This window comes from Phragmites australis, chromosome 10, assembly GCF_958298935.1.
Source record: "Phragmites australis chromosome 10, lpPhrAust1.1, whole genome shotgun sequence".
In the NCBI taxonomy this organism is placed as follows: domain Eukaryota; kingdom Viridiplantae; phylum Streptophyta; class Magnoliopsida; order Poales; family Poaceae; genus Phragmites; species Phragmites australis.
Window position 1 is genome coordinate 28719852 of NC_084930.1, and position 53828 is coordinate 28773679.

General features: G+C 44.4%; 4 protein-coding genes across 4 annotated transcripts; 3 read left to right on the forward strand and 1 right to left on the reverse strand.

The window, feature by feature from the left end:
- The first annotated feature begins 11074 nt into the window (after positions 1-11074).
- On the forward strand, positions 11075-13918 carry LOC133930585 (probable galacturonosyltransferase 9). The gene is made up of 2 exons (XM_062377258.1): positions 11075-12323; positions 13466-13918. Exons 1-2 carry the CDS (start codon positions 11100-11102, stop codon positions 13742-13744), a joined length of 1503 nt encoding a protein of 500 aa, XP_062233242.1. The 5' UTR covers positions 11075-11099; the 3' UTR covers positions 13745-13918.
- Positions 13919-27078: 13160 nt separating this feature from the next.
- Positions 27079-33093, forward strand: LOC133930587 (uncharacterized). Its single transcript, XM_062377259.1, has 5 exons — positions 27079-27202; positions 27579-28400; positions 31565-31681; positions 31769-32265; positions 32557-33093. The coding sequence occupies exons 2-5, from the start codon at positions 27597-27599 to the stop codon at positions 32930-32932; spliced, it is 1794 nt and encodes a 597-aa protein (XP_062233243.1). The 5' UTR covers positions 27079-27202; positions 27579-27596; the 3' UTR covers positions 32933-33093.
- Positions 33094-35666: 2573 nt separating this feature from the next.
- Positions 35667-37895, forward strand: LOC133930588 (sphinganine C4-monooxygenase 1-like). Its single transcript, XM_062377260.1, has 3 exons — positions 35667-35927; positions 36169-36463; positions 37152-37895. The coding sequence occupies exons 2-3, from the start codon at positions 36239-36241 to the stop codon at positions 37698-37700; spliced, it is 774 nt and encodes a 257-aa protein (XP_062233244.1). The 5' UTR covers positions 35667-35927; positions 36169-36238; the 3' UTR covers positions 37701-37895.
- Positions 37896-44019: 6124 nt separating this feature from the next.
- Positions 44020-45778, reverse strand: LOC133930589 (transcription factor TCP15-like). The gene is made up of 2 exons (XM_062377261.1): positions 44155-45778; positions 44020-44046 (listed from the first exon to the last, which is right to left on the reverse strand). Exon 1 carries the CDS (start codon positions 45287-45289, stop codon positions 44165-44167), a length of 1125 nt encoding a protein of 374 aa, XP_062233245.1. The 5' UTR covers positions 45290-45778; the 3' UTR covers positions 44020-44046; positions 44155-44164.
- Between the last annotated feature and the right edge of the window lie 8050 nt (positions 45779-53828).

Here is a 53828-nt window from a genome sequence, read left to right on the forward strand (position 1 = left end):
ACCTAGCTCGGGGTATCTTGATTCTAGAAGTCCTCAAGCCCTGGGTGTCTCGGTCGAGTTGACAGAATCCGGAGTGTCCGGGTGAACCCAGAGGTTCCGAGTGGCTCCTCTCGGTTACATTTTAAATCCCAACCAGGAGACTCTGGGTCCACCCGGATACTCCGGGTTATCTAGTCTTATACCCAACCCAAGGAGTTACCCCTTCATTCTATCTCTTTCACCGTGGGATTTCTAAGTTCTTCACCAAGTGAACTCATCTCTTGGTTGGATTGTCCGGCCCTCCATCTGAATCGACTCCGAGTGCTTCGCTTAATCTCAATGTAAACCTAAAAGTCGTTTCCTCCCCATCTCTCTTTGCTTATCTCTAGAGTCAATTTCCTTTGGTGAAGGTGCTCCTTTTCCTTCCTAGAATCACGTATTCCAAGGGTTTGCAAATGCATTTGTTAAATCCCTCAAACCCCAAGTTTTGCCTCGGGATCAGGCAACCCAGATACTCCGGGCTGTCCAGATCATGTTCATCTAGTTTTGTTCCTCAATTCCATTTCTTGAGCAATCAGTTTCATATCTCAAGCATGTCATCCATGTCTATCTCATCGAAATTTAAGATGGTTCATGCAAAAGATGTTGGTCAAGCTTATCAAAGGAGGACAAAGGATAAGTTTGATCCACTAGCCTAAACTAACTCTCCAGATGGATTTGTCTCCCGAGCAAAGAAGTTCGTGTCTGTGTCTCTTGACTCAGCAGCCGCGCACTTGCGAGGGCTCGGGGGCTAGACGCTCGGGTGGTCCCGCTGCTCGAACATGAGTGGCCGTGGCAACCTAACTTCTCGGGGGAAGACTGTCGGGCTCGGCCCGGCCAGTGCCTCTCGGGACATCAAGGAAAAACAAACAATATAAAGAACAAGTACAGAGCGGAGTTCGATTCCAAGAATGGCTTCTATTATATTGAGAGGAACCGTTCAGAGGGGAATCACTCCCATATTTACAACATTCAAAAAACAAAAACCCTAACTTTTTACAGGCTAAGGAGGAGGGAACGCTTCACTGCTGCTGTCGCTACTCGGGCCCGGCTCCTGTACAAAAAATTCCGCCACCTCGGTGGCGACGTTGCGGACGGCTGCCCGGGCGGTGGCTTCCTCTGCCTCAACCACACCCTGCCGAGCAGGTTCAAGCGGGAGGCGGGGTCTCGGCTGCGGTAGCAAGCAAGAACGTGTTCGGCTACTCCTTGGAACAGTGCACGTCCCTCCCGGGTCGCCAGCTCCTGGACGGCGGCAGGAAGGGCCTCGAGGCGCCGGGCGATCTCTGCGAACCCGAGGGCGATGTGGCCTATCGTCTCCGTTTCCAGCGACTGGCATCCCACAAACACACGCCCAAGACCGGCTGCCTCCACGGTGTCCCGTGCCTGCCGAAGGATGTCCCGCATCATCAGCTTCACATTCGTCCGCTCCGAGTGGACGGCGTCGAGCTCATCCTCGGCGTTCTTCAGCCGAGCCTCGAGATTGCTGCCGTCGGCGGCGCTGATAGGGATGCCTCTCATGGTCGGTACCTCCCGACGTTGGGCGGCCGCCTCGGTCCGGGATTGGTCCAGCTGCTCGGCCCGGGCCTTGATGGCTTGCCCTCGGGCGGCTAGGTCAGCCTCCTGGCAGGCGACACGCTCCTCCCGGGCGGCGAGTGCTGACAACGCCAAATCAGCGCTCGCCTCGCGCTGTGCGACCTGCTCCTCCCAGGCAGCCTGCGCTGACGACGCCAAGTTAGCATCCGTCTCACACAGGGCAACCTGCTCCTCCCGGCGGAGGACGTCGGTGCGGCCACGCTTCAGATCGTTGTTCTGGCGGCAGAGGTCCGCTTGCGCAGACCGCACGGCTTCCTCCCTCTTGCCGGTCGCCTCCTCCCGTGAAGCAACCTCCCGCTCCCGTCGGGCAAGTTGATCCTCGCGAGTGAGCAGCTCTGCGGCGCGCCTCCTCGACGCTTGGTCGCGCTGCGCGGCGACAGCCTTGTTGTGGGCCTCCTCCAGTGCCTCCCGCTCCACGGCCACCTCTCGTATGGATTTCTCATAGGCCGAGCGAGCCGAGGCCACGCGGGTCTCCAGCAGCTTTCGGACCTCATCTAGCCGGCCCCTCTCGGGCGACTAGGGCGGCATGCTCTTTTTTGAGCTCAGCCCGCTCTGCTGCAACGGCCACTTCGAGCCGCCCAATGACCTCCAGGACGCTTCCCAGCACCTCAGGGAGGGGTTCCAGGGCCTGGCCAGAAGATGGCTGGGGGCTGGGTCCCCTGTGAGCCCTCTCAGCAGAGGCGCTCGGGGACCCCGACGGCGGCAGCGCTGGCGCCAGCCTTATCACGACCACCTCCCCTGCAGCCGTTTGTTCCTTCCTCGGAGGGCTCGGGGTAGGGTCAGCCGGGGCTCTCGGCTCAGGACCAGTCGGGGCTCTTGACTCAGAGCTGGCCGGGGCCCTCAACTCGGAGCCCGCCGAGGCGCTCGGCTCAGGGACAGGGGCTGGCCTCGGCTGCTCCGGGGACTTCTGGCCTACTATAGAGTCCTTGGGCGGCCTGAAACGAAAACAGGTTAACCTCCAGCCAAAATTCGGGCAAAATGTGCCCGAGAAAGGAAAAGGGGCTTACATGGTTTTGGGCCCACGGTACCGCCATCGGGACTGCGGGATCTGGAACTCTGGGTCCTGCGGCCTGGGCTCAGGCTCGGGCTCTGGCCTCCTCCTTTTCGGGGGAGGGCTCTAGCCCTTGGGCCGCCGTGTGCCGGTCCCAGCGGCTGCCCCGGAGCCTACTCCCGAGAATTGGCCAGTCCAGCCGCCAGCCGTCGTGCTGCCGGTCGGGCTCTGGCCCTCGGGCCGTTGTGGGCTGGTCCCAGCAGCCGCCCCGGAGCCTGCCCCCGAAGGCTGGCCGGTTCGGCCGCAAGTCGTCGCGCCGCCGCTTGGGCTCTGGCCCCCGGATTGCCTTGAGCTAGACGCAGCCTCCGCCCCGGAGTCCGCTCCCAAAGACTGGCTGCCTCGGTCGCCCGCCGTCGTGCCACTTGCCGCCAGCCATCGTTGCAGGGGTGACGGCGATGAGGATGAGGATGGTTGAGGGATATACACCCGGGGACGCTTCCCCTTGTCGCCTCGGGTCGGCGGCCTGCTGTCGTCAGCGGCCTGCTGTCATCGGCGACGGCGCCCTGCCCTCCATTGTTGTCCGCCCCGGGGATGTGCAGAGTCCCGGGGTGTCAGCGCCCTGGAATAGTCAACCTGCACCTGGGCGTCGAAGGCCGCCATTGACTCCTGTAGAGCCGCCTGGCCCTGGTCTGCGCAAAGCGCCAGCTCCTCGCGTGGCAGGACCGCCCGGGCAAGGTCGTCAACACCGGTCACCACCTTCAGCAGCGTCGCCAGGGCCCCCTCGTCGAGGTCCCCCTCCTCGCCTACGCAGGTCCTCGTCAAGTCGCGAGGACCAATATACATCCAGGCGTAGCGAGCGCGTTCCCTCAGAGGGGCCAGACGGCAGTGCAGGAAATCGGCGACCATCATGAGCAAGGTAAGCCCCGCCCGGCACAGGTCTTCAATGCGGTTCAGCACCGGGCGCAGGCGAGCATCCTCCACGTGGGCCGCTTCCCAGATCGGCTTGTTGGGCTCCGCCGGCGATTGGGGCAGCGAGAGACGGTCATGGGGACTGACATCGACGTAAACCCAGTCCCAGCGCCAGTCGTCCCACTTGCCACGTAACACCTGCAGGATGTAGGCATCGCCGAGTCCCTCCCGCAGGCGGAAGTTGCAGCAGCCGACAACCTCCACCTCGTCAGACCCCTTCTTCTTCCCGGCCGCTCGAATGATAAAGAAGTGCCAGAAGAGCACGAACATCTCGCAGAAGTGGGCGAAGATCGCCAGGATGACCACTGAGTTCGGACTCAGGTGGGCCAGCTGGACGCCGAAGGTATCCAGCACTTGCAGAAGAAACGCCAAAAACGGCGGCACCAGGCCGGCGGCGACGAAGGAGACGAAGATCATGATCCACCCGGCCCTGCGCATGGAGAGCGGATAGCTAGCTGGCGTCACCACCGACGCTCCCCGCTGGCCAGCGGGGACCATCAGCTTTCGGACCATCAACTTAGACAAAAAAAACCTTGTAATACAGAGATCCAGAGAAAGGCATTCCAAGAGCATTAATAGCACATCATACACACAGGAGTAGGGTATTACGCTCCGTGTGACCCGAACCTGTCTAAAATCCCTTGAGCATTTACTCTCACTAGCCAACGATCATCCATCCCGCCTAGATCTCATATATTCGCATTAAATCCACGTACGAGGTAGATCCAGAATTAGCCCCCTGGCTGAATCTCAAAGGGGGTCCCTCAGGATCCCACTTGCGGTGTTCATCCACCAACAAGGCCGTTCTACATGTGTCTAAACTCTTTGTTCCATTTCACTTTAGCTCCAAAAAGTGGTGATTCCACTAATATTCAAGGGAACATAAGGAATTTGCTCACAAGAATCTCCAATGAGGGTGATCCTTTTAGTGTGGTGGACTTTCTTTGAGAAGAGATAACACTACATCACACACACCTAGCAGGAGTTGTGCTTATGCGCCATATATTATGTTTATGATCGAGAAGCTCATAAAGAAGATTTTCTTCAAGGAAGTGAAGCATAAGCCTTATAGGATAAGGTTGGTGGGTTCAAAATCATCTTCATCTATACCACCTTCTCCTCCAAGGTCAGCTCCTAGCGCAACACAAAGGGCAGCACCGAGGTGTGCATCTTCCTCATGTGACTCTCCATCCTTTATCAAGAGTGCCCTCAAAGATATTCAATGTTTGCACTCACAATTCCATGAAGATAAAGGAGCACAAAGACAAGATCAATTTGAGGTTGAGGAAGATTGAGGAGAAGCAAAAAGCTATTCATACACATTTGAGGATTGAACCTCCTTGCTTTCCGATTGCCTCCAAAGAAGAAGTAAGTGAGACCGAAGCTTTTGAGAATCCTTGGGCTTGGTATGATGAGGCTCAAACTGCTGCAGAGGGTGCGAAAACATCTCATGCTCAAGAGGTTGATGAGGAAGAAACTGAGGAAGAGGCTTTGAGTGGTGCCGAGGAAAGCTCCCAAGATGATGATGATGGTAGCGGCAGTGGAGATGGAAATGGAGGTGAGGACTATGAAGAGGGCAGCAACTAGATCTTAATCTTTGCTTCTCTTTCCTTTTTGGTGCTTCATGCCAAAGAGGGTGAGAATGCCTTTATCTTCCTGTTGTCTGTTCTCTGCCTGAATTCAGAGTCTCCAGGTTCACCTGAAGTATTCGGGTTCTGGGCAATATCCTGTCTCCTTTAAATATCCTGTCTCCTGGCTCCTGGCTCAAAGTACCTATTTAGACCAAAGAAGAGAGACACAAATCACCCCATAAATATCGGAAGTTTTAAGTCTTAATCTGTACGTGGAGTCTCCAGGATGACTTGGATACTCTGGATCCTGGTGTGTCAACCAGAGTCTCCGAGTCCAGCTCCGGTAGGGGGTGTTCGATTAGGGCTTTTGTGTTTTACCCAGAGTCTCTGTGTTGACCCGGATACTCTAGGATCTGTCACTCATTTGGACGCTCCAAGTTCGGTTCCGAATAGAACTCTCGGTTACGTATTAAAGTGCCAACCTGGAGTCTTTGTGTTGACCTAGATACTCCAGGTCAGTATAAAAAATATTGTAACGGCTAGTTTTTTTAGGGGACAGTATAAATACCCTTTCCCCCTCTCTATTTACGTGTTGCTGTTGCTGAACCAACTCGAGACAAACATATTCACAGCTATTCAATAGCCCTCCTAACTCCTCTAGTGCATCAAATCTTGCAAGATTTTGAGAGTTGGGTTGGGAAAGTGAGATTGAGTGCTAGTGAGCATAAATCCATCTTTTGAGTATTGAATTCGTCATTAAGCCATTGACTCGCATTCGGTACTCTTGGAGCTTGGAACTCTTAGACGATTAGGTATCACTCGGAGAGCACCTAAGCTTGTGGAGTACCTCGGGAAGTTTGTGAAGGTTATCCTCACCTCCGCAAGGGAAGAGAAAGCTTTGAGTAAGTTCAAGCTCAATCTTTATGGTCGCTTGGTGAGGATAAGGGTTAAAAGAGATCTGGCTCTTTGTGAGCACCTCAATGGAGACATAGGATCGTTTGATCCAAACTTCAGGAAACAATTTTTTGTCTCCTTTACCTTCTTGTATACTTTCTTGCTCTAGTTGATCTTTGGGGTAAGTTGTCCGATCTATATGTTTATGAGTTTGTAGCTGCAGGTGGTTAGTGAAAATATCCTTAAGATTCCTTTGAAATCTGTGGTAATCCTTAGATTCAACTAGACTTGTTTATGTATTTTTAGTTTTCGATTTCATGTTCCATCCGGACTATCCGGGTTAAGCTCGGAACCTCCGAACCTTGGAGTCTCCGGATTAACCCGAGTATCCAAAATCTGTAATCCGCTGTGAAGTTTAAATTTCCAGGAAACACCTATTCACCCCCCCTCTAGGCGATATCACGTACATTCACATAATCCCAAAAATCTTTACCTTAAAATAGTGCATAATCATACTTCGCAACATTTGAATAAATGCATAAAAGAAGTAATAGGTCGGAAGGTAATAAATAGAAATTATATTCTTAAATGAAAACGGAGCCAGAAACACAGTGCGGCCCAACATCATGGGCACAGCCCAGCGATGGCTTAGCGGCTCAAAACAACCCAGCCCGTGGCCGCCTGAACGACACTCCTCATCCGTCGATCCTAATCGAATGGTTCATGGTGATCGCGCCCAGAATAAAAGGGTGAAAACCCTGAAACTATCATTCATTTCATTTCCCTGCTCCGATTTCTCCAGAAACCCTAGCTACCCCCTGATCGAGCAAAAAATGGTGATGGTGACATGTGCAGCGGTGGAGCAGCACGAGAATGTGAATCACAAGGGAGAGGCATGGCGGTGATGGTGGCACACATAGCATGCAACTCGGGGTGGTGCCCTGCAAGCGGCTGAGGTGCGTGCATGACGACGATGCGCACGGCGCAAGCACCGAGATGCTGATTCAAAGAGGTGGCGACACGCACAGGCGAGCAAAGAGCTGATTCAAAGAGGTGGCGACACGTGCACCGAGATCACCGTGAATAGGTTTGAAGATCCCAATGTCCATTCTAGGGTTGTTTGGTTTTTTGGGAAAAACATTTTGGGATGGACTAATTGATGGTTTTCTCTCCAATTTGGGCTCAAACTGATCTTTGGATTCAATTCCCCTCCTCCTTATTTCTTTGACCATTAAAAAAATGCAACACCAAAAGGTTTATAGTTCTGACATTAGCTAGAACACAAGAACCAAACACATCCAACTCAAAACATTAAATAAAACATAAGCATGCTTCATAACCGATGTGTCTAAACCAAACCAACTAAATTTAGAGCTGATAGGTTCAAACCAAGACACAATTAGGGGCTAAACTTGATTAATTAGGATGAACAAATTGTAATTCGGGCTAGAGTATGACTATCCGATGATAACTAAGGGTAAAACACAATTACCAAGATCAATTAGACATAAAACATGAACACCCACCATTAAAATGAAAATTAGATGTAAGCAGAGTCATGAATTTGGCTTAATCCACACATTATGGAACTTGAATTGCTAATGGCTTCTAATCCGAAACAATTAGACATAAAATAGGCTTAAGATTAGATTAAATAGGCTCTGATGCCAGTGTTAATCCTTTATAGCCTAATTACTCAAAGATCTAGATAACCTAAATATTAAGCACCATAATTTGATCAAGCAGCGGAATTAGAACCTGAATTAGGAGGAGAAACCATTAGTACCTTGATGTGTTGATGAAGAGCTGCAAAGTGATCGGTTTGGTCAATGCAGCCACGATCCAATTTTGTTGGTCTCGATAGTGTTGATCACCGGAGTCATGGTAGATGATCAGCGGGAACACCGGTGAGCTGAGAAGGTCCCTAACATGTGTAGATGTAAGTCGGTGAAGCACGGTAGCAAGCTAGGGATAATTCGACGGCGGATTATTCGAGCCACTCCTCACGCTCCCCTTTGATCGAATCAGGGTGTTGGGCAACTCAACACGACGTGAGTCAATCATCTCCTTATTGTCGTTTGCTCATTTTCCCTTTTATAGTGTGGGTGTAGATGGGGACTGAGCCATTGATTTGATTGGCCCACCGATCACAGGCACACATGATCAACTAACTAACCCCTAATCTCACAGGAATAGGTTAGCTGAGAGCACATAATCCAACAACGCACTCAGCCATTTTGTGTGGCAATTAGGCAAATAAGACTCTCAAAAAGTAGCGGGCCAATTGGGCATTCATTGGTGCACAAGTTTTGGACCTAATCACTGCATCATCATGCTAAGGTAGGGCCTTGGTAAGAAATTCATGCAATGCTGCCAAACTGTTGACGGTTGTGCTTAGTCCTCAATTTTTGACTTCCAAAACAAGCCATAAGTACCCAATTTTCATACTTCGCAGCCAATGGAAGCCCCTTGAGCCCCTCTTCCAACATTTTTTTGTCATGGTTCAGAGGAAAAAGAAAAGAGAGAGAAAAGAAGAGTAAGTGGAAAAGGTGGGAGTGGGAGGTAGATGAGCCTTTGCCCTGATTTGTGCTCCAAATTCTGATTCGTTTCAAGAGACCGGCTTAGGCAAATCCGTGAGCTTGTGTTTTGGGTTCATTTATATCTCGTTTGGTATAGCTTTAGATCTAATATTCCTATTAGATTTAAAATTTATATAACAAAATAAAATGATTTAAATATTTATTTTTTATTTAAAATAAAAATCCAATATCTCAACTAAATACCGTCAATCCTTCTACAGTTTAGATCTAAATTTCTTAAAATTAAGTATGACCGGCTCAAAAATATTCAGCATCTAAATCCCTGTCACACAGTGCCGGATCTTCTCCATGTGGTGGCTCCGGTGGCTGCCCCAGTTCCCCAGCGGTGATGGCACAAGGCAACGATAACAATTGACCACTGCAGCATCACGGGACGGTGGACTCTTGTCTGCTCAAGCAGAATCTTTTAAACATGTCTAGTGGGCATTGAGAAATTATTCTAAAATTGAGATGAGATTGTCCCCTCACGAGTCTCTAATATATACTTCTACCACTAATTTCTACTACAATATATTTATAAAATATAATAAATTAGTAACGTGATCTACGTTAATAGCATGACTAGTATCGTTGTAATATTTTATTATGATAAACTTTGATTCAAAATTAGTCTCTTTAATTTTTTATCAGTTTAGTGCGTTTAGTTACAAAAGACATAAAATTAGAAGAATAGATAAAAATTATGTTAGTGGAAGAGAAAATTATTTATGCTCTAAATTTATACTCAATCGTATACATATATTGATTTGATTCATATACGTTTTGATTCATTGCCAATATAATATGTCAATTATAGACAGCCTAACCTACCTTGCCTGCGTGTTGGGTCTTGCCTGCTGCCTGCTTGATACGATGATATTGAGCTACACGATGATTCTTAACTATTATCTTAGTAAGAATTTTGAAACTTTTCAATATTTTTTTATTATGACTTTTAGCTATTGATTAATTGTATTTTACATAGATTCTTTATTTAAGTATTTGATTTTTGTAATTTTTTTTTCTAAGACTATATTTGATATGAATCCTTCTTTTTTCTATTCTAACCCAAATTTTAATTATTATTTATTTTATTTTATTTGGACTCTTATTAAGATATTTTGCTTTCCAAATAGTATGGAAATCAAACTGGTAATTTTGCATAATTTTTAATTCTGAATTTAGCTATTTATTAATTATATTTGATATAGACACTTTGGTGTAATTTAGACCATGAGATGTTCATAGAAATGAGGGGTTTACATCTTTTTATTTTTTTATTAACATGGTGATTTTATAGCCTTAAAAGCGAACATGGAGACTTATTTTTCCCTCAAATATTAAGGTAATAGATTTATGAGATTTGTTGAAGTATTTTAAAAACAAATCTATAAGTATGTTTTCATGTTTCCAAAGTATATATTTTAAAAATAATTAATAGATAAGTTTCACCAGTTTAATCAGATTTTTGTTCAAAACAAATACTTGATGGGAGGAAGGAGAAACCTCACTAACAGGCAGGACCGAGTTCAATCAATCCCACGTGTCAGCGTCACAATTAGTCGGGTCTCAATGCCCAAGAGTGGCCAGGCAAACCAAAACTTGATGCAAATACATCTAAAAAAAAGGTTGATGCCAATAAACAAGAACCAATACTCCAAGCAAAATCCACACTCAAGTGACTTGTCACTTGTTGGACACGTTACAACCAGTCTCACTGACATTGGGCCCAGGACATGTCACCAAGTCACTAATCATTTGAACAATCGGCGCCACTTTATTAAGAACCCAACCACTTCATCCTCGAGCGCAAACCCACAACTAAACAAACACGTTAATCCACGGCCAAATCTAACCTGGGAAAATGTCCAGTGCAAACTATAATATATATTATAAATGTAGGTCATTTTAGTCTTCTTAACTATTCTTTAAATATAAATCATTCGTGAACTTCTATGTATTTTTTTCTCTTTTATTCTTTTCTTACCTTTATTCAACGAATACTATTATTTTCATAAATGAATGAGTTGTCTTTTCCAATACAGAATAAATAAAAGGTAATAAAGTCATTTAATCTATTTTCTTAATATCTATATATAAATCTAAAATGACCTACATTTACAATCGGAGGGAATAGTTAATATCATATATCCGATTCGTATTTAAAAGTTAAGGTTAATCCTAATACACTATTAGAGAATAGATTATTTTATAATATTTAATAGCCGTATGAGATTTTTAAATCAGTCTAACTAATAAAATAGTGATATCAACCGTAACCTAGATAGATAGAACGACCGATTGTTTGTTTGCAACAGATATCCGTACCCACAGTTAAACCCCGAAAGCCGAACCAACACGGAATCAATCACCGACAGTGTGGGCCCACTGGATTCACGGGCCCCACCGGTCTCCTTCCGCCTCGCTGTCAGCTTAGATCCGCGACGCGCTTCGCCCACTCCACTCCCCACCCCACTCCACTCGATGGCCGGCGGCCGCGCGTTCCGGCCATCCGCGCCTCGCCGCGCGGCATTCGCAGCGCTACTCACGCTGCTCCTCCTCGCCTCCCTCTCCTTCCTCCTCTCCTCCGCGCCCGCATCCCCGATGCCCCGCTCCTCCTCCCCGACCTCCCGCCTCGCCGCTGTCCGCCGCCACGCGGCCGACCACGCGGCCGTCCTCGCCGCGTACGCCGCGCACGCGCGGAAGCTCAAGGAGGCATCCGCAGCGCAGTCGCTCTCGTTCTCTTCCCTCTCCTCCGACCTCTCCGCGCTCTCCTCCCGCCTCGCCTCCCACCTCTCCTCCCTCCCCGAGGACGCTCTCAAGCCCCTGGAGAAGGAGGCCCGCGAGCGCATCAAGCTCGCCCGCGCCTTCGCCGCCGATGCCAAGGAGGGCTTCGACACGCAGTCCAAGATCCAGAAGCTCTCCGACACCGTCTTCGCCGTCGGCGAGCAGCTCGCGCGCGCGCGCCGCGCGGGGCGCATGTCCTCCCGCATCGCTGCGGGCTCCACGCCCAAGTCCCTCCACTGTCTCGCCATGCGACTCCTCGAGGCCCGCCTCGCCAACCCTTCCGCCTTCGCCGACGACGCCGACCCGTCCCCCGAGTTCGACGACCCCTCGATGTACCACTATGCCGTCTTCTCCGACAATGTGCTCGCCGTCTCCGTCGTGGTGGCCTCGGCCGCGCGCGCCGCGGCCGACCCCTCGCGCCACGTCTTCCACGTGGTCACCGCGCCCATGTACCTGCCTGCCTTCCGAGTCTGGTTCGCGCGCCGCCCGCCGCCGCTCGGCGTGCACGTCCAACTCCTTGCCTACTCCGACTTCCCATTCCTCAACGCCACCAACTCGCCGGTGATCCGGCAGATCGAGGCCGGCAAGAGGGACGTCGAGCTGCTCGATTACCTGAGGTTCTACCTCCCGGATATGTTCCCGGTGCTGCGGAGGGTCGTGCTTTTGGAGGACGATGTGGTGGTACAGAAGGATTTGGCGGCGCTGTGGCAGGTCGACTTGGACGGGAAAGTTAATGGCGCTGTGGAGATGTGCTTCGGGGGATTCCGGAGGTATAGGAAGTATCTCAACTTCACGCAGGCCATAGTGCGGGATCGGTTTAACCCCGGTGCCTGTGCATGGGCATACGGGGTAAATGTGTTTGATCTAGAGGCATGGCGGCGGGATGGCTGCACCGAGCTGTTCCATCAGTACATGGAAATGGTAAGTTGCGCTGATCTTTACAAGTTGTATTGTGGTACATTGGGAATGGTATGTGGCTGCGTATGTTAATTTTATGCTTGGCGTCCAATGTCCTTGTACCTTGTGGAGGTTGTGCGTTCGTGCTATAACTCTACTGTTTCATTAGCTTGATGCAAACTCTGCTTAAATTTCTTTGTCGTTGTCAATGATCATGCCATTTAGGCACCTGAACTTTACCATCAGTTTGTAAATTGCTTGTGTCGGCTTTAAGTATAGGAGATTTTAGCCCAGAACATTCGGTATCTTTGATATTTATCAACTATATGGATTGGCCAAAACAATTGCGTTGTGTGGTCTTATGTACGCAACTACTCAGCTCCTATTCTCTAATGTTTCGCAACTTAAAATTGGCTCAAATTATGTCTTATCGAGGGTTGCTTTAATGATTATAACGTTTTCTCCTCTTTTAAATTTGAATAGGTTTCAGGTAACATCCAATAGTTTTGGTCAGTTTTATTTCAAATCATATGTTATTGAGGGCTGTTTTTGTAGTGATGCTTTAGTGTCCTCTTAGTTCAATTAGGTTACAGATGTCATTTAATTGGTGCGGTTCCAATGCAATTGAGCTCCGGCAAAATGGCAAATTAAGGGCCGGATGTTTTCCTTTTTTGCAAGAATTCTATGTACCCTTTCTCTGTTTCCGAGAACATGTAACCCATGCATCATCAGTTTTTCTAGGCATTTCGTTTCTGAGTTCAGCTAAATCATGGTTTATCAGTTTTCATGGTTTTCTCCCTTCTTTTCAGAACATTAAAGGCCTACTTTGCCTCATCAGTTTTTAGTACACATGAAACATTAGATGACAACATTTCCTGGAAAAGTTCCTAACTGGGTTCATGCATTCTAATGATGATTTTTTTCTGAACCCTGACCTTTGTACCAGTTATTTACTCTGCAGTAGTCAGATAATGAAATTCCTCGTGTACTATATATGTCGACATGATATTCAAAGTTCTCTAACTAACAATATGTTCTACATTTTCCTCTGATGTGTGATATTTGTGGCCTGTTACGCAAATCATGCTCATAGTTGCCCATTCTTTATCATAATAGAATGCATCTGTTGTTCACCAAGTGACTGATATTTTATATTCTCATGACAGAATGAGGATGGTGAATTGTGGGATCCAGCATCTGTTCTAACAGCTGGACTGATGGCATTCTACGGCAATAACAAGCCACTGGACAAATCATGGCATGTAATGGGCCTTGGCTATAATCCAAGCATCAGCCCTGAGTCAATCCGTGGTGCTGCAGTGATACACTTTGATGGGAACATGAAACCATGGCTTGATGTCGCTTTAAACCAATACAAGGCTCTGTGGACCAAGTATGTGGACACTGAAATGGAATTCCTAACACTATGCAACTTTGGTCTTTGAAGGAATTCAAGAGGTTCTCCAAGAATAAGGAAGCCACTGACACACTGTTATTTTTTCGGGGCAAAAGAGCCTAGACCACTACATGAGTCGTATATATGTTATCTGTAGCTGAGAAACCAAGTTAAAATATATCTTGGTTTATATGGGATGAATCATTGATAATGTTGGATTTGAGATGATTTTAGTTGTCATGATCATATTTGTGTGTGATCTTGTTTATGGCAAACCAAAGTTTAATTGGAGCAGACTGTTTCAAAGTGCAGAAAATTATATCTCATCGGAACATCCGGTGTGTAGGTTTTCGACCATACCGAATAGTCTGGTGTTTCGGTGAAGTAAGCACCAAAACATTTTTAGTGCTGAAGCAGAAATGGCAGTAACCACCGGATAGTTCGACGATGGACTTAGAGAGCGCCGAAGTATTTTCTGCAGAGATAAGATTTTTGGCGCCAAGTTTGAATATGAATGCCGGATGCTCTGGTGCTGAGTTTGTGAATACCAGATAATGCGTTTGACCTTTTGTTACAGAGAGGTTGCAAAAGATTAGTTTGGTGGATTGGAACATGCCGGATTATCCGATGATGGAGATGAGATCACTGGAAGCTTTCACTGGATCTTTTCTTGCAGAGAGCAAAATTTTCTTGGAACATATAGTGCTACACTCACCGGATGGTCCGATGTTCAGGAGCATAATACACTAGAACATCCGGTGTTCACGTTTTCTGCAGGATGTACTCTGAGATAAAGTTTTTGATTTTGTGCTAACCTGGAGATGTTTTGGAATGTGAAGAAATGTGTTTGCTTGTTTCATGGTGTGCAGGTGACGGATGCAACTTGGCGGTTAATGGCGGGTGATCGGAGCTAAGCGGGTGCTTGGTGCCGAATGAGTAAGAAGGGTCTGATGAAGTCAAGGGTGATCCTAGCTGTACACATGGAGGTCAAGCAAAGCATGAAATGGATGATAAAGATAGCGTGTTGATAAAGTTAAACGTAGAGAATGCCGGTGCAAGTGACAAGGCGATCCGAGGGATCGAGAGTGGGAAAGACCTACCGACGGTCAAGATCGTAAGACGGAGGACACGTCATCATCGGAGTGCTTGTTTTATATAGAAGCAAGTGCCAGCTAGTCATGCTTTCAGAAACATGCTAGGGTTTCACGGTTTGGTCTTAAAACCATAGGAGGACTGGAGGAGTATGTGGCACCATCGTAAAGCTTACGTCGAGGCGAAGCTATGTCGTGAAGGCGTCGATGCTGTCTGATGAATGAAAAAGAAAATAGACCAAAATACACTCAGTGTTATATATGAGTGTACTACAAGAGATAGGCATTTTGTAAAAAAACTAGGAAACTTAGTAGTTAGATTTCTCAGGCCTATAAATAGAGAGGTAATGCTATAGAAGAGGATGAATCAGTTATGTTGAGCCACTTATGTTATTTATATGAGACCCTTGTGCTAGGATTTTAGAGAAGAAGAAGATTAGTGCTTAACTTATATATTAGATGAGAGTTTTGTGAGGAAAACACTTTATAATATGTCTAAAATAGGGCTGACTTTTGCTGTACTGAAGTTTATTTTTCTTCTTGTTATTGTGTTTACCTTTTTCTAGTTTTGCTTTATTGGTTTCCTTACAAGTTTGCAAGTTTTTTCGGTTTTCGGATTTGATTTTTATTTTAGTTTTTGGACTAAAATTTCAGCACCTTACGAGGTCATTCTTCTTATTGCTAGATGTATAAAATTCATATACACGTGTTTATGTAATGGGGTCTTGAATTTCATTGCCTCTAGACAATCAACTTTAAGAGTTTCGTTGCTCGATGTTATCTTTTCTTGTTTCTTTGTAAGTTATGATCTTTCGAGTGCTAAGACACATAGATTGATCTTAAATAGAACTTATGATTCATATACCATTTGTGGAGTCGTGTTGCCTCGATTTTTTTTGCTAAATCTTTTCTCTATTTTTGCTTTCGCTTGAGTTTTAAGTTGCGTTGGGTGATCCAAATAAGAGAATGCCATCAATTTCGTAAGAAATTTGTTGAGTGTCTATTCACCCCTCTCTAGTCGTCAGTCTCGTTCCTACAATTGGTATCAAGGCCGGTTTAATCACTTGCTGGCTTTAACCGGCTTTGTGATCTGTAGGCGACATAGGGAGAAGTGGTAAGATTTCGTTGTTTGATGGACGTGATTTTTTCAACTACGAAATTCCTGTTGCTCATACGACTCATATTTAAATCGAACAGTATGAGGCTAACAACAAAGCCAAAAATATTTTGTTCATAAGTCTGAGTCAAAATAAGTGTGACAGGGTCTAACACCTCCATATTATCCGGAAGATCTAGACTACTTTTAGTGCCTTTTATGAAGGTACTAATCAGATTAAGGCTAGACATCAAAACACATAGAACCAAGAATATTAAATATTTGTATAAGGCCTAGGAGAGTTTTTATATGTTATGTTTGTTCGCTTTGATGGGATTGTTAGCAATCCTAGATCAATTGGAGTTTTGCCCTATTCTGAGCATGAGAGAGTGATCAAGTTTCTCTATACTTTTGACCGTAGCATATGAGAAGTGAAGATTTTAAGCATTAAAGAGTCACCAAGTTACAATATATTAATTTATGATGAACTCTTCAGCAAGCTCAAGTCCATCGAGATAGCCAATACGACTTGGATTGGCCTTAGAAACCCCCTGTTTCAGAACATGGTGTTGATTTTCGGACCAAATAGTGACAATTAGGTTAGAGCTAGCTTTTCTTATGCTAACACTTCACCGAGTGGTTTTGTTTTGTCTTTCTTAGTGTCTATCACAGAGGAACAGATGGATGCACTGAATGATGAGGTTCTTGCTCTCATCGTGAAGAACTTCATTCGCTTCTACAACAACAGAAGAGACCGGAGGAGAGCGAGCTTCTGTGCTTGTTTTGAGTATGGTGATACCACTCATTTCAAGACATATTGCCCCAAGCTCAAAAGGAGTAAGGACAGCGACCATGACTACAACAAGCATAAGAAGAAGAACAAGAAGTTCTTCTTCAAGAAGAACCGTGATAAGATGGCCAAGAAGACAGCCAAGGCGGCTTCTAGGGCGTTCGTGGTGGCTCTCAGCGACATCGACACCTCATCAAACGAGGAGGAGAGCTCGGAGGAGAAGGAACCATAAGTGAAGAACAGGAAAAAGCCAAGGACTTTACCGGCCTTTTCTTCATGACGAACGACAACAACGGCAACAACCCTGAGCTTGATCCCTCCGAGGTGGTAGGCGGAGGTTTGGAGAACAAATGGCTCATTAACCCCAGTTGTTCATGCCACATGACCGGAGATTCATCATGGTTTTCTAGTCTCACCCCGACGAAGCATCATGTGTACATCACATTTGGGGATGATCAGAAAGAAAGGGTAAAAGCAAAAGGTATGATAAGGGTGAATGAGAGTTTCACTCTCAAGGATGTAGCTTTTGTGGAGCGTCTGGATACAACATTCTCTCTGTATCTCAGTTGTTGGATGAGAACTTGGAAGTGTGTTTCAAACACGATCTTTCTCGAGTTCTTGATTCTTTTGGCGCTTTGATTTGCTGAATTTCCACATTTCGAAGAGTTTTGGGAGCAGATTTTTCTGAGTCTCTTAGTTCTTCTCGTTGTTTGATTGCATAGCCTTCTTCTAAGCTTTGGATGTAGTATAGGAAACTATAGCACATGAGGTTTGATTTGCTTACTCATTTGAGTGTCCTAAGTTTGATCCGAAAATTGCCTAAGCTCAAGTTTGAGAAGAACCTTGTTTGTGCTCTTTGTCGGTATGGCAAGATGGTTGCCGCTCCTCATCCACTAGTCAATCTGGTGATGACTGAACGACCGGGAGAACTTCTTTATATGGACATTGTTGGTCCTTCATTGGTTCGTTCGGCGAGTGAAAAGTGGTATGTACTTGTCATTGTTGACGATTACTCTCGCTATTCTTGCATCTTCTTTCTTGTGAGTAAGGATGAAGTGTTCTCATAGTTTCAGAGCTTAGCTTTGAGATTGTTCAAGGAACTTTCTGGTGCATTAAAAGCAATTCACAGTTATAATGGCATCGAGTTCAAGAACTATCTCTTTGATGCTTTCTATCTTGAGCATGGCATTGAGCATCAGTTTTCTGCTTCACGTGTTTCTCAGCAGAATGACGTGGTTTAGAGAAAGAATAGGACTTTGGTTGAGATGGCTAGGATGATGCTCGATGAGCATAAGACTCCTAGAAAGTTTTGGGCCGAGACCATTAGCACAGTGTGCTACATCTCAAATTGGGTTTTTTTTATGCTTGATCTTGAATTTGACTTCTTATGAGTTGCACTTTGTGAGAAAGCCGAAGGTTTCGCATTTAAGAGTTTTTTGTTGCCGGTGCTTTATTCTAAAGCGTGGCAATCTTGACAAGTTCGAGTCGCACTCTTCTGATGGCATTTTCTTAGGGTATTCTCTTCATAGTCATGTTTATAGAATTTACAATCTTGACACTAACACCATTATAGAATCATGTGATGTGACTATTTTATGAGTCAACCTCCTGTGCTAGTTTTGTCTTTGAGCCTACAGGTGATCAAGAGATGAGCGAGACCATCTTTGTAGATGACGACCCTGTAGCTCTTGGTGATGACAAGGATGATCTACTACTTCCCTCGATTACACTTGTTCAAGAGATGGTTCCTGCTTTTTCTACTCTAGCAGAGGGTCCTGTAGCCTCTACTTCCACTTCAGCGGCTTTTGAGCCTACACCAGTAGTGTTTGAGGGGGAGGTACACTCATAGCATGAGGCCCCTCAACACATTCAGCAACAACAACCTCCACAGACGATGATTGGTGACATCAATGAGAGCGTAACGAGGTCAAAATCTGCTTCTCATGCTCACTTTACTGATTCTACATTTGTTTCTTCTTTTGAGCTCCATGATGTTGGACATGCACTTTCTGATTCGAGTTGTGTCAATGTCATACATGAAGAGTTAGAAAACTTTGAAAAAAATCAAGTTTGGGTCCTTATAGAGTTATCCCATAATTTCACACTATAGGCACAAAATGGGTTTTCAAAAACAAATAGGGATGGATGGGTCTATAGTGAGAAACAAGGCTAGATTAGCGGTAGGGTTTCACTCAGGTAGAGGGGATAGACTTTAGAGAGACCTTTACACCGGTAGCTAGGCTAGAAGTGAATAGGATCCTCCTAGCATTTGCGCATCACAAGGTTTCAACCTGTATAGGATATAGGGTTTCAACCTATATTAAATGGATGTCAAGAGTGCTTTTCTCAAATGGTTTTACAGAGAAAGAGATCTATTTCAAGTAACCCCTAGGCTTTGAGCAGGCTTTGAGCACCTTAAATACCCTCATAGAGTTTACAAGCTTCAGAAAGCTTTATATAGGCTTAAGCAGGTACCTAAAGCTTGGTATGATAGACTTAGGTCCTTCTTACTAGAGCATGGGTATGTGATGGGGTCGATCGATAAAATTTTGTTCACTCTCAGATATGGCAAAGATTCCTACTTGTATAGATTTATGTGAACGATATCATTTTTAGTGGCTTTTCTCATGCACTTGTAGTCAAGTTTGCAGAAACTATGAGCAAGGAGTTCGAGATATTGATGATGGTTAAGCTCAAATTCTTCCTTATACTTCAAATCAAGCAATGTAAGCAAGGTATATTCATAGACAAAGTACATCAAAGAGCTGCTGAAGAAGTTTGACATGAACGATGCGAAACTATTGGCGACACCGATGGCTATATCAACTGTGCTTGATCCAGATGAAGATGGCGAGACGGTGAACTAGCGGGAGTTCCGGAGCATAATCGGCTCCCTTCTGTACCTAATAGTGACAAGACCAGACATCCATTTCATCATTTGCCTATGCGCTCGCTTCCAAACTTCACCGAAGACGTCTCATCGCCAAGCGATAAAACGCATTATGAGGTACCTCAAGCACACTCCCAAGTATGGACTTTGGTTTTCTGCTTTCTCTTCGAGGTTTATTCGATGCAGATTTTGATAGTTGTAGAATTGACAGAAGAGTATCTTTGATACTTGTCATTTCTTAGGTACTTCTCTTATGTGTTAGTCTTCTCACAAATAGTCTAGCGTTGCACAGTCTACTGCTGAAGCTGAATATATAGCTGTCGCTAGTTGTTGCTCACAGATTTTGTAGACAGTTGCTACCTTGAGGAACTATGAGTTAGGTTTCAAGAGTGTGCTACTTTTGTGTGACAACACCAATGTCATAAGTCTTGTCAATAACCAGTTTAACACTTCAAAACCAAACATATAGATATGGGATTTCACTTCTTGAGAGATCGTAATAAGAAGGGAGACATTGAGTTGAGTTACATAGATACCTAACAACAGCTAGTTGATATTTTCACCAAGGCTCTTGATGCAACAAGATTTGCCTATTTGAGAGGAGAGCTTGGGGTCTATCATCCTTATGGTATTATGTAAGGGGGAGTTGACTTTGTACATATTATATCTTACTTTTATTGTATTTGCATTGCATAGCATTTTGTAAGATAATTATGTTAGCAAGCTTCACTTATATGTTCTTTGCACTTTCTTGTACTAGTTGTGAATTTATGCTAAGTGTAGTGGATGTATAACAATTTGTACAAGCTTAAGTTCTTATTAAAATATGGCATAAAATATGTTGAGCAAGCTTGCCTTTCCTAAAAATTAACTTAAAATGTGAACATAATCTCTTGTCACATTTGAGTATTTGCTATAGCTTGATCAGTGTTTGAATTAGGCTAGTTCTGTAAAAAGCTTGTGCTAGGCCGTTTTGTTCAGTTCAGCGGATTGGGGTCTTTGATCTTTGTATATGTAAATACTTAGTACATGATTAACCCTTAGGAGAGCATGTGCTCTTTTGTGTCGTAAATGCACAACTTGTTTTGGCTTTGTGAAAAATTACATATCTTGAATCTTATGTTGAGTTAATAAAATGAATGATCAAGTTTTGAGCTAAAATTGATTTCAATATGGTGGCTTAAGGTTTCATATAGTTTGTCAAAGAGGTTTGTGGCTTGTCTTTGCTTCTCTTCGGCCTTTTGCAATCTTTCTTATGCCATAGTTTTTACTTTTTCTCGAGTTTTGGTCACTTGGACGTGCTTCATTTCTTCAAATCTAAATCTTTGTGTTTTGAGAGTTGTCAATACACTTATCAAGGGGGAGATTGAGAAATCAAGTTGAAATGTGTCTTGTTTTGCATATGATGAGTCATTGAAAATGATGGATTTGAGATGATTTTAGTTGGCATGAGTTTGTTTGTATGTGATCTTATTTATGGCTAACCAAAGTTTGAATTGGAGTACTGTTTCAGAGTCTAGGAAATTATGTCTCACCAGAACATCCGGTGTGCGGATTTTTAACCACACCGAATAGTTCGGTGTTACAGTAAAGTGAGCATCGGATGGTCCAACGATAGACTTAGAGAGCGCCGGAGTATTTTCTGCAGAGAGGAGATTTTGGCGCCAAGTTTGAATATGAACACCGAATGATCCGGTGCTGAGTTTGTGATTACCAGAGAATATGTCAGAACTTTTGTTGCAGAGAGGTTGCAAAAGGGTGGTTTGGTGGATTGGCATACGCTGGATAATCTGGTAATGGACATGAGATCACCGAAAGCTTCCACCGGACCTTTTTTTTTGTAGAGAACAAAATTTTCCTAGAACTCACCAGATGGTCCGGTGTTTAGGAGCAGAACACACTGGAACATCCGGTGTTCACGTTTTCTGTAGAATATGCTCTGAGTTGAAGTTTTGATTTTGTGCTAATCTGGAGATATTTTAGAGTGTGGAGAAATATGTTTTCTTGTTTCATGGTGTGCAGGTGATGGATGTAACTTGTCGGTCGACGGCGGGTGATCGAGGCTAAACGGGTGGTTGGTACCAAACGATCAAGGAAGGTTGGGCGGAGTTAAGGGTGATCCTGGCTGTACACATGGAGGTCAGACAAAGCATAAAACAGATGATGAAGATAGCGTACTGACAAAGTCAAGCGAAGTGGATACCGGTGCAAGTGACAAGGCGGCCCGATGGATCGAGAGCGAGAGAGACTTGCCGGCGGTCAAGATCACAAGACGGTGGACACGCGTCATCATCAGAGCGCTTGCTTTAGATGGAAGCAAGTGACGACTAGTCACGCATTGAGAAGCATGCTAAGGTTTCGCAGTATGGCCTCAAAATCGTGGGGAGGACTGAAGAGACGCAAATACAAGCTTTTTCGTGGTTTTGAGCCTCTCGTGCTATCTATATGAGAGCCTTGTGTTAGGGTTTTAGAGGAGATGAAGAGGAGTGATTAGCCTATGTATTATGTGAGAGTTTTGTGAGAAAAAATCTTTGTAATTTGCCTAAAATATGACTGACCTCTGTTGCAATAAAGTTTATTTTTCTTCTTGTTATTGTGCTCACCTTCTTCTAGTTTCCCTCTATCGGTTTACTTGCAAGTTTGCAAGCTTTTTCAGTTTCTAGATTTGATTTTCGTTTTGGTTTTTAGGCTACAATTTTAGCACATTGTGAGGTCATTCTTCTTATTACTAGAGGTATAAAATTTACATACACAAGCTTATGTGATGGAGTCTTGAATTCACTTTTCTCTAGAAAATCAACTTAGAGAGTTTCGTTGCTCGATGTTCATCTTTTCTTTTTTTTTTAAGTTGTGATCTTTCGAGTGCTAAGACACATTTATTAATCTTAAATAGAACCTATGATTCATATATCATTCGTGAAGTCGTGTTGCCTCGATTTTTCTCTATTTTTGTTTCCGCTTGAGTTTTAATGTACGCTAGGTGATCTAAATAGGAGAAGGTCATCAATTTCGCAAGAAATTTATTAAGCCGCCTATTGACCCCCTCTAATCGTTAGTTTCATTCCTACAGTAGCAAAGTTACCCCTACGTAGAAAGTTCACATCTTTGTGCTGGGTAACAATGTTCTTGTAGATTTTGTAGCTTGTTTTTTTATAGTATTTGTTTTGTTATTGTGCTGGGCAACAATGTTCGTGTAGATGCATTGGATTATTGTGGCATAGAGAATGAGTAATCCATTGGGACAAAATCATAGATGAGCATTTATGTATTATCGAATAGTACGAATATCTCCAACTGTATGTATAAGGAAAAAGGAAAGTTACTGGTCCAGATTGGCATTTTATTTTGCCAGCGTTCCCTTGCACTTGTGCACTAATGTTTTTTTTTTGATAAAATTACAGGTTACTTTGTGGTATAACATTGATGAACAAACTGCAGTGATTGACATCAAGTTTATCTGTAGGAAAGAGATTAATCACCAGAGGGGGTAAATAGGCGTCTAATAAATTTCTTGTGTAATCGATGACCTTCTCCTATTTGGATCACTCAACGCGCCTTAAAACTCAAGCAGAAGCAAAAATCAAGAGAAGTTTTAACAGAGAAAATTAAGACAACACGACACCGCAGATGGTATATGAACCATAGGTTCCATTTAAGATCAATCTATGTGTCTTAGCACTTGAAAGATCACAACTATCAAAGAAAAAAAAAGATGAACACCAAGCAATAAAACTCTCAAAGTTGATTGTCTGGAGGTAGAGGAATTCAAGACCCCATCATATAAGCGTGTGTTTGCGAATTTTATGCCTCTAGTAACTAGAAAAATAACCTCACAAGGTGCTAAAATTTCAGCCAAAAACAAAAATCAAAACTAGAAAGGAAAAACTTGCACACAAAGTAAGGGAACCAATAAGGGAAACTATATGGAGGGGAATTCAAGCATATCAAATAAAATAAACTTCATTACTCAAAGAGATCAGCCCTATTTTAGGTGGATTATAAAAAAATTTCTCTCAAAACTTTCACTTATTACATAGGCTAAGTAATCATCCTTCTCGCCACTAAAACCCTAGCACAATGCTCTTATATGGGTGGCACAAGGGGCTTAAATGGCTGATTCATCCTATTACATAGCCTTACCCCTCTATTTATACGTCTAGAAAACTTGACCCCCAAGTTTTCTAGCTTTTTCCTAAAATATCTCTCTCTTATAATACACTTCTACCTACCAACGATAGCATTTTAGTCTATTCTCTTCTCTATTCATCGGACGGCTGCGACGCCTTTACGACTTAGCTTCGCCTAGACGAAAGCTTCACGATAGTGCCATGTACTCATCTAATTCTCACATGATTTTGAGACCAAGCCGTGAAACCCTAGCACGCTTCTCAAAGCATGACTAGCCGTCACTTGCTTCCACCTGAAGCAAGCGATCCGATGATGACGTGTATCCTCCGTCTTACGATCTTGATCACCGGCAAGTCTCCTCCGCTTTCAATCCCTCGGACCGTCTTGTCACTTGCACCGGTATCCTATTCACTTTGATTTTGCCAATATGTCATCTTCATCCTCCGTTTCATGCTTTGCTTAATCTTTATGTGTACAGCTAGGATCACCCTTGGCTCCACCTGATCCTCTTTGATCGTCCGGCACCAAGCACCCGCTTAGCCTCGATCACCCGTCATCGACGGCCAAGTTGCATCTATCACCTGCACACCATGAAACAGGCAAACATATTTCTCCACACTCCAAAACATTTCAAAATTAGCACAAAATCAAATACTTTAACTTAGAGCATATCGTGCAAAAAATGTAAACAACGAATGTTCCAGTGTGTTCTGCTCCTAAACACCGAATCATTCGGTGAGTGTAACACTATCTATTCCAGCAAAACTTTGCTCTCTGCAAGAAAAAGGTCCGGTGAAAGCTTCCAGTGATCTCATGTCTATCACCGAATAATCCAGTGTGTGCCAATCCACTGAACACCCTTCTGCAACCTCTTTGCAACAAAATGTTCGATGCATTCTTCGGTATTCACAATCTCAGCACCGAACTATCCGTCGTACATAATCAAACTTGCCTCTAAAAATATCCTCTCTGTAGAAAATACTCTAGCACTCTTAAAGTCCATCATCGGACCATCAGGTGTTTGCTTTTATTTCTGCTTCAGCACTGAAAATGCTCCAGTGATACCCTCCGGTGTAGCCACCATATTCACCGGACCTTCCGGTGTATTGATCTCCAATTTCACTAGAAAAATTGCTCTCTGCAAGAAATAGTTCAGCGAGTACACACTGCCCACACCGGAACTTTCGGTGAACACTGGAACATCCGATGTTCACACCGAAACTTCTGGTATGTGTAATTTTTCTGCGTACAGAGAAGAATTCGTCAATTTTAAACACCACCAACTCGAGTTATCCATGAATAAGAACAAGTATCCACAAACATATGCTAACAAAGTTTAAGACACATCAACTATTATCAATACCACATCATATACAAACCAAGATATTTCTCTACTTTATTTCTCATTATCCACTATTGATTATATTGTCCTTGGTTGAAATGCCACTTCGACCAAGATTTTTTACTTGCAATCCATCACATCAGGTATTTTAAGTAGTTCATTGTATACGACAGTGGATGAATATCTAATCTTGGTGCGATTTAGGTATTTAGTGCGAATGATTACTTTTCCTCTTCTATTTTGATTACCTTTTTTTCTTAACAAATTTTTTAGACCCAGAAGTTTTGATTGTCAGCTACTACTTGGTTTTACCAGGCATTTGTTGAATAAATTGAAATTTCTATAAATGATATATTTGAAAGAAAACGGTACAGGTTAAAATTTGAAACATGTTGTCATTTTCATTTCTATTGAATCGCAGGTGCATTCTATTATGATAGAGAAAAATATATGAGTTAAAATTTAAAAGCATGCTTAATTGTTTGTGTTTATCCACCTTGTCATGTTCATTTTCCTCACCAACCTTCTCCGACAATAGAGGCAACCCTTCAATTTGATAGGCAAATAAAGTCACCTACATACCCTTCAAGCTATCATACACTTTGCAGGCACAGTTGCATCCACTTTGCCTATAAGAGTAGCGCTCTGCATTGAGATACACATAGTACGACCTATGTACGACATAAATAAGTAAGACCACATGAGTTGAATCAAAATCAAACCGTTTAAATTCTCACCACTCACCAACTACATCATCATAGGAAGGCTAATCAATATGATACATCCATCCATTCATAGGAAGGCTAATCGATAGGATACATCCATCCATTCTAGATGACTCTGATCAAAATCCAACCGGCTAAATTCTCACCACTCACCAACTATACATCATCGCAAGAAGGCTAACCAATAGGATACATCCATTTGTTGCTCGACGCAATAAACTTACCCATTTGTTAGTCACATCCCTCAACCCTTGATCCTTCATCCAACCATCCATATCCTCTCCTCCCCGATCATTGTCCTATCTAAAGTCATGTCACCCTCTGAACTCTTAACTCCTCAACCATGCACTCCTGCCTCTGTCTCTCATTCCTCACCAAGCCGCCTTCCTTCACCATTGGCATCTTCCATTACCATTCCTGCTTTGATCCTTAAATGTCAGTTCTACCCCTTAAAGTTGGCTTGGCCTCCTCCTTCTTGAGGCCATCCCGTTTTTTCATTATCTACTACAGCTTGTCGCCGTATTATCTACCACCACCATTTCCCATGATGGGATCTATCACATATATCTCACGCTTCACCCTTTCCCTCCTCCACCCAACATAAACACGCATCTCCTTCCTCCAAACAACCAGCCAAAGACACCAATATTTTCCCCAAGAACAATAGTGTTGTTTAGAGCCTATGATGTTGCCTAGGTGTCTGTACTTTATGAGGGTGGGGATTGGGTAGAGGAGAGAAGGGGAGAAAAAGGGGAGATAAGAAGAACAATGAAGTTGTGGACTACCTAATGTGCTTGCAAAATTGTCCTGGCCCATAAGCCCCACTAGTGCCAAGCCCTAGCTCTAGTACTATAAATCCTCTTCTTACTCATTCCACACTGCTTTTTTTTCTCTGACCTCTTCTTCCATCCAGCATTGACACTGAGTCTACCGCCTATGCTCCTCTCTTTTGCCACTCCTAGTTCCAGAGCCTAGACTTGGAGGAATGCGGTGATGGGATGAGGAAAAGATGATGAGGTTGATTCGAACGGTAACAAGGACGATCTAGTCGTGAAGCAGAGGTGGAGGACAAACGTGGTGTGTAACCGTGGATGCTCACCGTAGCACAACAAATCGGTAACCTATCCACTTAAAACCGCCTTTGGTAACACTTGCGGCACCGCTGTCGCTTCGCCGCTGACATCCTCTTCATCACTAGCATGGTTACCGGAGGCGGAGACATGATGGTGTGGATCACAAGGTGAGAACGTATTACCGAAATCCTACTTTCTTTTTTTTGCAAAAAACAAGAATTAACAACCTTCTATCTCCGCTAGCTCCATCGGGACCGTCGAAGAGTGATCGGAGGAAAGTCTGGTCTGCATCTTCTTATTTATCTCGGACGCCTCTGGCTCGTCCTCCAAAGTTCCAATCCCCACCTCCCCCGACCGTCGCCGTCCCACCAGGTACGCCCCGGCAATCCCCCTCCCCGCCGCGATTATGGTTTTCGTTTCAATCCTCCCCAATTTTTTTCTCTCGGATCTGGTAGATTCGTAGATCCCCCTCCCCCCAAATTCCTCGTTTAGGCCGTTCGATTGATTCTGCCCAAATTTTTTCTCTTGGATCTGGTAGAATCGTAGAGTTTTTCCCCAAATTCCTTGATTATGCCGTACGATTGATTTCCCCCAATTTTTTCGCCTCGAATCTGGTAGGATACTAGATTTTTCTTGCTGGAAATTCCTCGTATATGCCGTACGATTAATTCACCAGTGCACCCTATTCTCGGAGATTGTGGTGGATTCGATTCTACTTGTGGTGATATTTCTCGTTTGTTTCCCAAAGCTGCCCCGAGCAGCGGCCATGGTGAAGCCCAATGGCGTCGCCAAGGCCACGACGGCCTCTGCCGGCGCGGCGGCCGGGCCGTCCAAGTCGAATCCGTCCACCCCGGGATCGGTCAAGACCTCGAAGTTCAAGAAGCAGAAGGCCAAGGCCAACCGGGTGATGGCCGCCGCCGCCGCCGCCACCGCCGCCGCCACTGAAGTGGTCGCCTCGGTGGGTGCAGGCACTGATGGTGGCGGTGCACCTGCGTCGGCTGCCATGCCACATCCAGTCACTATTGCTGAGGCATCACCTGTGCTACCGGTCCTGAGGCCAGCCTCTGATGTTGAGGGATCGGTGCCTGCACCAACGCCAGCCACTGCTGAAGCATCAGCATCAGCAGTTAAGCCAAAGCTGGCTGCTGCTGCTGCTGCCATCCAGGGCAAGGGCGTGGGTGCTGATAATAGTGGCGGTAATGGCATGATGAAGAGCAGAAAAGAGAGGGCTAAGGAGAGGGCTATGAATGGAAAGGGGAAGATGGTAGAGGAGGATGGAGGGAGGAAGGGAAAGGGGAAGAAGGCTGTGGGCAAGAAGGAAGAAAGAGGTGACAGTAAGGGAGCAGGGTTTATATTTATGTGCAATGCTCAGACTAAGCAGGAGTGCTACCAGAACCGCTTGTTTGGGCTGCCCAGTGGGAAGGTTGGAATGGTCAAGAAGATCAGGCCAGGGGCAAAGCTGTTTCTGTATGATTTTGACTTGAAGCTTCTGTATGGTGTGTACAAGGCAGCATCAAATGGTGGGCTGAACCTTGTTCGAGAAGCTTTTCGTGGGAAGTTTCCCGCACAGGTAATTCTAGTCTTCCATTGTTTAGACTCATTTGTGTTAAATGTGGTAGTCAGGCTATCTGTTTTGCTTTGATTGGTGTATGTATTGTTCCGAACGATGTGCTGGAATGAGGTTCACCAATGGTTTTGTTATGCTAAAGAATAGTGAACATGGGTAGATATTGTGTCCTGCTGGGTCATCCTAGCTATGAGACCTAATAAGCTTTGCTGTTGGTTCAGAGGGCCTTTCATTAAGATTAATATTTATTGATTATAGATGTTTATGCTAGTCACTGTGGTAATTTTAGCTTTGAATTTGTGCCGGTAAGCTTTAGAAACGTCAGTAGTGAGAGGTGTGTGCCCTTACTAGAAAAACAGGAATGCTTTTTTAATTTAATAGACTAATAACAGAATATTTAATGCCAGTACTTGTTATGAATGGTAGACGCTCATGTCCATATATTTTCAGAAAATCAGTTGGTTGGTTGGTATATGTAGTTATAGCGGTTAAGTTCATTCTGCCAATCTGATAGCAATATATGGCTGTAGCTTAAGTTAAACACCTGCCATTCAACTTAGTGCCCCTTGTACATCATTCTGGGCTTTCTGATTCTTAAAGTGAGAATTGAACAGTCTGAACAAGGCCTACTATTTCTTAGCTGTTTTCAACTGGTGAATTTTCCATATCTTTTACTTTTATGATTGAGTGTTCTGTAGTGGATCAATAAAGTTTTTGGTTAGAACTTCTTGGGTAATATTTTGGGCTGTTCTTTTTTGTTTGCTTGACTGCGAAGCTCGTGGAATGGGGTTTTGCAAACTTTTGTCATTTTGTACATAAGGTTATCGGCCTTTTATCATTGTTTGCAACTTTATGGATAATTGAACTCAAGATTAAAAGCCCACCTTCAAACATTGGAACTCAACATCTTCACTGTGAACTTGCTATACTCCTTATTGCTGTAGATATGATAAAATAAGCTTTAGCATTGATGTATCCAGTGTGAAATATGTTTGGAGCTTGCCATTTGTTTATCTCATGGTCTCATGCTGGCGATCACCTGATCAGAGCTACATGAGGCTATGGAGGCTTTGTTTAGGAGTTGAGTGTAATCCTAGTCTAATATAAGTCACATTCCCTAATGAACAAGTTCCAAGAGAGGGACTTCTTTTTTTGGAGTAGTATCCGGTGTAAACTTAGTTTTGGTTGTTAACATGCTATCCTGGTGAAGTTATTGAACTCATTTTCTGGTGCTAACTTGCTAATCCTTGTGAAGTCATTTGATGACACTTGGATTTGTTAGATTGAAGAGTAAAATACAATGACAACCCAAAACTTGTCCTGCCATATCACCAAGGTCCCAAAACTCTAGAAATGCGGTTTAAGGCCCTGTTTGTTTCCTGTTTCTGCTACTGGCAGAAGCCAGAAGCCAGAAGTTAGAACAAACGGGGTTCTGGAGAAGCCAGAAGTCTGCTTCTGAGGAAAATAAACTAAAGCTGAGAAGCTCGTTGAGATACGCTTTTCTGAGAAGCTATGTGCTGAGAAGTCAAATATTTGTTGTAGAAGTCAACAGCCTATTTCCAAAAGTAGCTTTTCAGACAAGTCAAAACCACAGCTTTTCAGAAAAGCTCAAAAGCAGAAGCTCAAACAAACAGGCTCAAAGATTCCCAAGCTTGTTAAGTTGTTCACTTGAGGTCCAAAACTCCCATGCCAACAACTACTTGCATGCATGGCATGCTGATCATCTTCTCTCTCTCTCTAGCGCCGCAAGGCATGGGGCCGCGCGTGCCTGAGGACTTAGACGACGCACATTGGAGATGGCCTATCGGCTGCGATGGCGAGAAAGATTGAATGTCAAGCAAGTCAAGGCCAGATGTTGGGAATATCGTGGCTTCTTGCAACTGCTCAGCCCCTCAACCATTCTCACTGCTACTTCGCAGCCCTTCATTGGCCCTGCGCTTCGTTCCTTTGCCGTCCTCTTGGGCACCTCCTGTCCTAATCTAGCGATAGCAGCCATGGTGGGAGTGTGGTCTCAATACAACGTGCTCCGCCTCACACTCCACACATTCCTCATCAGTGGCATGGCCCTCAAGGTGCTCGGCGTGCTCATGCGAGTCCGCTTGGTCGGGAAGACAACTAGCCTCTCTGTGCTGGCAACCATGATGTGCTTGTTTTTTTGTGCGGCTCGGACTGCCTGGAAGGTGTTCAAAATTGCTACATGGGGACCATGGCAGAGCCTCATCACGACCTTCAACGCAATTATCCTCAGGTTTTGCCATTAGGGGTTGGTAAGTGTAGGGTACAGGGTCATGGGAGGTTCCATTGGTTTCATGTGCCCCAGACCGGTGTGTGCACAGTAGCGGGGCTTTTGCTTGAGTGGCCATGAATGTTAATAGCAGAGGGAGCTGAGTGATTTGGTTGCGGTGGCTGGTGACATTGGTTAGAGGACTTTGGAAAGGAAGCGTTGGCGCGATGTTGTTGGCACAAGCTTGTGGCATGGAGCACTTGGCGTGCATGTGGTCATGTGCGGCTTCATCTCCATACCATGTCAGGCGGCTCAAGCATGCACGGCCACAATGGCTTGCAACGATAGCGAGAGACAAGAGAGGAAGATACACGATCACGGTTAGCATGCGTGGCGTATGGTTGCTGACATAAGAGTTTTGGACCTCAAGTGAACCGCTTAACAAGTTTAGAGGCTCAAAACTTCATCTTTAGAGTTCGGGGACCTAGGTGATACAACAAGACAAGCTTAGGGGCTACTAGTGTATTTTACTCTAGATTCATAAAGTTGGGATGAACACTTGGGTAGAAATTTTACCCTATCAACCCTGTGATGAAAATTTTTTAGGCTTTGTGGTGGATTTAAAAGTTTCGCCTTTCAGTGTTCAAATATTAATCCATGAGTGCAATATCGGGCCCCCATTTGGCTTAGTTTTAGCTTGTGTAGAAGTCAGCTAATGGGAGGCCAGCTTGTGTTTCTCAGTTCAATCTTAGCTTTTGCTTCCTCGTAAGCTAGCGAAGAATCCCACCATTTGGCAGTAGTTCGACTTTTTTATGTGGAGAAGCTAACGCTGAAGCTGTCCTAAAGAGGGCCATTTTTGAAGATTAACCTCGTGCTAGAGTAGGTGGTGCTGAATATTTGATGTTCTTATTGTATTAAATACTATGTTATGTGTGTAATGCAGGTTAAGTTTAAGATTGATAAAGATTGTCTTCCTCTCCGTGAAAGTAGTTTCAAGCATGCCATTAAAGAAAATTACAGTGCAAGGAGCAAATTCGACCCGGAGCTCAACTCAAGACAAGTGAGCATCTTGGAATCTTCCGTTTGGGAAATTTCAGACATAATGCCAATTTATATCTTAATATTATGGACATGTGATATTATGCAGGTCCATAAGCTAATTGCGCTATTTAAGCCTGTCAATGTACCTCAGTCAGTTCCAAATAACTACCTTGAAGAAAGACGCCGCTATGAAGAACGAAGGCAGCCATATCATTTTGAAGAAAGGCGGCCTTCATTGCCTATTGAAGAAGTGCGTCAGCCACGGTTTGATGAGGAAAGGCGCCCTGTGGTTATACATGTTCCTCCCCTTGAGGATCCATATAGGGCACCACGCTTTGCTCACTTTCCTGTTGAGTCTCGACTTGGCCATTCTTTGGCTACTGTTCAGGATGATCATCGCATATATTATCAACCGGCACCTCTTGCACCTGAGCCTCAACATATTCCTCTTTCTCTAGAGCCCCGCCATGTTCCACTGGCTCTAGAGCGTCACCATGTGCCTTCTGTACCAGAGCCTCGACATGTCCCACCTGCATATTATGACACTTTGGCTCCATCTGATGATCCGTACTATCGGCCTGTAGTGGATCTGGCACCTGAGCGGTAAGTTATGATCTATTCCGCTCTCTTATTGTTTCAGTTGCATGCACCATATCGTTCTATCAGTTAATGTATCATCCAGATTCAGTATGATTCGTGTACTGTGGTTGTGATGGATATGAGTGTTAATTCAAATCGAGTGACATACTGTTATGGTTATCACAACTCACAACACCTTTCATCTGTCTACTAGAACTCTAGAACCATATGCTATGCTTTTGAATAATTGCTGCTTTTTTACGGCCCCCATCTTCGACAAAGAGGGCTTGACTAATTGAAATTCTTAAATTTCAGTTATGCTGACAGGACTGTGGCTGACATAACTGCTAGGGATCCAATCATTCCAAGGGATCATACAGCACTGCCAGGTGAGATATCTGCTCGCATGGACCGTTTGGAGGAGCTCTACCGGACTGGGGGGATTGCTGCTCGTGCTGATCGTGTGGCGATCGCCACTCGAGCTGATCGATTGGAGGACCTCTACCGTTCTGACCAACCTATTAACCGTGCTGTGGACCTCCCGCGTCATTCAACCTATCTTACAGCTGCTTACGGGACTAACCCTGCTTATGCTGAAACAAACCAAAGGGCTGTCTCTGCAAGGATTAATGCACCCGGTGTGCCAGTTTCGTCACTCTATTCCTTCTCTGGTGGGCCAGTATATCGGTAATTAGCGCTCAACAAGTCGTACCCAAACTATCAAGTCAGGATGTTCGTCGCTATAATTGCAACTGTTGTTTACCTTAGCTTCCGTTCTATATTTCCTTTAACATCTTTCATTGGATGAATGGTATTCAGTATTAAACCTTGTTCATCTAAGCTGTTGGATTATGTTGCATGTTCTTCTGCGATGCGTGAATCTTATTTTATCTTTCTGTTGATGGATTGATGCCCATATTGGTATTATGGGTCTTGTGCCCCTGTAGAGTGGGTACTAGATGCAAGCGGGGTTCGAAATATCATCGGTAATTACTCGGTTATTATGGTTACTGGATGATTCGGTCTGAACTGTATTTATAAATCGAGCGGTTACTGATCAAACTCAAATTTAAATTTAAAAAATAAAAATTTGATAAAATTTAATTAGTTTCTATCGAATTTCACTGAATTATTGTACGGTTACTACTGTCAAACGATTTTTGGAGGCAAAACATATTTGCAAATCTTGGATGCAAGTTCGGCTAGTTATGCAGGGGTCATCTCTGACAATTTGCATATATGTCAGAACACGGACTCCTGTTCTGGATTTCGAGATGTGAAAATTCCTCTTGATCTTAGAATATACATGGAGGATCATGTGTTCAAGGAGGTGGTACGTCATGAATTATATTCTGACATAAGCAGATGATTACGAAAGATGCCGATTTGGTTTGTGAGATTGCAATGGGTTTTTTCCTAGAAAAGATGGCTTTTCGCCTTATCCGTCACGTTATGTTAGAGAGATGTTATGCTATTATGTGCTACCGTGATGAATGAGTATTGCATAGGCTGTCACTGTGACTTCCGTCATTCGGTGAGTGCCCCCTGTTCATCAAACAGACATGATTTCCTGCCAATTTTATCGAAATGCTGCAGTTTCCCTGCCTCTTGAGAATTTGACAAGGATGAAATACTGTAATTTTCTGCGATTCTTTTGTGATGCAATCCTATAAAATTCTTCAGCTCTGCTGCTCTTGGAATAGTCTGTTTCACTGCTGCTTCCATTTCGGGCTCGGGCCGTTCAAGAATAGATCAGCCCATTTTTTTTTGGCGCAATCGCATCGCTCATTTCACCAGGGCACAGACACTCATGAATCACGACGGATCAGCCCATTCCATTCCATTCATGATTGTATCAGGTTGAGTTCAATGATTTTATCTTACTTTTCTGTGAGGAAGAGTCCAAATGAATATGCCCTTAGACCAGCTAATCCCCCAAACCAGAGACTCGATTAGTTATCCTAATCATGTATTAATGCTGTACTGACGGTAATTAACCACCTTCTAGCACGAAAGAATTCTCGTTCTTCTTCAAACCACCTAGTAAAATTCCTTTCTGGCAACTGCAGATGACTGACTAATATCCCAGAGCGCTTATTCAACGCATCGAACGGACCTGACCGGCAGAACTGATGCCGTGGGCGCATTTTCCACGGTTAAAGCCAAGGCGCCTGTTGTTTCATTTCGACATGTTGCAGCAGCAAAGGAAATCGTCAGATTCTTGACTCCGCTGTTTCACTTGCTTGAAATATTTAAACCACGCAATCTCTGACCAACTGTGAGGCAGAGGGAGAGCAGGACGCGCACGTACAACTTGTACGGTACAAGAGGACTGCACCATACAATGCACGAGGAAGGAAGTCGTCTCCGGCCCGCCTACAGAATAGTCAAAACAGCAACGCGCAGGAGGAGTTCGCGACTCGCCTTCTGCTCCCCTCTGCAATCAAGGTGCTTTTGGTGGGAGGCAGACGGTTGGATGTGATATATACATATATATTGTACATCATTCGGTTGCACCACTCTCTAGTTATAATTAAAAATCCGTTAACTACGACTTAAAAAAATAATCAATTATAATCCTAACTATACTAATTTATCTTATAAATAATTAAAATCATAACTATATTGATCTGTCTTGTGGATAGTTACGATCACAAACATACTACTCTATTTGTCAGTTACAGTAAAAAATAAAAAATCAGTTATGATGACACGTATAGTTGAGTTAGATCCTAACCGATATATCTTGTGAATCGTAAATATATTATTTTTGAATCGTAACTAGGGTATACGTAGAGGTGAATAAATTACGATCATATAATAAAAATATATAATTATGAATGAAGAATATACCAAGTTATGACTATATATATATATATATATATATATATATATATATATATATATATATATATATATACTTATAGCAACTTATATATCTTATAGATTGTAACTATACTACTTTTAGATCATAATTAGGGGTGATACAACAGTAAACTATAGTTCGCTAGTCATATAATATATATACAATATATATATATATATATAATATTTAATTTTTTGTTTGATTAGATGGATATAGTTTGAATGTGTTAGCTAAAATTTTGCGAGACACGGTCATATATTTATTTATTTAAATATAATCATGATCTTATTTAATTAATTTAATTGTAATTATTATAAATGTAAACAGTTTATAAGTTAATATTATTTACAACGTGCTAAAAATATAGTTATTTGAACCAACCAAAATATACCATATAAATAAAGATAAAACTCATCTAGAATATGGATGACTCCATCCGTAATTTTTTATGGATCAATTGATTCAATATCTAAAAAATATATTCCCTATACATAACTATTAAATCAAATTTACCCTTCAATTAAACATAACTAAATAGCCGTCAACCATCCACATATATCCCTCCAACCAACGTAACTGAAACCTGGACCGGACTGAAGGGGAGAAAAAGAAAATCTCCACAGGCCAGTCGCCGGTCTCGCCGGCCTTCTCAGACCACCCCCATTGCCCAGGCAGCTATAAGTTCTCGCTGGGCAAGGCGGCCCCTCATCCCATCCCATCCCATCCCATCCATCTCGGAGCAGAGGCAATCCAAGAAAAGTCCCTGTTCGAAGTTGGGAGTCAGTAGAGGAATCGTCTGGAGTCTTCTTGTTTTGTGCTGGTAAGAACAAGATCCGCCCTGATTTGTCAAGTTCTTCTTTGGGAAATGTGTTCCTCGGGTATTGGGTTAGGGAATCCTCTCCAGGACTGCGCATTTGCGGCTCCTGGTGGTTTTCGTCTGTTAGGTTACAATGCCCAAGAAATTCTCACTGTAGGAGTGCCGTTCTGTTTCAAGATTTGGGATTCAGCCTTCGTGTAGCCCAATCATCTCAGTTTGTATGTGTTATTGCTCACGGTCGCAGGGTCCAGCTCCAGCGGTGGGAGCTCCTGACGTAAAGATTTGAACTTTGAGGTGTTGGGGCTAGGCTGAGGATGGCGTTTGCGGTCACTGACGAGCTGCTGGGCACCTTCGTGCCGATAGCGGTGTACTGGCTGTACTCAGGGCTCTACATCGTGCTGGATGTGCTGGGGATGGACGACTACCGGCTCCACCCCAAGGGGGAGGAGGCCAAGAACATAGTGTCGAATTGGACGGTCGTCAGGGGCGTCCTCGTCCAGCAGGCGTTCCAAATCGCCGTCTCGCTGCTTCTCTTCACGGTGACCCTCTTTACCATGTCTTATTACCATGAAACTTGTAATTTACTATACCGAACTCGTGAAATGCGTGATTAGTATTTACTACAGTAGTATTTTGTTAGTTTGTCATCCAAATGTTCAGTTCGGCAAGTACTGAATAATGTTTCGAAGTAACCTCTGTTCGAAATGGTTTTAGTATGATTCCATCACAAAGCATGCCACCGTGAGGAACTTTGGAAAACAATTCCTTGAGAACTTTGGGTTTTCTCTATTGATGCCTTGCTAATTGATTAAGATAGAATCCAGTAGCAATTACATCCACTGTTTGCATACTATTGACATGAAGATAACAAAATGTCTGAGAATATTAGACCTGAGTAGTTGAGTGTTGCTTCTGTCTTTGAACAAATCTCAAGCTTACTTGTTAAGTAAACATAAGTAGCTTTGTTTTTTGAATTTTAGAAATTTACAATGGGAACTGGACTGTTGCTTCCAGTGATTGCAAGAATAAACTAAAATTTAAAGACTGAAAGTTAGGAGACATCAAAGTTTGAATTAGGATGAGGAGATTACAAATACGACTGTAAAATTTACTCTTTTGACCAACATTGGCTCTAGATGCTCCTTCTGGGATTAACTTTGACATTCCATTTGTGACTACCGTTTGTGACTACTGTATTTATAATCTTGAATTTTTCCGGAACTGCAGGTCCTTGGTGATGAAAGTGGGACTGTGAGGAAGCAACCACCTGCTCTTGTAATAGCGTTGCAATTTATCATTGCAATGTTTGTTATGGACACATGGCAGTACTTCATGCACAGATACATGCACGTGAACAACTTCTTGTACAAGCACGTCCACTCCAAGCATCACACTCTTGTCGTCCCTTTCGCCTTTGGAGCTCTCTACAACCACCCCCTCGAGGGACTCATTTTGGACACCATCGGTGGTGCGCTCTCATTCCTCATCTCCGGCATGACCCCAAGGACGGGCATATTCTTCTTCTCCCTCGCAACCATCAAAACCGTCGATGATCACTGCGGTCTGTGGCTTCCTGGGAACATCCTCCACGTCTTCTTCAGCAACAACAGCGCTTACCATGACATTCACCACCAACTCTACGGCAACAAGTACAACTTCTCGCAGCCCTTCTTTGTCATGTGGGACAAGATCCTTGGAACATACATGCCCTACACTCTTGAGACGCGCAAGGGAGGCGGGTTCGAGGCACGCCCGGTTAAGCTCAACCAAGCTTAGCAGTCCAAGACTGATTACGCAGTGTTGTTCTCCTGTTGCCTACTACTTGCCCTGATTTTTTTCCTAACTACATTTGTGTTGTGGTAGTCTTTTTCCTGTCCATATATTAAAATCCTTTAGGCAGATGCAGATGCCATCGTGTACCAAGATATAGCAAATAAAGCATCTCGTTAAAGAAAATCCACTCAGTTTTTTTTCCTTGCGATGAATATCCTCTCAGATTTGCTTCCTCTTCATTGTGCCCGTGCCTCCATGCTGATGGACAAAGAGCTGATATTAGCATTATATGCAGTAGTGTGCTGGCTATCACATTCTGAATGCTTTCCTTTGCTGTGCTGGACATAGTCTCTGTAAGTAATGCTGATGCTTTGGCGGTTTCAGAATTTTAAAGGGAGCAATGAGCTGTGCTTATGGCCCAGGTTGTCGACTGGACAGTGCCAGCCTGAAAAAACGTGGTTCTGCCTGCCCGGCATTCGGAAACCATGAACTGAAGTGATGGGCTCCAAACAGGAATCCCCACAGTAAGTAGCATTCAGACTTCAGAGCACACTGAATGATATGTAGTCTTGTGGGTATATATCAGAAGAGTTGATGGGCATTTCACAATTGTATATTCAAATGAACCTGTTGTACCTGGTGCCGTTTGTTTTGTAAGGCTTACCGTATAGATAGTTTTGTTGGGGGACTACACGCTTCTCCAAATTTTTCTTTCATATGCCAGCTGCCAAGCAGTCTCTGTCGTCCAAGTTGCGAGGTGGAACCTGGTAAAAATCAGACCGGGTTTATTTTAGCGTCTCTCTGCAGGACGTGTCGTTTTGTTAAAAGTTCAGGTAAAGAAAAAAATCAATGCAGCGGAAAAATGTTGCTCGAGTGACGGACAGATGGTAGCTTTTTTCATTTTGTTTTTTCAAGGGAGTGATGATACGTTTTTTTTTCTTAAGAGGAAGGAGAAAGTGATGGTAGCTTTTTTTAAGGTACAATGGAGGATGTATATGACTCACGCACATCGCACATGGGTTACATGTGCGTGTGGATAGATTACTAGACTCTCACTGTACGAGCATATATAACCCTACTTAATACGTATGCATGTAAGTACTCTACATGTAGTTTGACAGAGTCTTCTCTGGAGCAACTGGGTAAATGTTTGTTTGGCAGATCTTCTATAGTAGTTTTTCAGTTGGAATCAGGAGTAACTCTGCCAAACAGCAGTTTTCAAATTTTAGCTTCCTGAATGAAATCTGTGGAAGTGATTCTCTGAAATGAACTAGAACCTGGGAAGTTGAAAAAAACAATTTATCCTAATCCACTTCTCACACAGAATCACTTCCTTCATATAATTTATTTTAAAGAATTATTTTCAATCATACCATCACTTCTATTAAAAAATTACTCTAATAAAAATTTAAATTAAGCAAAACTCTATCAAACAACCTAAAACCATCTGGTGAGGCTGGTGAGATCGATCGGTGTCGAACCCAGAGCAGCCGTTCCTTCCACTTGCACTGGGAACCGACCAACCGAGCTATATAAGGCTCGGTCCTCGAGCGAGGCCGAAACGCGGGCTGCACCCAGCCCAGCGCCGGAGCGGCCCAATCTTTCCTTTCCGGACCTGGTCGGCCCAGCCGCTCCAACGAGAGACGGGGACTGATCAACGCCTCGTGATTCGCCCAGATGATGCATCGGAGAATCACGGACCGCTTCCTCCTTTCCCCCTATTCTCTCCCGTGCGCGTGCAGCTGCAACCTCAAGCCAAGCCTGTCCTGCATGGACACGATTTAGGCACGGGAATCGGCACAAGCACAAGGCTGGTTGGTTGAAGTTGAACCACGTCCCGGCCGGTCTCACCATCCGGGAACCGCCTGGTACGTCAAATTGTACCGCGGGCAGCGGCAGGTCGGCATGCGGCCATTTACGTACTGCGTCTACCGGTCTAGCCCTCCCGTCCTGTCGCTGTTCTCATGGCCGATGCCGGCGACGTCGCGCCATCTCGACGTGATACAACTGGCGAGTGGATCCACGTACTGACTGACGTGTACGTACACTGCAGGCACGTCCGCGTCCACGTCCGTGGCCGTACGTGTCCCCAAACGGCAAACGCCGCGCTTTTTTCCCAGCTCTCGCCATCGACCTCCTAACACCGGGCACCGGCAGATACCTGAACCTGGCATGTACATTCATTCGCTCAGCGGTTCACGTGAAAGTTTGCGTGTGGCTGCAACACGACATGATCACTCATGTGAGCCATGACTTGGTACTACGTACTGACACTTACCAGAATATTAGTTTGGTCGTCGGTATTACTTGCTCGGTTCCTTGATTTGCCGAATTAGGATCCGATGCGGTGCATAGTTTTCTAAAAAAATATGGAGGTTTCCCTCCCTTTTGGGTCGGAATGCATGCGCAAGCAAAGCGATATCTTACCTTACACCTCTCGTAGCTAGGTCACTGTCTCCAGGTCATTCAGGCCTTCAATAATCTATCCACAGCAGCCAGCAGTGAACATCAGAACGGCAAAGGACCACCCAAAACTAGTTAAAAACAACAATTAGAGTCTTCTAATCCGATCATAGTGCTCAAGAATATCATCACGACACACTACACTACCAGTGGGCAGTGGCGGCAGTAGCATTAGAGTAATCAAACATACTCCACGATTAAAAAAATACTAATTGTATAGTAGCACTGATTCCTTCCTGTTAGGGATAAGAGACAACCAAAAACGCACTAAAATCCAAGGTACTTTTCACCCCCGGATTTTGCAGGTAGGAGTCGGATAGTACGTACCAGAGTTGCATCGATCAGTGGATCAGTGATAGGTCCTTGCTGCATCTTGCTGATCCATGAGAAATGTTGGAATCGAGCTCCATTTGACTACAGGAGCGGCCATCATCGGTGCATCGAACGCAAATCATGGCATGGACTCGACCGAGGCAGGAAGGAGGGAGACGACGAGCGGCAGCTGCAGGATTCAGATCAGCGACGAAAGCTGAAGCCCCAAAAGCCGGTCCTTTCTGAAAAAGCTCGCGCTGCTGTTCAAAAGAGAGAACGGGAGGGAACCCAAGAGTTTACCGCGTGCGCTGCGAAAAGGCCAAAGGGAGTATAGTAGAGTTGAGTAGGAGTGAATGAGTAGTAAGGGTCTGTTTGATTACTTCACAGAGTGAAATAGCGAAAGTGAAAGTTTTGTCAATTTTAATTTTTAGAGAGATTCTATGAAAATAATTCTTTAAATAAACTAAATATTGAGAGTAAAAAACCGATTTCTCTAATTCACTTCTCTATATAATCACTCTTATCATAAATTAACTAGAAAATTATTTTTACGTACAGAATCCCTCCGCAAGAGAGCTTGGATCAGAGAAACTCTACCAAAAGTACCATCAGTGCGCGCGCACGCACTGCATGCACTGTGCCTGCGTCGCTGCCTGCGCCGCTCACATAAATCTGACAGCATAAAACTGCTGTTCCTTCAGGCCCCATTGTACCCAAAGTCTGCAGCTGCAAATATGCGTATGTGACGCGTCCCGAGCCACGAAAGCGATAAAAAAAACCTGTCTCTCTCTTGTTCCTGTGTACGCGAGTCTGCGTCGTGCAACCGTGGCCTCTGCAGATTCCCCTCCCCTCCCCTCTCTCTCTCTGTCTCTGGGAGCAAATGATGCAGGGAGGAGGAAAGGGACGCGACGTACGCGTTGTTGTGTGTTTCTGTGCGCGACTGTGACGAGCTCGTATAGTAGTCGTTGCTTTACACTCATGATCCCCATGAAAGGATACCATACCCCTGCAATTTTGTTGCCGCCTCGGTAGAGACGCACACATGCGCTTGTTGCACTGCGTGCCTGCTATCTTTTAGAAAGAGGAATGCGCGCGTCAGTCGAGGTCAAAAACTTAAATTCAGAGCTCCCTCAGCACCTCAGATAATGCTGCAGAACTTGAATACGTACTTCCAAAAGCTATACTCACTACTCCAGTTAGGAGTGCTACACTGGAGTGCAGGACTAATGAACTACACGCGTCGCTTCAGGATCGTTGGATGGCATTTCGACGTCTGCAATATGCATGCACAGCGAAGCGAGTACAAAGCCCTAACTGTGATCATCGAGTAAGCGATGAAGGTTGATGATACAAGTGGTTAGGGAGCAGGAGCAGCTGCTAGCTGCAGCCACTAGGCCAGTGCGTGCAAGTGTGTGCAGCCAATCAGCTCAACACATGTGACGGCTCCAATTCGGCTCAGGCAACAACCGACAGCTCCAGCACGTTACGGGCCTCATCCTGCAGATGAGCGCCCTCTTTTCCCAACTGTACTGTACTCGCCTGTGCACACCACGTTGCAGCTAATAATGTGGCCACGCCAGTATGCATGCCACCGATATATTTTCAGTCCCAACACAATAGTACACAAGCCCATTTGTACTAGATACGCTGGCATCCAACACCCGAGCACACCGTGGTGCACAGCGGGTCTGCCACACAGGAGCTCCGGTCCCAGGCCGCCAGCAGCCCCCCGTCCGATTCCAGTCCACCACAGTCAACAGCACCACTTGCATGCATCCTCCGGTCTGCGCTACCACACTACGTGCCAACCCACACCTGGTCTCGACCGATCAGTGCACTTGCGCAGCCCAGCACGCGCGGTGTCGACCACGGGTCACGAGTACACATAGTTCTACACGCACGCACGCACTCATGCAGAGGGCCGGGCATGGATAGGAATGGAACGTGGAGCCGCACAGTCGTCGGTCAGCAATTAGGTTCTGTTTGGATTGACGGTATATTTAGAGTTTTTGGTTGGTTAAGAAAGTGATCGTGGTGGTTGAATTTAATTATTAGTTTTTATAATAAATTTTTAGTTTTTTAACATACCAAAAAGTTTTTTAAAAAAGCTCATTTTAACATGCTTCTTAGCTTCGAGTTCATTTTAGTTATAACCACCTTCTTAACTAATCAAAAGTCATCAGAAATCAGATAAAAACTAGTTTTTTAATAGCTTTGATTTTTTTAGAAGAATAAGAAAAAAAACTATCAAACAGAGCCTTACACCACGTTGACATAAGAGCCGTGATGGCCAACCAATCGTCCGGGCCACGGTCCGGGACAATGCACGGGGCTTGCGACAGAAATAGAACTTATTATACCTTTGTGCATGCACGATCTATGTTAGCCATCTATCTTCCTATTTGATACTTATTATTCATTTGTTAATTTTTTTCATCTATTTTATGATTTTTTTTCATCTATATCTTTAATACGAATCTCAACGCAAATAAATGAGTCTGATAATCACCATATCTGTATGCTCGGCGGGGAGTCAGACGGAAGGAAATTTTATAAGATCTGATCTTTTGAAAGATCCATTTTTCTCACGCGACACGTATCCTATGCTCTCTATTGCACATGCTAATCGTTAGATTAGAGAAAGGACAGCGTAGATAAAGACATGGCAAGAGGCTTTCACACGAAGTTCCTATAAAATTTACAACTGAATCTGGGAGCGCAGGGGCCACTGCCCTGTGCTGCTGACCGGTCAGCAGGAGCAGGAGCCAGCCAGCGCCCGCGCGTGGGCCGGTCGGTCCTCCCTGCTCTCTCCCTCCCGTCCGCGGGATTCGCTTGCGGCCGTCGCGCGCGCGCGGCAGGCAAGGGACCGAGCGGCAGCACTGGGGGCACGGGGGCGTTTTGCGTCTGCCTCCGTACGTCCGCGCGCGCGCGTCTGGGTTGCAACTTGGAACGGATCATGGTTGGTGCCGCGGCATAGAGCGCGGGTGCTGGATCATCGGTGGTGACGACCGATGAGCATTCGGCTCTCTGGCTTGGCTAACAGAATATGGCAACATGGTGTGTGTGTTGCTACTGTTGGATGTACTGTGTTGTGCGCTGCGTTTCATTTCCGGCAACTTTGATTTGGTGGCAACGCGATTCAAATGAAAGGAGGCTTTGATAGCTCCAGCTAGCTCTGCTGGTATGGAAGTTCAATTCAAATCGAAGTGGGGAAGATGAACTGGATTTGGAACCCTAGCCGGTAGTACTTCTAGTGAATCAAAAGGCGGTCTTTTGCGCAGAAAACGGGGAGCTGGGTGAGAAAGATGAAAGGGCAATTTTGCATCAGAGATCACCTGGAGTCCGGAGAAGGATCAAGGTGAGAGTTGGATTACGGTCTATGGTGTACATGGATGTCATCGCCTCTTAGATCTCCTGGCATGTCATTCAAACCCTAACAAGCCATTCCTCCATGGAGTCGGGTCATCTTTTCTTGCTGTGATCCATGACTTGGGGGAAAAAAGAGTGCGGCAAATTAATGATCCAGATGCCATGGAATGCAACTATATAATCCTTGCAAGAATTTGAGGTGGAACTGGAGCCATAACAATGCAAACAAAAACACAAACAAAGAGTCAAGAAGTACAAATTAGAAAGAAGAGAGACGCCGCAGTAGACCAATTGTTAATTGACCGATGCACACCTGCGAAGCCCTACGAGTCGCTGCCGCTCATGCTCTCTTGCCGCTCGCTGCCGCCGTGCTGCTGATGCTGATGTTGAGTGGACCCTTCCGCTCCGTTCTGCTCCGGGCCGGCGCCCTGCGCTGCCTGTGCAGCCCGGTACGCATTGAGCGCGGCGAGAATCCCCATGTGGCCATCGCCTCCAACGCTGCCGCCGCCATTGTCGTTGTTTCCGCCCACCGTGCCGAGCCCCAGCTGCTGCCCACCGGGCATCGGCGCCGGGAAGTTCATGAAATGTAGCCCGCTCGGCACGCCGCGGTACACGGTCGCCGCGCCGCCGCCGCTCCCTGCTTGCGGAAACGTCCAGATCGACTCGCTGCCACCGCCTCCGCCGGCTGCTGCTGCGGCCTGCGCGTTGCTGCTCGGCACCATCCACACGGTGCCCGGTATTTGGCTCTGAGTGTACCCGGCCATCTGCTGCTGGTATTGCTGCTGCTGGTACTGCTGCTGCTGCTGCATTTCTTGCTCCCACCGCCGCTTTCTGGACAGGTCCATGTTGGCGGCGGCAGACGACGACGAAGGTGACCCGTCAAGACCGACGCTGCCGGAGTGGAAGCTCAGCAGCAGCGGGGACGAGGAGGAGGAGGTAGCGGATACCGGGCCCTCGGCACCGCCAAACCCGAAGCCGCCGAAACGTGGGCCGGATAGGCCGGCGGCGCGGAGGTGTGCCGGGATCGAGAAGGACGAGCCCGAGGAGCGGAGGGAGATGTTGAGCGAGGTAAAGTTGGCCGGGATGGTGCCGGTGCCCGTGGCCGCGATCACCGCGGGCTCCGCCTGTTGCAGCAGCCACTCGATGGTCTCGCCGTCCGTCTTGTGCCCCAGCTCCCTTGTCAGCTGGAACACCCGCGCCGCGCAAATCGCCGGCATCCGGATGCGCCGCCCGCGCCCGTCCACCTTCGTGTGCCGGTCCTTGGTCGACGTGCGCTTCGGCGGCGCCACCTTCCTCACCTGCAACTCTCCCGGCGCCGCCGACCCATTAGCCCCAGCGCCCGCCCCAGAAGCCGGGGACGTGGAGCAAGGTTGTTCCTCCTTCTTCTCCAGCAGCTGCAAGGGGAAGTTGGGGCGGCGACCTCCGCCGGCGTCTCCGGTGACATCCATGGCCGATTAGGACATGGTATATGTACACAAGATGACGTTTTTTGTTCGAGGAGGAGGAGGATGGGTAGTGATGGATTTGGAGACCTGCGAACTGTTCTTGTGGGGATGCTGAATTGCTGAGCTGATTTGGTGTGATGATATGGGGTGGTGGAGGCACGGCAGTGCCGGCGGCGACGGCGTTAGAGCGAGAGACAAAGTGAGATCAGCTATGTGCTAGGGGAAACTCTGTGGTTTAGCGGCAATTTTTTTCACAGAGAGAGAGAGAGAGAGAGAGGTGCTTGTGGAGATCAGGCACTATTTTATGGAGTTTTTGGTTGGGTTTGTCGACCAATCTAGTGCGTTGCAGGGAGGACGATGGCCGGAGTAGGAGAAGAGAGGAGCATATGATAGGAGAGGAGAGAGAGAAAGAGGGAGAACACCAAGACAGGAGACGATGGTGTACTTTGTCGGGATTGGAGGAGAGAGATCACGACGCATTAAAGGTGCAGAGAGAGAGAGAGAGAGAGAGAGAGAGAGAGAGAGAGAGAGAGAGAGAGAGAGAGAGAGAGAGGACTGAGGAATTGAAGATAAGGTCGGAGCAAAATTATTAGGCACACTTAGCTGAGCTCTCTTGTTAGTGTGTCAAGGAAAGCAGGGAATGCTTCACACATACCAAGAAAAATTCTCTTGTTTGACGGTCACTCTCAGCACGAACAAACGGCAAAACCTTACTGCTTAATGAGTTAGGGAAAAATCTAATAATTCAGGAAGGCGGATTTCTGAAACTTGTGGTGATTTGGGTGGCAGAGTTTATGATATGATTGTGCTCAACCGCTCCTGAGCAGGGGAGGATCCACCTCCACTCCAGGACTGTAAGGGATCCAGCCATTGATCTGAATCAAAATCCGGGCAGTAACGACCCATTGAGAATTACAAAGATTCATAGGGATATAGAGTCAGTGCAACGAAGACACGCCATATTTCTGGGTCGGCCCCTGCAAGAGAGGGTTCAATTGTAGCCATATGATGTCTTTGATCATGTCATATGTTCGTATGACGATGAGATGGTAATGAATTATGTTCCCACATTATAGATCATGTGTCATTTTCCCTGAACGGCAAGTTTGAAGCTTATTTTACAGACTTAAAAACGTATGAAAACAAGGTGTAACTTGCTGAATGCAGCCACCCAAAATAATTTGATAGACTGCAACCTCTTCACTGGCAAAATGTTAGAATAGCTGGAATCTCATATGAAAATGATAAAATTTAAATCTTCAACTCTTACTTAGATCTATTTAGTTTGCTAATAAGTGATAATAAAAAGGCGGACTATGTTTATGAGCATCTCTGCACCCTTTACTTTGTCCCGTGATTCCCAACCATCGAATCCATAATGGCCTAGTGTTTACCGCTAATGCTATGGATTAGTTGTAGAGGAGAATCCTCGCATTTTTTAAACCTCAATGTTTTGCTTGGAGGAGAAAGCAAACACTATGTAGGATTATGTAGGACTGTAGCCTGTAGGTGTAGGACAATAGCTACTAGGAGCCTAGCTCTCAGAAACAGGAACAGCAAAGAAATACCAGCGCAAATACTAGAAATAATAATTCTTTTTGAAAATATATTCATCTTACAGTATTCTTTGTTAAGATAATAATTATTTTTCATTGTACCAAAGGAGTAACAAAACACGAAACTTACGCAAAGCACGAGAAACGCTTTCTCTCTTTCTAAGGTACTACACGAATCTTAGTTCATATCCAACGGTGCACTGCATAGGAGCACCCCATGTTAGCGTGAAAAAAAACTGCCTTATGCAAAGCACACCATGAAGATGATATTTGGCTCGCAATATTATGGGATAAGCACGTGCTTTAATTTTAATTACAAAGAAGATGGAGTGTTAAAACATCATTAGTACTGTTATAGTAGAAATCCCAAAACAAGGATTCGGTTTGCTTCGATAAAACAAACCTTTTTAATTAGATAAACTATCAAAGGTGCATGGCTCTGATGCTTTGAACCACACAAGAATTTTTAGTGTGGTCCAGTCCCCTGAGCTGGATAGATTAACGTCCCAAACTTTCTTGTTAGAGTCAATTTAAGGATGTCTCATGTCTCCAAACCAAGTTCTAGCAGCATCATGCCCTTTAGTGCCAGTACAAACACATTCTATCACTCTCTCTCAGCCAGCATTGGGGCCCGATCTTCCTGCCAAATCTCAATGTTCTGGCTTTCACCATCCTTTGTTGCGCACAAGATGGGTAGATTTTTTTTTTTTTTTTTTTGTCGTTCTTGACTAGTAAGCTCACAGGTGCAATCCACATGCTATACTCAAGGTAAATACCAAATAATCTAGTATGTCAATTCATGTTCATAAGTTAAGCATTAAAATAAATAAATAATGATAGTATATTAATCATCTAAAATTGATCGCACCATCCTGCATTGCACCTAGTGGGAGCAATGAAATATTATAAAAACATATTTTAACAAAGTAAAATAATCGCATGTTATAATGTGTTATGTGAAATATGAAAATACTATTGTTCGGTCCAACATTTGAGAAGATAACGACCCTTTGTTGTAGCTGATGTATAAGTGCAAACCATGCATCAAACATGTAATCCATGTCTTTGTCCTCACCCTTATGCACCATTAAGTCAAACTTCCTCCACACCTCCATACCAGCATAGGTAAAAGCGAAATCTTTAGACTATCCTAAGTGCAAAATTATATTACTGAGTAACACCTAAAAAAAACCTTTAGTGTGCTATCTTAAGTCACGGTATATGAATATGAATGGATGAATGCTACCCGAACACTATTGATTAGCCTATTTGACTCTATGCACCTCCAAAAATTTCAAGCGGAAAAATTAAATATCACACAAAGTAGCACCACCATATCTAGGATCAAGATACCTATGTTATCGGTTGCTTGGAGTCTGAAGCGCTAGCATTTACGAGCCAAGTATACCTTTTTGTTTGATAAACAAACATAGTAGGTATAATACTCATAAATACCAAAATGGAAAAATGACAATACTAATGACAAAATTTATAAACTAAATTATGTACACATTGGAAGATACCTCCCAATCTTCAACTTATTGAAACAAAGTATTACTCACTCCAGTCATAAATACTTCATCTTTTGGACAAGACATGGTCTCCAACGCGTATGTATGATCATTGTTTTCTATTAGAATACATTTATAAAATCCAAAAAATGATCTTATGAAATTATTTTTCAAGAGTAATCTACACAATCGATTTTCATGTTCCCAAATCAAATATTTTAAAAGCTATTTATAGTGAAAGTTTTAAGTGTTTGACCAGATCTTGTCCAAAACATCATGTATTTATAACCAGAGAGAGTACAAGGCTAGATTTTCTCATGACTGAGTAATATTAAATTCTTAGATAAAGAGAAGAGACATGTCTTTGCAATCTAACCAAAGTAGAAGATGTGAACCATAAAAGATCATATGATCATACACCATTCAAGGTAATGTCGTCAAAATTATTTTTTCCCTGTTATCATGGAATAGCAAGGCCGCCCATATTTAGTGTATGCTGCATATAATAACACAAGGAAGCATCTCAAAAGGATAAGAGGCAAAATTCAACTTTAATCAGATAATTGATGCACTCACAATTCCATTGGTAGGGGACAACACTGTAAATGAATACTTTCAATAAACGAAAATGCAAAGGAGCATTACAAAGGCTATTTTAAAAGAATAACAAGCCAAAACACAACACAAGTTTTATAACCACACTAAATTTGAAGAACAAAACAAGATGCTATTTTATAGATGTAGAGATATGAATTTTTCTTACTCGCCATAGGTCATATGGATGAGCTTTTTACCTTTTCAACATTCTAAGGAAACCTAATCAATGTGTGTCTAGCTTGGTGCCTAGAGGGTAAGCTAAAACACCATGAAAGTAACGCCTCACCTCAATTATCTTGTAAAATTAGTTTTAGGAATGTTAGTTCTAGTTAAAAACAATGATCAAAGAGAGATGAACTGCTAAATATAGGTCAAACAGAAAGGGCATAAATATACCTAATTTATAGAAGTCAATGAATAAATTAAGTGTGTGTGACCACAATAGTGTTAGTTCAAAAGTAATACTCGTGCAATGCTCATCTCGGCAAATCTAATCCAGATTAAAACAATGAACATAAAATGACACCTATGAGATTAAAAAAATGTGATGAAACTATGGTGAATCAGAGTGCCACATAATCCCCGTTCCTTCCTAATATCCAATTTCCATCCATTAGAAAAGCCTAGAAAGGTCAATAGTGCATAATGGAAAATTTGTATTTTAGAATATGGTTGATTCATAATAGAGATTTCATTCCAACCAAATAGGAAAAATGTAAAATTGTCCATAACAATGTGTTGGCTTAAGCATATTATTCAATACACTATTTTCTTTTAGAAACCACATTAATCGTGGCCCAAAATCACCCAAATTTAGAATAACCTCCTTGGAAACTTAAGATAAAGTATATAATAAACATTTAGTAACCAGCATAATCCTAGATGGGGCTAGTCATTTTCTTAAAAAAAATTGTCACCTACCCAACGCCATGACATGTATGTAGTAGACCGCTATGTGGCTTGATTACATAAACTAAGAATAAGATTATCAGCATAACTAATTTTAATGATGGTTTGCATGACGTTTAACAATGCTTCAACCGTTGGCTGACAACTTGGAAAATAGATTCACTCACCATTTGTGATCTTCACACGCGAAGTTGCAAACTATTGTTCCATGGTCACATAAAGAAATAGGAGACCGCAATGCTCCATTATTGCCAATTGGAGCCACATGTTGATTAATTGTCTTTTGATGAAGAACTCACAATAAAAAAAAAACCCACAAAGATACATAACATATATATAGTGCACGGTATTTGAAAAATAAGGGTATAGCATATTACATCATTCGTACATGAAGAGGGTGAGGGTGTTAAAATCAGGGAGGCACCAAACAAATCACAATCAGATATGTTGATTGCCTAATAACTTGAATTCCCACGTTGAATAAAGTGTCATTATTCTCAGCATCCTTGGTGCCATCCTTGATAAAAAAAATTTGATGTCACCTGGTTTTCAATCCATAATATTTTTTCACCATTAGTTATTCGAATCTGCAACGGATGTAGTTAATTTGTAAGGAATCAGAGGAGAAAGTGATTAACTTAATTAGCAATAGAGCAGTGCATGGATGTCATCTTGTGCCATGCAGCATCACTGTCTCCCTACTGTTGCTAGTCTGCCTTAACAATGACACCACCACTGCCTGCTAGTTCCCATTGTCGTGCCTTGACTTCGGTTGGCGATGGAGATAAGCGACAATGTAGACAATCGCCATGCGAAGAGCAGTGGAGGTCGTCATCTAGCTGGGGAGGTAGACGCCCCCGGAGCAGTGGAGGTCACCGCCCAGTCGGGGAGGTCGACATGCGCCCAACTGAGGAGGTAGCTGCATACTCGTTGAGTTGATAGGAGAAGAAGGACACATCACCATGGGGAGAAGGACTCGAGGGGAGGCCGACCCTCCAGCATGTGAGGATGTTATAAATCTCTGGTAGTACACAGGAGGACACCAACTCGAGGCTTGGGAAGAGGATACAAGTAGTTGGTGGCGCAAGAGGAGGCTGGCCTGATGGAGCGGGAGGAAGATGATGGCCTATAGGAGAAGGGAGGTGGGGATGGAGGTGGCCAGAGAGGAGTAGAAATGGTTGTGCCGGGAAGAGGGGTGACTCAATTTGCTCTCATTGTGGCCTTTGAGTCAGGGCAGCCGAAGAGGAGGAGTAACACTTGTCATGCCTTGGAGGTGTGGAAAGAAATGATCGGATGGTATTACAGGAATAAATGGAATGGAAGAATCTTTTATTGGAGTCATTTAACACTGGATTAAGGCCATTTAATGTTGATTGACGCGAGATAGGGGAGGACCATATGAAGGCTCTGGTCCAATAGATGGTATGACAGACCATCAAATTGATCTAGACTATTGGAAGGAATCAATCGGATGGTGCAAAATAATCAATGTACACTAAACAGGGTGGATGTAGGGAATAAAGAAATTCATGCCTTTATATTAGTATAGATAATGCTTATTGATGTGAGATTGGGGGAGGACCATCCAAATGCTCTGAGCCGATAGATGGTATGACATACCATCAAGTTGATCTAGACTGTTGGATGGAATCAATCGAATGGCACAAAATAATCAGTGTGAAAGGATCGGTGATGTCCTAAAAGAGAGAGGGGTAAATTACGACACTTAAAACTAATCGGCTCTACAAACTTCACAAGATAAACCTATATCAATTTCTATTTAAATGTGATTTAGATTTATCTAGTGTATATACTCTACCGTTCAAAAGATATTGCAACATACCTAGAAAGGTAAATTTTAGGTATGTAAATGCGGAAATGTAAACAAGGTAGAGAGAGAAAACTCAACACAAGGGATTTTTATCCCATAGTATCGATGGCATAAATGCCACATCTAATTCACATTAGAGCTCCACCAAGTATATACTCTCGGACGACACCCGGTCACGACCCTTGAGCCCCCAAAGTCTCAGGTAGGTAGAGCGACCAAGCCACCAAGGTAAGGTCTCACCACAAGTCTCTCTTCTGGTTACTTGTCGCAGTCTTCACTTCGGATCTTGAACCACCAAGGCAAGGATCTTTGTGTCCCGTACAAGAGTCTTGCTGCCGCTCTACACTAAGTCGGAGGGTCAACAGGTATGAGCCACCATGGATCATGGTGCCGACAAGTCACCAAGACTCCAACGTACCGGGGTACCACTTGGTACAATATATGATCACTCCTTGATCTACTCTCTAGGCAGCAACACCTAGCCACAACTCTCTCTAGGCCTATTAGCACTAATCACTTCCTAATCTTGTGTTTAAATGCCATCGATGATCATTTTTAGCACTTTGGTGGTTTGGATATCTTCTCAAGTGTCTATGAGCTCCTCTGGACTCTAGCACCTTCAAATGACCGAGTTGAGAGGTATTTATAGCCATTGCCCCAACGGTTACATTTTATTGTACTCACCGGAAGGTTCAGCGTGTGTAACATTATAAGCGTTGGAACATCCGGCGTGTACTCTCTACGAACTAGCCGTTGGAACTCCATTTTCTTTCTTGTTGTTTCGTGGATTCGAAACAGGACAAGTGTGTTCGAATTGTTGTATTGCATAACTGTATATATATATATATATATATTATGGGCGTGCTAGTAAACTGTCGTATACGAAAGGAACAAGAGACAAAATGTAATTGAAACATATCACTTTATCATTCAGTATCAAAATTATAAAGTACAGTTTCATTTATTATAATTTATTCACACATACGTACAAATGCACATGCTATATGACGAAACTTCCTGGCGATCGTGTCTTCCTAGTTCCCGTGGCCTCTCAAGGCCACTGGTTAATTACATCTGGTTTTCCGAACAACCTCCGATTAAGCTGCTTCACTGGTCGTCATCAGGTCGTCTCTAAGTCTGCAATGGTGTAGTCACAAGCAACATGGACAAAGCAAAGTTATCCCGTTAGGAATAAAATAGAAAAGATGGGATAACAGTCTAGCATGAGTTTTATGGACTGTTTATGCATCTCGGATCATCATCAGCTAAACAGCCTCAGAATATAGAAAAGTGGAGGGAGAGAGAGCCTAGGCGCACGGCGGTTCACCAGCTACAACCTAACAGGAGCCCGGTGAACTGCATAACATCTAGACTCCTATCTACGACCTCCTGGCCTCAGCAACATCTCATAGGCAACCATATCAGCGTCATCGGCCAAATCCACAGGCAACCAGCCACAAAGGCTACCACCACAAAGGTGGTAAATCCACACAGACAAAAGGGTAATCACATCAGCAGGGCAGGACCGGCAATAGAGCAAAGTCAAGCCACAAAGATAATCATAACGAGATCATCATCAGCAGGGGCATAAGGTATCACTACCAGCCAAACAAGCTCACAGGGGCTCCAGAACTTCAAACCAACAAAAGACGACTGAGATCACGGCATGATCAGAACAGGGGATGGCAACATTGCCAAACCACATAGCAGCAGTAGCACCACAAACACCTGATCACAGAAGAGGCAGCACCAGGGCCTCAAGCTCACCAACAGCCGGCCAAAAAGAGATGCCAACCTTGCCATCCATCAAAGCAAGCAACAAAAGAGCACATAGCCGTCATAAAGGGAGGGCTAATATCACTTAACAGGCAGCAGCAGGCCTCAAGTCACCCACAACCATAACATCAACACTCCGGACATTAATCAACTGATACTTCGCACCAAAATAGAAGGAAGACCATACACACATGCATGCTTATCGCATAAAGGCATCAGGTATCATCTGGTTACATGAGAAGGGAAGGTAACCATGGAAGCCCCTAAAACGGCCAAACTTTACTACTTCAACTCGACAGCATCACCAGGATCAGGCCAACTCCTACAACGGGTAAACCAGAACCAAGGCAAAGCTGCTGCAG

What these genes read in the sequence shown, in the direction of transcription:
- LOC133930588 (XM_062377260.1), top strand. Translation starts at nt 36,239, where the DNA reads ATGGCGTTTGCGGTCACTGACGAGCTGCTGGGCACCTTCGTGCCGATA. An exon ending in TCTCGCTGCTTCTCTTCACG is followed by an intron (nt 36,464 to 37,151) that starts GTGACCCTCTTT and finishes CCGGAACTGCAG; the next exon opens with GTCCTTGGTGATGAAAGTGG.
- LOC133930587 (XM_062377259.1), top strand. Translation starts at nt 27,597, where the DNA reads ATGGTGAAGCCCAATGGCGTCGCCAAGGCCACGACGGCCTCTGCCGGC. An exon ending in CGGAGCTCAACTCAAGACAA is followed by an intron (nt 31,682 to 31,768) that starts GTGAGCATCTTG and finishes GATATTATGCAG; the next exon opens with GTCCATAAGCTAATTGCGCT. An exon ending in GTGGATCTGGCACCTGAGCG is followed by an intron (nt 32,266 to 32,556) that starts GTAAGTTATGAT and finishes CTTAAATTTCAG; the next exon opens with TTATGCTGACAGGACTGTGG.
- LOC133930589 (XM_062377261.1), bottom strand. Translation starts at nt 45,289, where the DNA reads ATGGATGTCACCGGAGACGCCGGCGGAGGTCGCCGCCCCAACTTCCCC.
- LOC133930585 (XM_062377258.1), top strand. Translation starts at nt 11,100, where the DNA reads ATGGCCGGCGGCCGCGCGTTCCGGCCATCCGCGCCTCGCCGCGCGGCA. An exon ending in TCCATCAGTACATGGAAATG is followed by an intron (nt 12,324 to 13,465) that starts GTAAGTTGCGCT and finishes TTCTCATGACAG; the next exon opens with AATGAGGATGGTGAATTGTG.